Source organism: Chiloscyllium plagiosum, unplaced genomic scaffold (assembly GCF_037043375.1).
Source record: "Chiloscyllium plagiosum isolate Xiang-an unplaced genomic scaffold, Cpla_swu_hap1 HiC_scaffold_25, whole genome shotgun sequence".
In the NCBI taxonomy this organism is placed as follows: Eukaryota; Metazoa; Chordata; class Chondrichthyes; order Orectolobiformes; family Hemiscylliidae; genus Chiloscyllium; species Chiloscyllium plagiosum.
In genome coordinates this window covers 20172780-20244868 of record NW_028270163.1, presented here as the reverse complement: position 1 = coordinate 20244868, position 72089 = coordinate 20172780, and the positions used below count along the sequence as shown (strand labels likewise).

The 72089-nt window shown below is 47.1% G+C and overlaps 2 protein-coding genes across 3 annotated transcripts in view; both read right to left on the bottom strand.

The window, feature by feature from the left end:
- LOC122562044 (E3 ubiquitin/ISG15 ligase TRIM25-like) overlaps window positions 1–8205 on the bottom strand; it is a 42342-nt gene extending 34137 nt beyond the window's left edge. The window contains exon 1 of the mRNA XM_043714494.2: window positions 7359–8205. Coding sequence (XP_043570429.2) covers window positions 7359–7946 — 588 coding nt within the window. The 5' untranslated portion in view covers window positions 7947–8205. The remainder of the gene's footprint in view (window positions 1–7358) is intronic.
- An 11426-nt stretch (window positions 8206–19631) lies between these two features.
- On the bottom strand, window positions 19632–43999 carry trim16 (tripartite motif containing 16). Of its 2 annotated transcripts, XM_043714493.2 has the most exons (6): window positions 43234–43999; window positions 39136–39231; window positions 29550–29783; window positions 26405–26576; window positions 24329–24424; window positions 19632–20717 (listed from the first exon to the last, which is right to left on the bottom strand). In XM_043714493.2, exons 1-6 carry the CDS (start codon window positions 43972–43974, stop codon window positions 20152–20154), a joined length of 1905 nt encoding a protein of 634 aa, XP_043570428.2. In that variant the 5' UTR covers window positions 43975–43999; the 3' UTR covers window positions 19632–20151. The 2 variants fall into 2 exon arrangements, with proteins under 2 accessions (XP_043570428.2, XP_087856614.1); XM_088000488.1 differs by lacking the exon at window positions 29550–29783.
- Window positions 44000–72089: the final 28090 nt, after the last annotated feature.

Below are 72089 nucleotides of genomic sequence, written 5' to 3'. Positions count from 1 at the left end.
AGGGGGAGAGTGGGGGTGGGGGCGAGGGGGAGAGTGGGGGTGGGGGCGAGGGGGGAGAGTGGGGGTGGGGGCGAGGGGGAGAGTGGGGGTGGGGCGAGGGGGAGAGTGGGGGTGGGGGCGAGGGGGAGAGTGGGGGTGGGGGCGAGGGGGAGAGTGGGGGTGGGGGCGAGGGGGAGAGTGGGGTGGGCGAGGGGGAGAGTGGGGGTGGGGGCGAGGGGGAGAGTGGGGGTGGGGGCGAGGGGGAGAGTGGGGGTGGGGGCGAGGGGGGAGAGTGGGGGTGGGGCGAGGGGAGAGTGGGGGTGGGGCGAGGGGGAGAGTGGGGGTGGGGGCGAGGGGGAGAGTGGGGGTGGGGGCGAGGGGGAGAGTGGGGTGGGGGCGAGGGGGAGAGTGGGGGTGGGGGCGAGGGGGAGAGTGGGGGTGGGGGCGAGGGGGAGAGTGGGGGTGGGGGCGAGGGGGAGAGTGGGGGTGGGGGCGAGGGGGAGAGTGGGGGTGGGGGCGAGGGGGAGAGTGGGGGTGGGGGCGAGGGGGAGAGTGGGGGTGGGGGCGAGGGGGAGAGTGGGGGTGGGGGCGAGGGGGAGAGTGGGGGTGGGGGCGAGGGGGAGAGTGGGGGTGGGGGCGAGGGGGAGAGTGGGGGTGGGGGCGAGGGGGAGAGTGGGGGTGGGGGCGAGGGGGAGAGTGGGGGGTGGGGGCGAGGGGGAGAGTGGGGGTGGGGGCGAGGGGGAGAGTGGGGGTGGGGGCGAGGGGAGAGTGGGGGTGGGGGCGAGGGGGAGAGTGGGGGTGGGGGCGAGGGGGAGAGTGGGGGTGGGGGCGAGGGGGAGAGTGGGGGGTGGGGGCGAGGGGGAGAGTGGGGTGGGGGCGAGGGGGAGAGTGGGGGTGGGGGCGAGGGGGAGAGTGGGGGTGGGGGCGAGGGGAGAGTGGGGGTGGGGGCGAGGGGGAGAGTGGGGGTGGGGGCGAGGGGGAGAGTGGGGGTGGGGGCGAGGGGGAGAGTGGGGGTGGGGGCGAGGGGGAGAGTGGGGGTGGGGGCGAGGGGGAGAGTGGGGGTGGGGGCGAGGGGGAGAGTGGGGGTGGGGGCGAGGGGGAGAGTGGGGGTGGGGGCGAGGGGGAGAGTGGGGTGGGGGCGAGGGGGAGAGTGGGGGTGGGGGCGAGGGGGAGAGTGGGGGTGGGGGCGAGGGGAGAGTGGGGGTGGGGGCGAGGGGGAGAGTGGGGGTGGGGGCGAGGGGGAGAGTGGGGGTGGGGGCGAGGGGGAGAGTGGGGGTGGGGGCGAGGGGGAGAGTGGGGGTGGGGGCGAGGGGGAGAGTGGGGGTGGGGGCGAGGGGGAGAGTGGGGGTGGGGGCGAGGGGGAGAGTGGGGGTGGGGGCGAGGGGGAGAGTGGGGGTGGGGGCGAGGGGGAGAGTGGGGGTGGGGGCGAGGGGGAGAGTGGGGGTGGGGGCGAGGGGGAGAGTGGGGGTGGGGGCGAGGGGGAGAGTGGGGGTGGGGGCGAGGGGGAGAGTGGGGGTGGGGGCGAGGGGGAGAGTGGGGGTGGGGGCGAGGGGGAGAGTGGGGTGGGGAGGGGAGGGGTGGGGGCGAGGGGAGAGTGGGGGTGGGGGCGAGGGGGAGAGTGGGGGTGGGGGCGAGGGGGAGAGTGGGGTGGGGGCGAGGGGGAGAGTGGGGTGGGGGCGAGGGGGAGAGTGGGGGTGGGGCGAGGGGGAGAGTGGGGGTGGGGGCGAGGGGGAGAGTGGGGGTGGGGGCGAGGGGGAGAGTGGGGGTGGGGGCGAGGGGGAGAGTGGGGGTGGGGGCGAGGGGGAGAGTGGGGGTGGGGGCGAGGGGGAGAGTGGGGGTGGGGGCGAGGGGAGAGTGGGGGTGGGGGCGAGGGGGAGAGTGGGGGTGGGGCGAGGGGGAGAGTGGGGGTGGGGGCGAGGGGGAGAGTGGGGGTGGGGCGAGGGGGGAGAGTGGGGGTGGGGCGAGGGGGAGAGTGGGGGTGGGGCGAGGGGGAGAGTGGGGGTGGGGCGAGGGGGAGAGTGGGGGTGGGGCGAGGGGGAGAGTGGGGGTGGGGCGAGGGGGAGAGTGGGGGTGGGGCGAGGGGGAGAGTGGGGGTGGGGCGAGGGGGAGAGTGGGGGTGGGGAGAGGGGGAGAGTGGGGGTGGGGAGAGGGGGAGAGTGGGGGTGGGGAGAGGGGGAGAGTGGGGGTGGGGAGAGGGGGAGAGTGGGGGTGGGGAGAGGGGGAGAGTGGGGGTGGGAGAGGGGGAGAGTGGGGGTGGGGAGAGGGGGAGAGTGGGGGTGGGGAGAGGGGGAGAGTGGGGTGGGGAGAGGGGGAGAGTGGGGGTGGGGAGAGGGGGAGAGTGGGGGTGGGAGAGGGGAGAGGGGGTGAGGTGAGAGGGGGGGTGGGGAGAGGGGAGAGTGGGGGTGGGGAGAGGGGGAGAGTGGGGGTGGGGAGAGGGGGAGAGTGGGGGTGGGGAGAAGGGGAGAGTGGGGGTGGGGAGAGGGGGAGAGTGGGGGTGGGAGAGGGGGAGAGTGGGGGTGGGGAGAGGGGGAGATGGGGGGGGGGGGAGGGGGAGATGGGGGGGGGGAGGGGGAGATGGGGGGGGGGGAGGGGGAGATGGGGGGGGGGAGGGGGAGATGGGGGGGGGGAGGGGGAGATGGGGGGGGGGGGGGAGGGGGAGATGGGGGGGGGAGGGGGAGATGGGGGGGGAGGGGGAGATGGGGGGGGGGAGGGGGAGATGGGGGGGGGGAGGGGGAGATGGGGGGGGGAGGGGGAGATGGGGGGGGGAGGGGGAGATGGGGGGGGGAGGGGGAGATGGGGGGGGGGGGAGGGGGAGATGGGGGGGGAGGGGGAGATGGGGGCGGGGGAGGGGGAGATGGGGGGGGGAGGGGGAGATGGGGGGGGAGGGGGAGATGGGGGGGGGGGGAGGGGGAGATGGGGGGGGGGAGGGGGAGATGGGGGGGAAGGAGGAGGAGGAGGGAGGAGGAGGAGGGGGAGACGGGGGGAAGGAGGAGGAGGGGGAGATGGGGGGAAGGAGGGGGAGGGGGAGATGGGGGAAGGAGGAGGAGGAGGAGGAGGGGGAGACGGGGGGAAGGAGGAGGAGGAGGAGGAGGAGGGGGAGACGGGGGGAAGGAGGAGGAGGAGGAGGAGGAGGGGGAGACGGGGGGAGGAGGAGGAGGAGGAGGAGGAGGGGGAGACGGGGGGAAGGAGGAGGAGGAGGGGGAGATGGGGGGAAGGAGGAGGAGGAGGGGGAGATGGGGGGAAGGAGGAGGAGGAGGGGAGATGGGGGGGGGGGAGGGGGAGATGGGGGGGAGGGGGAGATGGGGGGGGGAGGGGGAGATGGGGGGGGGGGAGATGGGGGGGGGGGGGAGGGGGAGATGGGGGGGGGGAGGGGGAGATGGGGGGGGGGGGGGGTGGGGGAGATGGGGGGGGGAGGGGGAGATGGGGGGGGGGGAGGGGGAGATGGGGGGGGGAGGGGGAGATGGGGGGGGGGGAGGGGAGATGGGGGGGGGGAGGGGGAGATGGGGGGGGGGAGGGGGAGATGGGGGGGGGGGAGGGGGAGATGGGGGGGGGGGGGAGATGGGGGGAAGGAGGAGGAGGAGGGGGAGACGGGGGGAAGGAGGAGGAGGGGGAGATGGGGGGGAAGGAGGAGGAGGGGGAGGGGGAGATGGGGTGGAGGGGGAGATGGGGTGGAGGGGGAGATGGGGTGGAGGGGGAGATGGGGTGGAGGGGGAGATGGGGTGGAGGGGGAGATGGGGTGGAGGGGGAGATGGGGTGGAGGGGGAGATGGGGTGGAGGGGGAGATGGGGTGGAGGGGGAGATGGGGTGGAGGGGGAGATGGGGTGGAGGGGGAGATGGGGTGGGGGGGGAGATGGGGTGGGGGGGGAGATGGGGTGGGGGGGGAGATGGGGTGGGGGGGGAGATGGGGTGGGGGGGGAGATGGGTGGGGGGGAGATGGGGGGGGGGGTGATGGGGGGGGAGGGGGAGATGGGGGGGGGAGGGGGAGATGGGGGGGGGGAGGGGGAGTTGGGGGGGGGGGAGGGGGAGATGGGGGGGGGGAGGGGGAGATGGGGGGGGGGAGGGGGAGATGGGGGGGGGGAGGGGGAGATGGGGGGGGGAGGGGGAGATGGGGGGGGAGGGGAGATGGGGGGGGGGAGGGGGAGATGGGGGGGGGAGATGGGGAGATGGGGGGGGAGGGGGAGATGGGGGGGAGGGGGAGATGGGGGGGGAGGGGGAGATGGGGGGGGAGGGGGAGATGGGGGGGGAGGGGGAGATGGGGGGGAGGGGGAGATGGGGGGGGAGGGGGAGATGGGGGGGGGAGGGGAGATGGGGGGGGAGGGGAGATGGGGGGGGGAGGGGGAGATGGGGGGGGGAGGGGGAGATGGGGGGGGAGGGGAAGATGGGGGGGGAGGGGAGATGGGGGGGGAGGGGAAGATGGGGGGGGAGGGGAGTGGGGGGGGAGGGGAAGATGGGGGGGGAGGGGAAGATGGGGGGGGAGGGGAGATGGGGGGGGGGGGGAGATGGGGGGGGAGGGGAAGATGGGGGGGGAGGGGAGATGGGGGGGGAGGGGAGATGGGGGGGGAGGGGGAGATGGGGGGGAGGGGGAGATGGGGGGGAGGGGGAGATGGGGGGGGAGGGGGAGATGGGGGGGGGGGGTGGGGGGGGAGATGGGGGGGGAGATGGGGGGGGGAGGGGGAGATGGAGGGGAGGGGGAGATGGAGGGGAGGGGGAGATGGAGGGGAGGGGGAGATGGGGGGGAGGGGGAGATGGGGGGAGGGGGAGATGGGGGGGAGGGGGAGATGGCGGGGAGGGGGAGATGGGGGGGAGGGGGAGATGGGGGGAGGGGGAGATGGGGGGGAGGGGGAGATGGGGGGGAGGGGGAGATGGGGGGGAGGGGGAGATGGGGGGGAGGGGGAGATGGGGGGAGGGGGAGATGGGGGGGGGAGGGGGAGATGGGGGGGAGGGGGAGATGGGGGGGGAGGGGGAGATGGGGGGGGAGGGGGAGATGGGGGGGGGAGGGGGAGATGGGGGGGGGAGGGGGAGATGGGGGGGGGAGGGGGAGATGGGGGGGAGGGGGAGATGGGGGGGGAGGGGGAGATGGGGGGAGGGGGAGATGGGGGGGGAGGGGGAGATGGGGGGGGGAGGGGGAGATGGGGGGGGAGGGGAGATGGGGGGGGGAGGGGAGATGGGGGGGGAGGGGGAGATGGGGGGGGAGGGGGAGATGGGGGGGAGGGGAGATGGGGGGGGAGGGGAGATGGGGGGGGGAGGGGGAGATGGGGGGGGGAGGGGGAGATGGGGGGAGGGGGAGATGGGGGGGGAGGGGGAGATGGGGGGGAGGGGGAGATGGGGGGGAGGGGAGATGGGGGGAGGGGGAGATGGGGGGGAGGGGGAGATGGGGGGGGAGGGGGAGATGGGGGGGGAGGGGGAGATGGGGGGGAGGGGGAGATGGGGGGAGGGGGAGATGGGGGGGGGAGATGGGGGGGGAGATGGGGGGGGAGATGGGGGGGAGGGGGGGATGGGGGGGAGGGGGGGATGGGGGGGAGGGGGGGATGGGGGGGAGGGGGGAGATGGGGGGGGGAGGGGGAGATGGGGGTGATGGGGTGATGGGGGGGGGGGGAGATGGGGTGGAGGGGGAGATGGGGTGGAGGGGGAGATGGGGTGGAGGGGAGATGGGGTGGAGGGGGAGATGGGGGTGGAGGGGGAGATGGGGTGGAGGGGGAGATGGGGTGGAGGGGGAGATGGGGGGGGGGGAGGGGAGGGGGAGATGGGGGGGGAGGGGGAGATGGGGGGGGAGGGGGAGATGGGGGGGGAGGGGGAGATGGGGGGGGGAGGGGGAGATGGGGGGGGGAGGGGGAGATGGGGGGGGAGGGGGAGATGGGGGGGGGAGGGGGAGATGGGGGGGGAGGGGGAGATGGGGGGGGAGGGGGAGGTGGGGGGGGAGGGGGAGATGGGGGGGGAGGGGAGATGGGGGGGAGGGGAGATGGGGGGGGAGGGGGAGATGGGGGGGGAGGGGGAGATGGGGGGAGGGGGAGATGGGGGGGGAGGGGGAGATGGGGGGGGAGGGGGAGATGGGGAGAAGGGGGGGAGGGGGGGGAGGGGGAGATGGGGGGATGGGGGGATGGGGGGGAGGGGGGATGGGGGGGGAGGGGGGAGGGGGGGGAGGGGGGGAGGGGGGGGGATGGGGGGGGAGGGGAGAGGGGGGGGATGGGGGGAGGGGGGGGGATGGGGGGGGGAGGGGGAGGGGGGAGGGGGAGATGGGGGGAGGGGGAGATGGAGGGGGGGAGGGGGAGGGGGAGATGGTGGGGGGGAGGGGGAGATGGAGGGGGGGGAGGGGGAGATGGAGGGGGGGGAGGGGGAGATGGAGGGGGGGAGGGGGAGATGGAGGGGGGGAGGGGGAGATGGAGGGGGGGGAGGGGGAGATGGAGGGGGGGGAGGGGGAGGGGGGAGATGGAGGGGGGGGAGGGGGAGGGGGGAGGGGAGGGGGGGAGGGGAGGGGAGGGGAGGGGAGGGGAGGGGAGGGGAGGGGGAGGTGGAGGTGGAGGTGGGGGGGAGGGGGAGATGGTGGGGGAGGGGAGATGGGGGGAGGGGGAGTTTGGGGGGGGGGAGGGGGAGTTTGGGGGGGGAGGGGGAGTTTGGGGGGGGGAGGGGGAGTTTGGGGGGGGGGGAGGGGGAGTTTGGGGGGGAGGGGAGTTTGGGGGGGAGGGGGAGTTTGGGGGGAGGGGGAGTTTGGGGGGGGGAGGGGGAGTTTGGGGGGGGGGTTTGGGGGGGGAGGGGGAGTTTGGGGGGAGAGGGGGAGATTGGGGGGGGGAGGGGGGGAGATTGGGGGGGGAGGGGGGGAGATTGGGGGGGGGAGGGGGGGAGATTGGGGGGGGGAGGGGGGAGATTGGGGGGGGGGAGGGGGGGAGATTGGGGGGGGGGAGGGGGGGAGATTGGGGGGGGGAGGGGGGGAGATTGGGGGGGGGAGGGGGGGAGATTGGGGGGGGGAGGGGGGGAGATTGGGGGGGGGAGGGGGGGAGATTGGGGGGGGGAGGGGGGGAGATTGGGGGGGGGAGGGGGGAGATTGGGGGGGGGAGGGGGGGAGATTGGGGGGGGGGAGGGGGGGAGATTGGGGGGGGGGAGAGGGGGAGATTGGGGGGGCAGATTGGGGGGGGAGATTGGGGAGGGGGAGAGGGGGAGGGGGGGAGATTGGGGAGATTGGGGGGGGGAGATTGGGGGGGGGAGAGATTGGGGGGGGGGGAGATTGGGGGGGGGGGAGAGATTGGGGGGGGGGGGGAGGGAGATTGGGGGGGGGGGGAGGGAGATTGGGGGGGGGGGGAGGGAGATTGGGGGGGGAGGGGGAAGAGAGGGATGGGGTGGAGGGGGTTGTTTAGTGACAGAGGGAGAGGCCGCGCACCTCATACCTTGAGGCGGGCGGCTTCCTCCTCGGCGCCGAGTACGGTGTGCTCCCGGTGCTGGTGCAGGATGCACAGGCCGCACAGGCAGGCGCCGTCGCTGCGGCAGAAGAACTCGAGCAGCTTCCCGTGGAGCGGGCACCGGCGGCGGCTCAGGCCGGCCACGGGCTCGGTGAGCTGGTGCCCGCGGTACTGCTGCTCGTCCTGGTAGTGGGGCCGCAGGTGGGCCTCACACAGGCTGGACAGGCAGGCCCAGCACGACCTGACCGCCTTGGCGTCGCCGCAGCGGTCACACGGCACACGCGAGGCCGAGGCTGAGTCCGGCTCCGGCTCCTGCCTCCGGGCCTGCGCCTGGCCCAGGCGGTTAAACTCGTCGACGATGCCGCACAGCACGATGTTTTTGCGGAGGGGAGGCCTGGGGGTGAAGGTGGCCCGGCACTGGGGGCAGGCGCTGGCCGGGCTCTGCTGCCAGTTCTTGTCGATGCAGCCCAGGCAGAAGGTGTGCCCGCACGGCAGGTTGACCGGCTCGGAGAACACCTCCAGGCAGATGGAGCACGACAGCTGCTGCTCCAGGGACAGCAGCTCGGCCGCGGCCATCACCGCGCACCTGCTAGCACGGCTGTAGTGGGCCGAGTAGCCTCCTCCTCCCGCAGGCCTGACCCACACCCCCTGCCAGAGGCACAGGATTAACCTCCTCCTCAAACACTCAGCTCTCCTTGTCCCTCCCGAAGGTTAAAGGCTACCGCTACAATCCACAGGGGAGACCAAATTAACCTCAAAATGCAATCTCCACATAATCACACCACACTCAGTTATAGTCCAACAGGTTTGTTTGGTTAAAAATCACTCAACACTCAGTTGTAGTCCAACAGGTTTATTTGGTTAAAAATCACACAACACCAGGTTATAGTCCAACAGGTTTATTTGGAAGCATTAGCTTTCAGACCGCTTCTCCTTCATCAGGTCACAACCACCTGATGAAGGCGCGTTGCTCTGAAAGCTAGTGCTTCCACTTAAATCTGTTGGACTCTCACCTGGTGTTGTGTGATTTTTAACTTTGTACACCCCAGTCCAACACTGGCATCTCCAAATCATGAGGTTTATTTGGAAGCACGAGCTTTCGGGGCGTTTCTCCTTCGTCAAGTAGCTGTGGAGCAGGATCATAGAACATAGAATTTATAGCAAAAGATCAAAATGTCGTACGACTGATGTATTGAACAAACCGAAATTGCTGAGCATCTTTAATCACTTAGACTGGGGATTTATTAATACCTAAATCCCAGAACTTCTTTCAAGTCACATTCCTGAGATAACTTAGGGTTATATAAAAATAAAGTGACATCTCAACTCAGACAATCCGGTAAAGGTATGAGGTTAGAGTCTGTCTGTATCCCAACCTTGAGTCAAACTGGTTCTGTTTCCAAAGTTGGAACCTTTATAAAATATCACATGGATTGACTGACGACAGATTGTGTGCTTTTTGAACAAAATAGAATGTATCCGCAAATACAAATCTGTAAATGCAAATTCACCCCTAGACTTATATGTGTATATGCGTGCATGTGAGGGAGAGAGAGTGAGAGAATGTGTGTGTGAGACATTCTCCACATGTGCAGGATTCTATTTGTTTCTCTCTGCTGTCAATAGTGCAGTCAGATAAAACAAGAGTCTATATCAGATTCAAAACATGAACTCTGTTTCTCCCTCCACAGATGTTGCCAGACCTGCTGAGTTTCTCCTGCATTTTCTGCTGGTTTCCTGCATAAGCAGTGTTTTGCTTTTTGTCACTAAATCCTCGCCAATATTTAATTTACAAAGTTAACGGTTTGCAAATAGATCCACTGAAATACATGTTTGTAACTGCAAGTGAATCCAAACTTTTCACACTGAGAAACAATCTATCTCTTGTATGCAACTCGTGTTGTTGTGTAGTTACTATGATCCTGACAGGTTGATGGGTTCACTTGTTCATTTATTACAAAATTACGTCCACTTTGCCAAGCCACAAACCAAACAACAGAGAAAATAAAACCTGAATGATGATGGCTTCAGTAACCATTGAGGTTAGTACAAGACTAAACAAAGGTATTTGTTTGGTGCCTACTGTAATTAATAAGTCACCCAGTCTGCCTTTATAAATGTTCTGGTTGACTTTTTAAACACTGGACTCCTGGTGGCGTGAATTATTTGCATGTTTCTCTTATTTAATTTAAAGATTTTGGCTGAGATTTTACGACCTCTCTTGCAGTTAGAACAGCTCATGGGAGAGTTTAATATTTGAAAATTCTAACTCCCAACTCCAAAATGTTATGTTCCCACCCCAACCAGATCTTGGACGAAGTTGCCAAAAACTAATTACATTTGTATGTCATTGGCACCATGACATTAACTTTAAAATCAAGGGAGCTTTACATTGCCTGCAGCTCAGCCATAGATCACAGAAGAAGGAATCATTTTTGTTTAATAATGGGGAGCAACCAATATAGATACATTCTAAACAGCCTTTTAGAGATGTTATTACACACCTCCCGAGCAGGTGGGATTGAATCTAGGCTATCTCGGCCACAGGTAAAGACATGACCATTGTGACACAAGAGCTGGGTGACCATTGACAGATTTTTAAAAATATATATTTTTATTGGAAAAATAGATTTTTAAATATTACGAGTACAAAACAATACAATACAATTCAAAACAGTACAAAAAACACAAGTTAAAAAAAGCCCAACCCATTCTCATGTACAAATGTATTAACATATATAGAAAAGTATAGAATAAAAAAAGCCAAACTAGCTATTTAACTAAATAAATAAATTGTCTGCATACAACAAAATCTTATGTAATTTTGACCCCACTTCTGGAGCTGATATATTGGGATCCCCACAAATGGCCTCCACCAATGGTTCAATCACCAACATAAAAGGCATGGCGAAAGGGGACAGCCCTGCTGGCTGCTCCGAAAATTGTTACAATTGCTTGCTCGCACCCCATTGGTGATGACCACAGCGAGCGTGTCACCCATCTTATAAAGACTTCTCCCAAACCAAACTGCTGCAGAGAATAGAAAAGGTACAGCCTCTCAACTCGGTCAAATCCCTGTATTGGCTGTTCTTGACATGCTTGAATTACATTAATCAGCCTCCTAACATTATTGAAGGCTCTGCGACTCTTTATGAAGCCCGTCTGATCCTCTTTAATAATAAAAGTTAACACAGTCTCCAGCATTAACGCTAGAGTGTTCGGGAGGATTTTAAAGTCCACATTTAAGAGTGAGATGGGCCTGTACGAAGCACAGTCTTCCGGGTTCTTCCCTTTTTTAAGAATAAGTGAAAAATTGGCCCCTCTCAGAGACGGCAGGAGACAATCATGACTGTATGAATCATTAAACATATTGAGCATCGGGCCTGACAGTATACTTATAAATTCCTTATAGAATTCACTGGGAAGTCCGTCAGGACCGGGCACCTTTCCACTCTGAAGCTGCCTCACAGCTTCCTGCTCTTCTTGCTCTGATAAGGAGGCATTGAGAAAGGACGTTTGTTCTGCAGCCACGCTCAGGAGCCTCAGATCCTTAAAAAAAGATTCTATTTTTGCCCGCTCATCCTCACAATCCTTGGATTGGTATAACTTAGAGTAAAATCTCTGGAACACCACATTAATCTTTTTAGAGTCACATGTTCAGTTCCAGACCCTTCCCTAATTGCCATGATGGCTTGTGGGGCACTCCTTTTCCTGGCGAGATATGCTAAGTACTTGCCTGGTTTGTCACCTCATATAACCTTTGCTTTGCAAAAGCTAGCTCCTTCTTTGCCGTCTGCCTGAGCACAGAATTCAATGCAGACCGCAGCCCCGTAATCCTCTATAGCTTGACCAACAAGGGCCTGTCAAAGTAGGCCTTCTCAGCTGTCTTCAACCGAGCTTCAAGGAGATGTTGCTGCTCATCCTTCTCCCGCTTCCTACTGGTGGAATATGAAATAACTAACCTCTGAGCATAGGCTTTGGCATTTTCCCAGAGAACGGATGAACTACCAACTGAGCCTAAGTTGATGTCTAGGAATGCCCGAAATTCCTCGAGAAATACTCCACAAACTTATTATCCTTGAGGATAAAGGGATCCATTCGCCAGTGCCTCGGACCCACTGCAACCCACTGGAGCAGGATCAGAGATGGTAATATTTCCAATCGTACAAGATGCCACCAAATCCAGGGTTACCGCAGAGGTCAGAAAAAAAATCAATTCTAGTGTGACATCTGTGTGAATTGGAGAAAAATGTAAAATCCTTGCCTGTAGGGTGGAGACGCCTCCGGACATCCACCACCCTAACTCCACACACAAATCTACTAACTGTTTAGTTTGTAGAGAGGGCCTTTGGGCAACCTGTCTACTGTGGGATCCATGAGACAGTTAAAATTTCCCACTATAATGATGTGCTAGGACTCGAGACTTATCAGTTTAGAAAAAGCATCTACCAAAAATTTAAGGGGATGAGCTGGAGGGCAGTAAACATTTAAAACATCATATTCTTCCCCATTTATAAAGGCTTTAAGAATTACAAACCTCCCATGTGTGTCTTTAACAACTTAAATGTGAGATGCTTTCTAACCAATATAACCACTCCCCTACTTCTGGTATTAAATGATGAAAAATAAACTCAGTCAAAGCCATTCTGCTGTAATTTCAGATGCTCCTTGTCATCCAAGTGTGTCTCCTGTAACAAATCAATATCCACCTTCTCCTTTCTAAGACTCAAGAGTACCTTATTCCTCTTAATTGGTGAGTGACTTCCCTTGATATTACAAGTAAACCATTTAATCAAGTCGTTAGCCATAACATTTAAATTCCAGACAGGAGGAACCCAAACCACAAATCGCTGAGCCTTAGTGTCACATGATCCACCACATATAAAAACTACATAAACTATCCCTTTGGGGCGGCACGGTGGCACAGTGGTTAGCACTGCTGCCTCACAGCGCCAAAGACCTGGGTTCAATTCCTGCCTCAGGCGACTGACTGTGTGGAGTTTGCACGTTCTCCCAGTGTCTGCGTGGGTTTCCTCCGGGTACTCCGGTTTCCTCCCACAGTCCAAAGATGTGCAGGGTCAGGTGAATTGGCCATACTAAATTGCCCGTCGTGTTAGGTAAGGGGTAAATGTAGGGGTATGGGTGGGTTTCGCTTCGGCGGGTCGGTGTGGACTTGTTGGGCCGAAGGGCCTGTTTCCACACTGTAATCTAATCTAATCTAAAATCACTACATTTAACAAACCTACAAAACTATTAAAAATTAGTGTCAAAGAGATGTACAGATCCATCTAAGGTGTATCGGAGCACCGCTGGATACCTCAGGGAGTACTGAATCCCAAGCTCCCTCGGTCTTCTCTTGACACTGTCGTAAGATTTTCATTTCTGGATCACAGCTGGTGAAAAGTCCTGAAAGCACATGATCTTAGACCCCTCGTAAATTAGGGCCTTTGGATCCTTCCCCTGGACTCTGGAAGCCTCCATGACTCTCTCCTTATCCCGATAGTGATGGAACCGCATCATGAGAGGACGAGGACATTGACCCAGATCCAATCTCCGCGCTGCAACCCGGTGAGCCCTCTCTATCTTCAATTCTCTCATGCCAGCCCCAAGTTAAGGAATTTTGCCAGACAATCCTCAACAAATTCCGCAAGCCACTCACCTTCCCTACCCTCAGGCAGACCGATGATCTGAATGTTTTTTCTCCTACCCCTGTTTTCAAGATCATCCACTTGGTTACGCAAATTATGGACCTGTATTAGAGCTTGTATCCTATCCTTGGATGAACTGGCATCAGCTTCCACCACTGTGACCCTGTGCTCCACCTTATCCGTCTTCTTCTCCAGATCTCCCAGCTGCTGCTCATGCCTCCGCAGCATGAGAGAGATTGGAGCCAGCTTCCCTTCAATCTGTTTCCCCAACATCTCGCGAGATTTCGTGAGCTCATTCACCAGGGCCTGGAAAGTAATCGACTTGGAGGATCCTGTAGCTGGTCTGCAGGCCCAGCCTCTGATGCTCCTCTTCGCTTTTTCAGCAGCTCTGGATAGCAGGAAATGCAGGTAAGTTAACTTTTAGAAGTTTCTTGGGACTCCATGATCTTTCCGGAGTCCCAAGATATCGCGATGGTCCAGGTTGGGTGAGTTGAGGGTTCATTCCATTTGTGCTGCGAAGCAGAACTCTGCAGTGCGATCTTCTTAGGTCGCCGCCATCTTGGATCCACGACCATTGACAGATTAAGAAATTTTCTTCAGTTTGAACTTAATTCTTAGGTTACCAGCAGCAGGAGGAGTGTTTTTCCCCTCTCTGACTCAAAGACTCTGCGGCCAGAATCATATCTTCCACCATAGTAGGTTTGGTAGTGAGGGCACATCGAATTAGGTGTGAACGGCAGGTGGTGACCCTGATTTATGTCTGTGGTGGAAAGGCATGACGGGAAGTTAATGTCACTCGCCCTCTCCCACCATCAGTCAAAACCTTACTGAAGCTCAATTTATGCCTATTTAAAGTTTTCATCCTATTTCTGCTGGGCTACAATGGGCAGAGTGCCCACAATATATGGAGTACAACAAGCAAACTCATTTGGAGTTGCTGAGGGTACCCAGGGGGATTCATTCAAAAGCTCCCATTTCCTAATCAAGCACCCTGGCAAATTGAAGGGGAGAATATGCTTAAAAACAACCCCTCCTCCCCCCCCCCCACCCCACCTTCAGCTTTCCTTTCTGCTTACATTCCTCTGCTGTCAGCACCACCACCCCCATTATCTAGATGATATCTCCTGGTGTGTTATATCTCCTTGCTAATATGATATATACCATTTTAAAAAGAATATACTTGTGACATCATTAAACATCGTAGCATATGAGGTGATGGTATAAAGATCTCAGTTTCCATTTTCCTGAAAGCTCATACACATTTTCCTGAATGCTCAATGCATGACACACTGAGGGAAGTGTGCGACCACTGATGGCTGAATTGCTTCACTTTAACCCAGGGACACAACTGACTGTTATTGGAATACATGTAGATACCAGGAGCTTAATAAAAGTCTACTAAATTCTTCAGTCTATGTTACCTAGGTCGAGATGTTCTAGGAACTAACCTAAGTGTCACATCATCAGGTACAAATGACTTTCTGAAGGTACACTGCATTTACAGGAGATTGTGAGGGGAGAGTAGCAGAGGCAGTTAATAAAGAAATGACTCCCAGATTTCAGGTATCACATCATGTTAACAGTATGGTTCTGAGCAGCATTACTTGTTTATAAAAGACTCCCAGGACTCCACAATCTCATTTGCAGAATTTTCACCTGTAGACAACACAGTCCCACATCTCAAAGCATTCAGTAGACTAACAGCAAAATGATTATGTAAGCACTGACTTGTAAAGTAAACAATCAGAAGGCAGACTTGCTTTCCTTTGACTTAACATTTAATGTCCAGTTACCTTGCATTATATAAAAATAATTAGGCTGCTTCCTGACATAAAGGTTAAGATTTATCTCAAAGACATTTCTTAAGTTAAAAAAATCCATCACTGCATTTATGGGAAATCATGATGGCAGAACAGATCTGAATGAACAGCAGTTTATGTCAGATCCCAGATATTGGAGTCATAGAGATGTGCAGCATGGAAACAGATCCTTCGGTCCAACCCATCCACGCCGACCAGATATCCCAACCCAATCTCGTCCCACCTGCCAGCACCCAGCCCATACCTCTCCAAACCCTTACTTTTCATATACCCATCCAAATGCTTTTAAAACGTTGCAATTGTACTAGCCTCCACCACTTCCTCTGGCAGCTCATTCCATACACATACCACCCTCTGCGTGAAAAAGTTGTCCCTTAGGTCTCTTTTATATCTTTCCCCTCTCACCCTAAACCTATGCCCTCTAGTTCTGGACTGCCCCACCCTAAGAAAAAGACTTTGTCTATTTGTCCTATCCATGCCACTCATAATTTTGTAAACTTCCATAAGGTAACCCCTCAGCCTCTGACGCTCCAGGGAAAATGGCCCCAGCCTGTTCACCCTCTCCCTATAGCTCAAATCCTCCAACCCTGGCAACATCCTTGTAAATCTTTTCTGAACCCTTTCAAATTTCACAATATTTTTCATTTGGTAAAGTTTCTCTAAATTGAAAGTGCTATGTAATCAATTCAAATTGTTTCTGTTGACCACTTTTTTTTATTTCTTGATCCCACTTCAGGTTTGCAGTGTAGGCTGAGATGAATTAGCTGCTTGGTGCACACACCACTCGATCTTGCTTTCTGCTGAATCCAAGTTGAACAGGTGGTAAGTTTTTGACGTGTCCACATGTCTATCGAGGACCGACGCCAGATGGAAATTTGCCTTTACAAAGCAATAAATTGGAAGACGAAAATTCAACATTTATCATAAAATTACGGTAGATCTAAATGTAATCTGAATAAGTGAAGAATGGAAACACTGGATATACAGAAGCATACTGTATATTTTATTTAAAATTAAGTTATTTTTACATTTTTTGTGCATTGTAACACAATATAAACTCATATAGTAACATATTCATCTATGATACAAATGTGTTACAATTGTTTTGTATATGCACACTTGAAAATTATATTGAAATACCCAGTGACCCTGCTATCAAATGCAGCAGGATTTAACCAGATGTTGGGTTGTCTAGTCATTCTGATTTTCAAGGTCAATTATGTTCTCTAGTTAAATAATGTATTGGGTGCCTGTTGTATCAGTTAATGGTTCTGAAAGGGTGAATGTTCACGTTCAATTGGCTCTACCCATTCCACTGATGTTGCATACATTCTGGCTGAAGACAGGAAGTTCTACTTTATCTTTTGGAGGGAGCAGATGTACCTGCACCAGCTCCATCTGGTCCTAGTAGTTATGCCTGACCAAGGTTACAGAACTGGCTCAAAGGTAGAAGACAGAGAGTGGTGGTGGAGGGTTGCTTTTCAGACTGGAGGCCTGTGACCTGTGGAGTGTCACAAGGTTTGATGCTGGCTTCCCTATTTTTCATCTTTTATATAAAGGGTTTAGATGTGAACATTGGGGGTATAGTTAGTAAGTTGCAGATGACACCAAAATTGGAGGTGTAGTGGACAGCAAAAAAGGTTACTTCAGAGTACAATGGGATCTTGATCAGATGGGCTGAGGAGTGGCAGATGGATTTTAATATAGATAAATGCGAGGTGCTGCATTTTGGAAAAGCAAATCAGAATAGGACTTAATGGTAAGGTCCTAGGGAGTGTTGCTGAACAAAGAGACCTTGGAGTGCAGGTTCATAGTTCGTTGAAAGTTTGGTCGCAGGTAGATAGGATAGTGAAGGTGTTTGATATGCTTTCCTTTATTGGTCTGAACATTGAGTCTCAGAGTTGGGAGGTCATGTTGCGGCTGTTTGGAATATTGTGCGCAATTCTGGTCTCCTTGTAATCTTTTCTGAATCCTTTTAAGTTTCACAAATTCTGGATTTTGTGAAACTTAACAGGGTTCAGAAAAGATTACAAGGATGTTGTCAGGGTTGGAAGATTTGAGCTATAGGGAGAGGCTGAATCGGCTGGGGGTATTTTCCCGAAAGGGTCTGAGACTGAAGGGTGATCTTATAGAGGTTTATAAAATCATGCGAGGCATGGATAGGATAAATAGACAAAGTCTTTCCCTGGGGTGGGGGAGTCCAGAACTAGAGGTCATAAGTTTAGGGTGAGAGGGTGAGATATAAAAAGGACCTAAGGAGCAACTTTTTCACGCAGAGGGTGGTGTTTGTATGGAATGAGCTGCCAGAGGAAGTGGTGGAGGCTGGTACAATTGCAACATTTAAAAGGCATCTGGATGGGTATATGAATAGGAATGGTTTAGAGGGATATGGGCCAAGTGCTGGCAAATGGGACTAGATTCATTTAGAATATCTGATCGGCATAGACAAGTTAGACAAAGGGTCTGTTTCATGCTGTACTTCTCCATGACTCAAAATGTTATCTTATTTATTACAATCATATAGTAATCCTTCTTGTTATCTAAGAACAGTGCCTCTTCTGAAAGGATTCTTCTAGCACTAATCACCTAATAGGCCAAAGATAAACAAATACAGAGGATGATTGGTGACAGTGAACTCTCTCAACCAAACCTGACCCACTACTACATACTGGTAGAGGTGGCAAATACCTTAAAGTATCAGGAGTGGTCATCTGGGAAAATACCATAGCTGCAACAGTTCATGGTTTTTCAATGACACTTTTTAAAATGCATTCTTAATAATACATTCAGCTCAGATAAGATCATGCCTAAAAGCAACTACTCCACATACTGAAAGGTTGTGGATTTAATTCTTGTTCTGGGTTAACTGATCTTAGCCCAGATCATTTCTGTGATGTTAGAATTAACATCAGCACCCCAGGTTGGCAAAGAGCAATTAGCCAGAAACCCTACTAATGTGTGTACTCCTATCTATGGGATGAGGCAGGTTCAGGCATAACTGTGAGACAAATATAACTAGATGAATCGCAGGCTCTCTGGGGTCTCACATAAAGATTAGTCACATGGTAGCCTATGAAATCCGAACCCAGTGAGAGTCAGCGCCTCCATGATACAAGAGGAGAAAGTACAATAAAGTACGAAATTGTGCAGCATTTTAGTTTTAAAACAGAAAGGCAGTCTTCTGTTCCAGTTGATACTTAGTTATCCATCAATAGAGCACCTATAGTATGCTTTTAAAATAATCAATAATTGCTGTCAATTCTGAAAGTCATTTTTTTCTCCAACGTTTATTTAAAACCCATCTTCTAAATCATCTGAATATGTGAAAACTAGTTGTGATTGTTGTGGGTTTATGTGAAAGTAAAATGGATGCTCAGTTTAAAGAGTTAATGGCCAGAAATGAGCCTTAAAAAAGGAACGTTTAGCAACTGCTTATTTCAGGTAGGTTCTAACCTAAATTAAAAGAAAAGAAACGAGGGGAATGTGGGATCAACCATGTTAATGTATCAGCACATAAGTAGGTCATATGGTTTAATTTCATTTTTACACAGGTACACTGAAGCAAGTTACATAGCACAACTGTGCACTCAAACTTTAGATCCAGCATTCAGAGTTGAGTGCGTGGTGCTTCAAAACCACAGCAGGTCAGGCAGCATCCGAGAAGCAGGAGAATCAATGTTTTGGGCATAGGCCCTTCATCAGGAATGAGGCTTGTGGGCTGGGTGGGGGGGCAGCTGAGAGATAAATGGGAGGGGGATAGGTGGGCGGGGATGGTAGCTGGGGATGTAGACAAAGGTGGGGGTGAGGGTGATAGGTTGGAGAGGAGGGTGGAGTGGATAGATGGGAAAGATGATGGTCAGGTCAGGAGGGCGGTGCTGAGTTGACAACACCAACCCAAAAAAACCCAAACATATAAATAGAAAGCAGGAATCATGTACAGTGCTTCGCCTGAGGCCCACTGAAGATTTTACCTCGTAGGGTGATGAAACGTCTGGAAATGAACCTTCCAGCTCAGCAAGCAAACCCATATCCAGAACCTCAACCTGAGCTACAAATCTTCTCAAAACTCACTAAGAGGTCATTTAGCAAAATCTGTAATTTGTTTCAGTCTCAAGAAATTCACATGTTGGCTTTAGGTGCAGGTGAGCAAACATGTCTGTTGATGGTTTACTCCATCGTTTTAGAACAAAACAATTTCAAATCATCAGACTAGTTGTAGAATTGGTGATTTGCCCATTCTGCCTAGAATTATTCCAAAGCATGTCATTTCTTAGCAAAGATAATTTGGTTTGTAATAACTAGGCATTATGCCTGCAGCGATGCTAACGGCCCATAGCTAATCCCTGGAGTGAATGATGGGCTTTAAAAAGAGGCGTAGAAATTTGCCTAATTAAACTAATTGACATGGGCATGGACAATGTCACATGACCAAAACTCCTCTGGTTTTTGAGAGGTTTAATTACTTATTCCTGAAGTCTTGTCTCAGTCTACTTTTAACATCAGAACAGAATGCAACAAACAGCACAATAGGCTGTGAGCTAAGTGCCCAAATTCAAGTCTCCTCAAAACCTGATTCTGGAAGATCCTTGTATCTATTTGCATAGAGAATCACATTTCTGTATACCACAACCATCCTAATGTGTCATCACCAACTTTAAAAGTTATCACCGACCACTACTACACCATGCCTTTATCCATCTGGACACAGCAGAATTTTAACTCGCGAATTAAGGAAAAATTCTGGACCCTGATCCATGTGAAACATAGGAAGAAGAAATAAATGGGAAACAGAACAGAATTTAGTCCTTTTATTATTCGCTCTCGTTCTTAAAAAACGTAGTTTACACCTTAATAGTAAGAATTGGTTATCATTTTAGAACGTCTGGCTGACTGGAGCAGTTGTTGAAAAATATTCATCACACAACAAATGAGGAGACAAAACAGAGCAGACACTTTGCAAATAGGAGAAAATGAAAAGCTGGAAACATGAGTGACAGATACCCTAAATATAAGAGTTGTTATAGAGGAAGCTTGAGGAGTTGCATGGCCTGCTTCTGTTGCTTGTGTAATTCAATTATTTATCATCAAGATGGGGTCGATTTTAGAGAGATGGTACTTAAAGAAATAGTATTTTCAGATAAATCACTTAACTGCTGCAATCCTCTACTTCACTGACCATTTCCTCTTTGAACTACTGCTGTTCTCACAAGTGAGGTGAATGTGAGCTTATGGTGTGTGATGTGAAATTGAACTCAATGTGTAGACCTAGAGGGGGAGAATACTACACCATTAAATACAAGCCTAAAATTGATTCTACATCGGTTTTGTATTCTGCACAGCTTCTACATCAAGTAAAAGCAGAGAAACTGATGCTTCCTTTTTTGCAAGATAAAATGCAGGACATAATGGTTCTGTGAACGAAGATTCAAACTTGTGTATCAAGGTCATAGTTTCACTAACACCGTAAAATGATAGGATGTTGTTTTGATAATCTAAGTACACTCCTATCCTGCTGAACTTCTCATCCTTCCCTGGCATTTCCACACCACCATGCCAGACTAAGAATTCTTTACCTGTCCACTGGATACACCAGGAGAAATCATTGCCTGTGATGCAGCCACTACTTTTGTCTCCTTTTCTATCAATGCTTTTGTAAGTCATGCCAACATGGCTCCCCTCTCCTCTGATCTCCACTTCCCAGTAACATCGGCCCATGTAAAAACTCTCTGTGCACAGCACTTGCCGCCAGTGTTCGAACCTCTCAGGGTGATCAGGATACTGTTGCAGCCAGGGTGAAGTGTTGGAGACCTTGAGATTGTCATTGATGAAGCGAAGATATCTGTGGGCTGTATTCTGGTCAAATGCCAAAGTAGCAGCATCTGGAAACGAAGGCCAATTTGCACAAAGTGGAATCAGAAGTATTTCATTTGCAAATAAAACATGAAATTATTTCTACATGACTAAAATGTTATTCTGTCCGTATATCAGTTAATACATGGAAGATAGGTGACAGAACCAGAGTGTATTCAAAGTAGTTTTAATCTGCCCATCAGGATATGATAACACTGTGATTGGCAGCCTCAAGCATTTGGATATCCAGTAAAACACAGGTTAAGTCCTGAGATAAGTTATCTCAATGTAACTTTGAAGATGCCTTCACCAAAAAGTCAGCAAGCGCCCAACCTCCGACCTTGAGCAGATGGACCAATGGGCCGAAGAGTGGCAGATGGAGTTTAATTTAGATAAATGTGAGACGCTGCATTTTGGTAAGGCAAACCAGGACAGGACTTACACAGTTAATGTGAGGGCCCTGGGGAGTGTTGCCAAACAAAGAGAGACTTAGGGATGCAAATGTATGGTTCCTTGAAAGTGGAATCAGGGTAGACAGGGTGGTGAAGAAGGTGTTTGGCACACATGCCTTTAATAGTCAGAACATTGAGTATAGGAATTATGATGTCACGTTGCAGAATATTGGTTAGGCCACTTTTAGAATACAGCATATAATTCTGGTCGCCCTGCTATAGGATAAATGTTGTTCAACTTGAGAGGGTGCAGAAAAGATTTACAAGGATATTGCCAGGGTTGGAAGATTTGAGCTGTAGGGACAGGCTGAATAGGCTGGGACTTTTTTCCAAGAACTGTCAGAGGCTGGGGGGTGACCTTATGCAGGTTTATCATGAGGGTATGGATCATGAGGGTATGAATCATGAGGGTATGGATCAGATGAACAGCCAAGGTCTTTTTCTGAGGGTGGGGGAGTCAAAAACTATAGGGCATAGGTTTATGGTGAGAAGGGAAAGATTTAAAAGGGATCTGAGGGATGTTGCGTATGCAGAATGAACTGCCAGAGGAGGTGGGTGAGGCTGGTACAATTACACCATTGAAAGGCATCTGGATGGGTACATGAATAGGAATGGTTTAGAGAGATATGGGCCAAATGCTGGCAAATGGGACTAGTTCAGATAGGTATGGATGGTCAGCCTGAAGGAGTTGGACTGAAGGATCTGTTTCCATGCTTTATGATTCTGTTTATTATTTTCACTCCTGTATTAGCACTTCTTTGTTTATGTTCCCCCTGAGATAGGTTTAAATTCTAAGGCGGTTCTTAGTCATTATCACGAAACTTTGGGAGAATTTTTGACTCCCAAAGAGATTAGGGCAGGTTGGTGTGCAAATTCATTCCAATAACACTTTTCCATGCCCCAGAATTACATAATAGGAGAGAGGCAGAGCTTCCTGACCATAAGTTGCAGTAGCCAAATTATGGAAACTAATTAATTTATCAGAGGTGAATTGGATTTTTCCGGTCAATCCTGCAGGGCAGGGGCCTAGGCCAGCTGCCTATAGGGCTCCCTGTATATGGGAGCTTGTGTTCACATAGGCTTTATGGCCTTCTCATATGGTCATTGCTGCCGTCACTCTCCATAATGGCGGCCTAACGGTTGAATCCATTTTCTACTTTAAAGTTTCAAGAGGGGAGGCCAGTACAACCTCCACCGTGCATCCTTAAGAGGCAGCCTGCTGCTTCTTCAGGTTTGGAGAACCTCCTATAAGCCCCCAGATTTTGAGAACCTGCCCCCTGGTTTGCATTGGAGACCAGTCCCACACTGGATAAAATCGCAGTCAGGTCACTGTTCCTCAGAATTGCTTATTGGTGATTATTATGCTAGCCCTGAATCCTTCATGGCCTTGGGATTGGAGGGATCACTGTTCCAAGTGCAGCCACAGCTTTCACTATGGTACTGCTGAGGAGATAAGAAATCGGCCTCTAGTTTCACGGTGGGTCTGACTGGGCAGTATTTCCACTTCAGGTGTCTTGGTTCCGGGGGAATCACAGTTTCGCCTAATCACAGTTTGATCAATGTTTGGTTAAATGGACTTTCTCTGGAACAGTCAGAGTGAGTATCTCACCAGCTCCCCAGTCAGCAGTCAGGGCCCTAGTGTTATTATTACTGGACTGTTAATCCAGAAAACCAATAACGTTCTGGGGACCCAGGTTTAAATCCTGCCACAACTGATGGTAGCATTTGAATTCAATAAAAATCTGGAATTAGGAATCTGAAGATGACTGTGAAATCATTGTCAATTGTCAGAAAAAACCCATCTGGTTCACTCATTTCCCTTAGAGAAGGAAGCTGGTCTGGCCTGCATGTGACTCCAGACCCCCAGCAACCACACTCAACTGCCCTCTGGGTGATTAGAGCTGGACAATAAAATGCTGGCCTGGCTGGAAATGCCCCCATCCCATGAATCGATTTCAACAAAAAGTCAAGCCAACCAACACCTCAAATGATATTGTGAAGAAGAGACATTAGACTTGAAACGTAAACTTTGTTTCTCTCTTCAGATATAACGCCAGACCTTCTGGGCTTTCCCAGCACTCTCTGATTTAATTTCAATGATTTTGTGCCCATTGTATAGGGTTGTGGCCCCCATTTGACAAGGATAGTGAGGTCCCTATTCGATAAGGCAAAATCACCTCCCTTAATTCTGTTTCTCTCTCTCTGCCTCTATAGATGCTGCTGACTATTTCCAGCATTTCCAGTTTTATTTTATATTCAGTCCCTGTGTTATTTTGAATTCTTGGCACTGGTGGCCTGAAGCTCATTGCCACGGGAAATGTGCCAGTGAAGCCACTACTGAAGCTGATACTCATGGTAGATATGAGAAAGAAAAATATAAGACAGAAAAATGTGTTTTGCTGGAATACATTCAAACTCAAGCCCGACACTCTACAGAAAATATTCAACGATTTGACCGTGAGTTGTGTAACACCTGAATCTGTTATCTGGTGAATTTAGCTAATAACTGACTCATACACGACATTATCAAATAAATTAATATCTCAGTATCCAGCATCACAAAACAAGTGTAACCTATGTAATCCTTTTTGAGTTGGCTGACTGTACAAAATACTTAGATGTATCAATGTTACAGATGTGAACAACACATCTAATGTAGTCAGAGCACAGAATTACTGTATGCATTTTAACACAGCAAGCCACAATTTAGACTGGAAGCTAAAGGGTGTTTCTCTCTCCAGAATGGAGAAGATGCGATAGAACAGACTCAAAGGAAAATTATAAATCAATTCTGTGCTAAATTAAATGGGGTTACATTCAATTGAGAGTTGGATGTTCTTTCTGTCAGATTCTTGTTGTATTCTCAGCTGCCTGCATCCTAAGAAGTACACAAACACTGCTTCTCTCAGAATGACAGACAGAAATCCCCAAACCACGCAAATTTAATCCAGCTAAACTGCAACTTAGTCAAACAGAAGGGCTTAAATTGTGAAAGATTAATACATCAATGATAAAAATGACTGACTAAATAGTACTCTTAAAACATCAGGTATTATTTCCATAGTTTGCAGTGATAGTCTCCATCTATCACTTTGAGCTAAAAGCACCTCTTGAAAATGGTAAAATAAAATGTAATGCATTAGGTTAAGCACTTATCCAAATGTCAAGCTCAGTTTGAAGATTCTCACATTTTAGAAAATCATTCCTTGTCCTTGGTTGCTTTTCACGTCGGCCATATTTTAAAGCACAAATCACAGCCACTGTTGTCTTAAATCCCAGTTGCTCTAAAAACAGAGAAGAATAAACACAAATAAAAAACTTATACAGACATGCTTTGAATATTTGGACTGTCTTAATTATTTAACTTGGTGGCTTTCTATGAATGAGCTCGATTTTAGGAGGTTCCAAATTCCCCTGTACCATGCCCCTACACACACCCCATCCATCCTATGACCCCCTTACAAATGACAGTCCCCTCACAAAGGGGTTAGCTGGCCCATGACTCTGACAGTTGGCAAGGTTTTAATTGGCTCTGGGCAAGACCTCCACCTGCTCACCAATCTCCCCGATTCAGGCAGGAAGACACTCCTTAGAGATCTGTCAACCAATCCACTTATCCCAGATTGGAGAAGCGGCCGTCAGTATCAGTGTAAGTCTGAGGTATCAGTAAGGACTGACTGGCAGGCATTAGTAAACAGGGAAGAAGGCCAAGTTTGAGAGAGCATTAAGGAGCAAGTGTTTGAAGAGGTATGTGACCTTGGGAAATTGCTGTTAACAGGCACAGAGCATCCCACTGCTCCAATATCGCCTGACACCAATTTAGCCAATAAAAGCTGCTGGATTCTCCACTTGATCAAAGCTCGCCAACATTGCCCTTCCTTCCACCCCACCGTGATGGGTGAAGTAACGTCAGGATTGGGATGCAACACTTAAGTTACTTTCAAGGGTGAAATTGTCAGTCTTGCGGATAATGCTTGCAAATTTTACAGATCCACCAGATAGTGTTGGGTGTGACAAATTGGCTGCTGACCCCATCAGTAGTATTGGGGCCTCAATCTTGTGTCGCATGGCATTTCCACCAGCACTGCCACAAGGCCATCATGGTGGACAATCTGATTGACCCTCCACATCCTCTGGCATTCCGTCATCTTTTATTTAAGATTGGTGCCTGGTAAAATTTCTTAATTGCCCTCCTCTGGGAAGATTACAACCAATATCCCACCATGCGCATATCCACATTTGACACTTTGTAATCAGCCTGATGCCAGGTTTACAGTTCCAATGGTGCAACTTAGCCCAATATTTCTTGGTTCACTGTGTGTGAGCACAACACCAGCAGTACTCCCTCCAGACAGTCAATTATAAATGTTCGTTGTTCTATTTGACAAAATTAGTCTTTCAAGGAATACAGTGACTAAAATTTCACTTAAGAACATTCCATTAGAATAAAAATCCTGGGTAAATATATTGGGCAAATCATTCTGAAAATAATGAGATATAAATTACCCTGTGACAAGAAAGAAAGACTGCATGAACGATTGATTACCATAACTGTCTGGGACATTAACTTCACCTTAAGGTGCCCACAAGTTTTAAGTCATTTCTGTACTTGACTTGAAATGCCCATTAAACTGACCACAAAAGGCAAATCTTATCTGAACATTAGTGCCCTTATCCCAATGTGATTAATGACCATCAATCAATTTCTCTGAAAATGAACAATTAATTTAGTGTGGGGTCTCATTTCTTCAGATAGTAAATTGAATATTTTGCATAATGTTATATTTACACTTTTAATTTCGCTTTCTTACTTTTATGTCTTTTTTTAACTCTCTCAATTTGATCTTAATTTTTCTGTATTTATTACTCTTCTATGTTCCTTTGAACATTCTCACTTCCTCCTTCCTTTTTATAAGTCCTTAAATCTCCTAAACTAAGGTGCTACGCTGTTGATCTCTTTGCTCTCCACTGTCTTGGATGCACTGTTTTTGTCTTTTAACCACTTGCACATCCAGTAACGTGATGGGAAAATTGTTTCTGAGCTGAATAGTGATGGAAATAGTCTAACTGGCTGCACCATGATGTGCCCGACTCTATCAAATTCTGGCCAAACTGATTGTACAATAAGCTGGTGAACAATAAGTTTTACAATGTCTTTCACCTTTTCTTGATAAATGGAGGAGCTGTTACTTTAGCATAGTGATTAGAATTCAATGAACAATGCTTTAAGTGCAAGAAATAGTAAAGAGAAATAATGAACAAACCTTCTTTTGAATATGCATTCAACTTCTCTTTGTAGGAAGTCTGTAGCAATTGTTTAATGTTTTCTGTCGATTCTGAAACAGCAGCACTAATTCCAGCAAGTTTGTCGATCAAGCCAATGTACACACTGGGCAGCATATCATCAGGTTTGCTTTTCTTCCATTCACAAAATTCCTAAATAATAATTTCCATAATACACTGAAAAGTATTAGATGCAAGGAATTAACAGTAAATGTAAATAAATGCCGTTTCAAAAAAAAAGGACAGTTCAGAAAATTTACATCTCTAGTTAGTGAGTCCAAATGTAACGAATTCCTTGTGCTTTCTTAAGTAAGCCTTCTTGCCAATATTTCTCAGGTTCCAAGCACCTCTCATCATTGAGTGACCTTAAAAAGGCAGTCAGGAAGTCTATTCATATAGTAATGTACTCAATGAAAAGCTGTTTCCAATTACCTGTAGACAAGATTTTCTGAATAATTCCAAGTTTGCGTAGAATTAGGTTTGCAACCAATTTAGGATTAACATTCAGGTTCACAATATTATGTACCTTCATGTACTAGAAGCTACATATATATTTAATAGTCAAGAGTGTGGTGCAGGAAAAGCACAGCAGGTCAGGCAGCATCTGAAAAGCAGGAGAATCAGTGTTTTGGGCATAAGCCCTTTATCAGGAATGAGGCCTGTGTGCCGGAGGCTGAGAGATAAATGGGAGGGGGGGTGGGGCTGGGGGAAAGGGATCTGAGAATGTGATAGATGAATGAAGGTGAGGAAGAAGGTGATAGGTCAGAGAGGAGAGGAGAGTGGAGTGGATATATGGGAAAGGTGATGGAATGGTCAGGAGGCCGGTTGGAGGCTTGGGACTGGGATAATATGGGGGAAGGGGAAATGAGGAAACTGTTGAAATCCACATTGATCCCGTGTGGTTGCAGGGTCCCAAGATAGAATATGAGGCATTCTTCCTCCAGGCATCAGGCGGTAAGGATTTGGCAATGGAGGAGGCCCAGGACCTGCATATCCTTGACAGAGTGGGAGGAGGAGTTGAAGTGTTCAGCCACAGGGCAGTGGGGTTGGTTGGTGAGGATGTCCCAGAGATATTCTCTGAAACGATCTGCAAGTAGGCAGATATAGATGTAGAGCACACCATATCTAGAGGGTGCAATGGATACAGTAGATGACATTTGTGGAAGTACAGGTAAATTTCTGTCGGATGTGGAAGAATCTTTTGGGGCCTTGAATGGAGGTGAGGGGAGTGGTGTTGGCACAGGTTTTGCACTTCCAGTGGTGGCAGGGAAAGGTGCCGGGAGTGGAGTGTGGGCTGGTGGGGTTGTGGACCAGACAAGGGAGTCGCAGAAGGAATGGTCTCTCTCGGAACGCTGATCGGGGTGGGGAGGGAAATATATCCCTAATGGTGGGGTCTGTTTGTAGGTGGCGGAAGTGGCGGAGAATGATGCAATGTAAATGGAGATTGCTGGGTGGAAGGTTAGGACCAGAGAGCGTTCCGTCCTTGTTGCATTGGGAGGGGTGGGGTTCAAGGGCGGTGGTGCGGGAAGTGGAGGACTTGCACTGGAGGGCAATGTCGACCACATGGGAAGGGAAATTGCGATCTTGGAAGAAGGAGGCTGTCTGAGATTTTCTGAGGTGGAATTGGTCATCCTGGGTATAGGTGCAGCGGAGACGGAGAAACTGGGAATAAAGGATGGAGTTTTTACAGGAGGTAGGGTGGGAGGAAGTGCAGTTCAGTTAGCTGTGGGAGTCGGTGGGATGGTAGTAGTTAGTAGGTCATCAGGAGAGGTCCAGGAGGGGCTGGAGAGGTCCAGGAAGGGGAGGGAGGTGTCTGAGATGGTCCAGGTGAGTTTGACATCAGGGTGGAAGGTAGTTGAGAAACTAACGAACTGTTCAACGTCCCTGTGGGAGCATGAGGTAGCGCCTATACAGTCATCGATGTAGCGAAGGAACAGTTGGGGCGTGGTGTTGGTGTAACTGAGGAAGATGACTGTTCCACGCATCTGATGAAGAGGCAGGCATAGTTGGGCCCCATGTGGGTGCCCATGGCTACCCTTTTGGTTTGGAGGAAGTGGGAGGATTGGAAGGAGAAGTTGTTTAGGGCGAGGACCAGTTCAGCCAGGCGGATGAGGGTTTCAGCAGAAGGGTACTGGTTGGGACAGCGTGAGCGGACAAAACGGAGTACTTGGAGACCTTCGTCATATCCTGAATGTCGGTTGGGAGTTCCTGGACAAAGGGGGACAGGACAGGACAGGACAGGTCAAGGAATGCAGAGATGAGTTCAGTGGGACAGGACCCAGCTGAGACAATGGGTTGACTGGGGAAGTCAGGTTTGTAAATCTTTGGTAGGAGGTAGAATCAGCCGGTGTGGGGGTTCACGGACAATGAGGTTGAGCACTGTGAATCGGAACTCCCCAGCTATGTTTGGGGCATAACCTATGCCCAACACCTCCTGCAAGATTTTTGTTTCCCCGGCCCCCAACACATCGCTGTACACATCTACCCATCACGACAAAGACCTCCAAGCCCTGCCACAAGGAGGTTGAACAGTTCATCAACTTCATCTACACCTTTCACCCTGACCTCAAATTCACCTGGTCCATCTTGGACACCTCTCTCCACTTCTTCGACCTCCATCTCCATCTCTGGTGACTGACTAACTACTACAAGCACACCCACTCCCACAGCTACCTGGACTACATCTCCGCCCACCCTAGGTCATGTCCAGCTATCCCTAGTAGCCACACACGCAGACGACAAGCAACATGAATTTGACTGGGACAACACTACCATTATAGGGCAAGCGAAACAAAGAACAGCCAGGGAATTTCTAGAAGCTTGGCACTCATCCATAAACTCCACCAACAAACACATAGACCTGGACCCAATATACCAGCCACTACAGCGGACAGCTGAAACTGACAACCGGAAGCGGCAGGGACAGGCCACTATAAATGCCGGAGGAAACACCACAGAAGCGCTTCACAGGAGGCTCCCAAGCACTGAGGATGTCACCTATGTAGGGGACGAAACGTTTGCAACAAAAACTTCCAGCTCGGCGAACAGAACCACAGCTATTATGAGTGGTCGACCATGGCGATAATAAACTTGAAAACATGCTGATGCACCTGTGGTATTGCTCACCTGTAAAAACTGCACCCTATTCTTCAACTTCATCAGGGCTTCCACTTGTTGCTTGGTCTTATTCAGCTGTATACTATTGTTTTCCAGGTGAGTTCGGATCCCACTGGCCTGCTTCAGTGACTTTTGTTCACTTTCGTCCAAAAAACCAAGCACCTCTCTCTGTGCAACTTGAACAGCCTCCGTGAGGTCCTTGAACTGCTTTTCAACATTGGATTTCACTTCTGATACCGAATTCTAGAACAGACAATGTACTCAGACACACAAAATTATCGCTGTATTAATATCAAAGACTCTTTCCCTTACAAGTTCTCCCAACTTGAACTGTGAAATATGGCCTGAAAACCACGCAGTACCCGAATTAATGTAAACATGCCTTCATGTGATTTTGGAGCACAAAGCACTATTCCAAACAGTACACCAAATAATTTCATAACCATTGGAAATCTGAAGACCTGGAAATGCCGGAAACCCTCAGTTAAGATCTAAGCTGTTTGGGTTAGATTGGCCAAAGAGTGAATACAGGTGCCAACTGGGTGCCAACTAAACGTAACCTGGATAAAAGTCTGGATTCACTTTGGTCCGAGTTGTAAATTAGCATAATGTGAATTTGCTTGTGAGTGATAAAGCATGCCCTACAAATTTAGTACTCGTTGGTTGGTTCGATGTAACTTCTATGGAGCAGTATATGTGGGCTCATCTTATTCACTTCCACCGAGGGTATGAAGTGCTGTAACTGGTACACTGTAGCATGTTGCAGGATGGCTCAGCAATGAAGGGAGACATCCTGGTGATGGAGGTCCACAGGAAGACAATTGTCCTGTATCAGCATTGGAAATATTCACAGCCCCATATTTTAAAATCTTCAAGACCATCTAACTAGACGATACCTGCACTGATCTGAATGAATATTTATAAGCTTTATTAGACGTAATGATTCAAAAAGCATGGTAAGAGAGGAGATCCTTCTGGAGCATTACAGACTCAGGTTCCAGTTATCTGTAATCTGATATCAGTATGACAAAGGTACTCTCACACATTCTCAGTTCCCCAATAAAAAAGTATAACTACTCCTTTCTGCAACATCTCCACCAAGTTCTGTTATGGTGCACCTTTGAATCAATGTCCAAAAGTGTGGCGCTGGAAAAGCACAGCAGATTGGACAGCATCTGAGGAGCAGGAGATTCGACATCTTGGGTGTGAGCCCTACATCAGGAATGGGGGTGGAAGAGGGCTGAGAGATAAAGAGGAGGGTGGGGGTGGAAGGAAGGTAGCTGAGAAGATGACAGATAGATGCAGGTGGGGGGTGTTGGTGGTAGGTCAGAGGGGAGGGTGGAGTGGATAGGGTGGGAAGGAAGATGGACAGGTAGGACAGTTCAAGATGGTGGTGCTGAGTTGAGGGTTGGATCTGGGATGAGGTTGGGAGGATGGGAGATAAGGAAACTGGTGAAGTCGACGTTGATACCGTGTGGTTGAAGGGTCCCAAGGTGGAAGATGAGGGGTTCTTTCTCCAGTCGTCTGGTAACTTGGATTTGTCAGTGGAATAGGCCCAGGACTTCCATGCCTTTGGTGGAGTGGGAGGGGAAATTGATGTGATCAGTCACAGGGCAAATCATCGGCATTTAACTATGACTATTTAATTATTTATTTTATCTTCCCACCTCCCCACCCCAAACAAGTCTTGTTTGCTTCTGATATTAATCTCCAGCTTAATTCTCCGCGCTCTTGGAGGAAGTCCAGGATGAATGTGCTGAATGCAAGTATGGAGTGGGATGGCAGTTTCTAGGCAGGTAAGAACATTTGTGGAACTCCATTGGAATATAGAAATACACCATCATCGGTAAGGAACTCAATGGCTGCGCCAGGATCTGTAAGAAGTTCCTGTGTAATGTTTACTTCCCCATGTATTTCTATTTACAAAATAAAATTTTTATTCTCTGATGATTTCAGTTGCTGTGGTTCTGTTCGCCGAGCTGGAAGTTTTTGTTGCAAACGTTTCGTCCCCTGTCTAGGTGACATCCTCAGTGCTTGGGACCCTCCTGTGAAGCGCTTCTGTGGTGTTTCCTCCGGCATTTATAGTGGCCTGTCCCTGCCGCTTTCCGGTTGTCAGTTTCAGCTGTCCGCTGTAGTGGCCGATATATTGGGTCCAGGTCGATGCGTTTGTTGATGGGGTTTGTGGATGAGTGCCAAGCTTCTAGGAATTCCCTGGCTGTTCTTTGTTTCGCTTGCCCTATAATGGTAGTGTTGTCCCAGTCAAATTCATGTTGCTTGTCGTCTGCATGTGTGGCTACTAGGGATAGCTGGTCGTGTCATTTCGTGGCTAGTTGATGTTCGTGGATGCGAATCGTTAGCTGTCTTCCTGTTTGTCCTATATAGTGTTTTGTGCAGTCCTTGCATGGGATTTTGTACACTACATTAGTTTCCGTTACGAGTAAGGGGCTGCTTCTACACATTAGTCTTCTGCAAACTGTGATCAAATATTTATAATTACCACTATTACATGGGAACTTGCTTTTAAAATAGAGTCAAGATGGATTTTTGCTTTTCAGTGTTGTGGAGTTCTGATTTTTTTTTAAGATAAGATCAGAAGGACTTGGGAATGTGCGGAAAATCCCCAAAAGGAAATGTTTGTAACTCGTCATTCATTAAAAAATATTAAAATTATGAAAAGAGTGATGCCACATTAGAGTTGAGTGATGTAAAGACTATTACTGAGATTAAAAGGATTGTATCTTTCTGTTTGTTATTTGTGAAAATATTTCAAAGATGTCCTTTTTTTTGTCTTTCTTTTGTATAAAAAAAACTTATATTCCTTTGTTAAAATACATTGACAGTCTCATATGAATATACAATACAATACAGCACAGGAACAGGAACTTCAGCCTACCAAGCCTGCACCAACTCTTAATCCTTAGTTAGACTCACTACGTATTACCCATGCAAAGTATCTATCCCTTCATTCACCTCCCATTCATGTCTATCAAGATATGCCTTAAATGTTGCTAACATGTCTGTCTCCACCACCTCCGCTAGCAATCATTTCCAGGCACCTGCCACCCTCTGCATGAAAAGGTTTCTCTGCACTTCTGATCTAAACTTGCCCCCCTCACCTTGAACCTCAGTCCACTTGTACTTGACCTATCCACCCTGTGAAAAACCTCTGACTATTCATTCAATCTATGCCTCTCATAACTTTGTAGATATCTAGGAAGCCACCGCTCAGCCTCAGGCTTTCCAGTGAAAACAATCCAAGTTTATCTAACCTCTCCTCATAACTAAAACCCTCCAGACCAGGCAACATCCTGGTAAACCCTGTCTGCACCCTCTCCAAAGCATCCATGTCCTTCTGGTCGTGTGGTAAACAGAACTGCATGCAATATTCCAAATGTGGCCTAACTAGAGTTTTGTACAATATAACATAACTAGCCAACGTTTTTATTCAATGCTCCAGCTGATGAAGACAAGTGTGCTGGATGCCTTCTTGACCACCTGATCCAATTGTTTTGCCACTTTCAGGGAGCTGTGGACCTGTACGCCCAGATCTCTCTGTATGGCAATACTCCTAATGGTTCTGACATTTACACGATTGAATGTGATTTTCCCAAATGCATCACCTTGCATTTATCTGATTAAACTCCATCTGTCATTTCTCTGCCCAAATCTGCAACCTATCTATATCCTTCAGCATCCTTTTTCAATCCTCATCATTATCTGCAACTCTGCTAATTTTGGTGCCATCTGGATACTTGCTAATCAGGCCACCTCCATTTACTTCCAGGTCATATATATATACATACATTACAAACAATAAAGGTCCCAGCACTAACCCTGTGAAACACAACTAGTTACTGATTTGCATTCCAAAAAGTACCTTTCCACCACTACTCTCTGACTTCTATGACCAAGCCAGTTTTGTATTCATCTAGCCAGCTCATCCCAGATCCCATGAGACTCTATCTTCTGTACCAGCCTGCCATGAGGTATCTTATTAAATGCTTTACTAAAGTCCACGTCAACAACCTCCACTGCCCTTCTCTCATCAATCATTCTTGTCACCTCCTCAATTAACTCAATCATTGGTGAGACATGACCTTCCCCACACAAAGCCATGCTGCCTATCACTAACAAGTCCATTCGCTTCCAAATGTGAATAAACCCCCACTCTCAGTATCTTCTCCAAAAGCTTGCCCACCATTGACGTCAGACTCACTGGCCTGTAATTACCTGGTTTATCTCAGTTTCCCTTCTTAAATAAAGGAACAACATTGACTAAACTTCAGTCCCCAGGAACCTTGCCTGAGGCCAAAGAGGATATAAAGATATCTGTTAAGGAGCCAGCTATTTCCTCCCATGCCTCCCACAGTATCTTGGGATAGATCCCGACTGGCTCTGGGGACTTGTATACCCTAATGCATTTCAAAATGCCCAACACATCCTCCTTCACCATGTTGACCTGCGCGAGACTATTCACAAACCTTTCCCTAACCGAAACATCCCTCACAACCCTTTCTTTGGTGAATACCGAAGTAAAGTACTCATTAAGGATGTCACCCATTTTCTCTGGCTCTAAACATAATCCCCTCCATTATCCTTGACCAGTGCATTTATTGCCAATCGTATTCAGAGAAAATTGCCCCTATTTACTTGGCTGTTCTCTCCACAGTGACTGATAACAGTGGTGAATATTTCAGATCCAGAGAGTATATACCTGTTGGAGTCATAGAGATGTACAGCATGGAAACAGACCCTTCGGTCCAACCCGTCCATGCCGGCCAGATATCCCAACCCGATCTCGTCCCACCCGCCAGCACCCGGCCCATATCCCTCCAAACCCTTCCTATTCATATACCCATCCAAATGCCTCTTAAAATGTTGCAATTGTACCAGCCTCCACCACATCCTCTGGCAGCTCATTACATACACGTACCACCCTCTGCATGAAAATGTTGTCCCTTAGGTCTCTTTTATATCTTTCCCGTCTCACCCTAAACCTATGCCCTCTAGTTCTGGACTCCCCGACCCCAGGGAAAAGACTTTGTCTATTTATCCTATCCATGCCCCTCATAATTTTGTAAACCTCTATAAGGTCACCCCTCAGCCTCCGACGCTCCAGGGAAAACAGCCCCAGCCTGTTCAGCCTCTCCCTGTAGCTGAAATCCTCCAACCCTGGCAACATCCTTGTAAATCTTTTCTGAACCCTTTCAAGTTTCACAACATCTTTCTGATAGGAAGGAGACCAGAATTGCATGCAATATTCCAACAGTGGCCTAACCAATGTCCTGTACAGCTGCAACATGACCTCCCAACTCCTGTACTCAATACTCTGACCAATAAAGGAAAGCATACCAAATGCCTTCTTCACTATCCTATCTACCTGCGATTCCACTTTCAAGGAGCTATGAACCTGCACTCCAAGGTCTCTTTGTTCAGCAACACTCCCTAGGACCTTACCATTAAGTGTATAAGTCCTGCTAAGATTTGCTTTCCCAAAATACAGCACCTCGCATTTATCTGAATTCAACTCCATCTGCCACTTCTCAGCCCGTTGGCCCATCTGGTCCAGATCCTGTTGTAATATGAGGTAACCCTCTTCGCTGTCCACTACACCTCCAATTTTGGTGTCATCTGCAAACTTATTAACTGTACCTCTTATGCTCGCATCCAAATCATTTATGTAAATGACAAAAAGTAGAGGGCCCAGCACCGATCCTTGTGGCACTCCACTGGTCACAGGCCTCCAGTCTGAAAAACAACCCTCCACCACCACGCTCTGTCTTCTACTTTTGAGCCAGTACTGTATCCAAATGGTTAGTTCTCCCTGTATTCCTTGAGATCTAACCTTGCTAATCAGTCTCCCATGGGGAACTTTGTCGAATGCCTTACTGAAGTCCATATAGATCACATCTACTGCTCTGCCCTCATCAGTCTTCTTTGTTATTTCTTCAAAAAACTCAATCAAGTTTGTGAGACATGATTTCCCACGCACAAAGCCATGTTGACTATCCCGAATCAGTCCTTGCCTTTCCAAATACATGTACATCCTGTCCCTCAGGATTTCCTCCAACAACTTGCCCACCACCGAGGTCAGGCTCACCGGTCTATAGTTCCCTGGCTTGTCTTTACCGCCCTTCTTAAACAGTGGCACCACGTTTGCCAACCTCCAGTCTTCCGGCACCTCACCTGTGACTATCGATGAAACAAATATCTCAGCAAGAGGCCCAGCAACCACTTCTCTAGCTTCCCACAGAGTTCTCGGGTACACTTGATCAGGTCCTGGGGATTTATCCACTTTTAACCGTTTCAAGATATCCAGCACTTCCTCCTCTGTAATCTGAACATTTTGCAAGATGTCACCATCTATTTCCCTACAGTCTATATCTTCCATATCCTTTTCCACAGTAAATACTGATGCAAAATATTCATTTAGTATCTCCCCATTTTCTGTGGCTCCACACAAAGGCCACCTTGCTGATCTTTGAGGGGCTCTATTCTCTCCCTAGTTACCCTTTTGTCCTTAATATATTTGTAAAAACCCTTTGGATTCTCCTTAATTCTATTTGCCAAAGCTATCTCATGTCCCCATTTTGCCCTCCTGATTTCCCTCTTAAGGATTTGCAGATGCCGGTGTTGGACTGGGGTGTACAAAGTTAAAAATCACACAACACCAGGCTATAGTCCAACAGGTTTAATTGGAAGCACACTAGCTTTCGGAGCATCGAATTAAACCTGTTGGACTATAACCTGGTGGTGTGTGATTTTTAACTTTGTATACCCTATTATTCTTACAGATAGCTGAGATCTCCTTACAAGTTTGTTTCTCAATTTCCCTCTGACTATTGGGGGGTCTATAATACTATCCCAATAAGGTGATCATCCCTTTCTTATTTCTCAGTTCCATCCAAATAACTTCCCTGGATGTATTTCCGGGAATATCCTCCCTTAGCATAGCTGTAATGCTATCCCTTATCAAAAATGCCACTCCCCCTCCTCTCTTGCCTCCCTTTCTATCCTTCCTGTAGCATTTGTATCCTGGAACATTAAGCTGCCAGTCCTGCCCATCCCTGAGCCATGTTTCCGTAATTGCTATGATATCCCAGTCCCATGTTCCTAACCATGCCCTGAGTTCATCTGCCTTCCCTGTTAGGCCCCTTGCATTGAAATAAATGCAGTTTAATTTATTAGTCATACCTTGTCCCTGCCTGCCCTGACTGTTTGACTCACTTCTGTTCTCAGCTGTACCAGTCTCAGATCGATCTCTTTCCTCACTATCTCCCTGGGTCCCACCCCCCAACCTTACTGGTTTAAATCCTCCCAAGCAGTTCTAGCAAATTTCCCTGCCAGTATATTAATCCCCTTCCAATTTAGGTACAATCCGTCTTTCTTGTACAGGTCACTTCTGCCCCAAAAGAGATTCCAATGATCCAAAAATGTGAATCCTTCTCCCATACACCAGCTCCTCAGCCATGCATTCATCTGCTCTATCCTCCTATCCTTGCCCTCACTAGCTCGTAGCACTGGGAGTAATCCAGATATTACTACTCTTGAGGACCTAATTCTACCTAACTCTCTGTAATCTCCCTTCAGAGTCTCAACCTTTTCCCTTCCAATGTCATTGGTTCCAATGTGGACAATGACCTCCTGCTGGCCCCTCTCCCCCGTGAGAACATTCTGCACCCACTCTGAGACATCCTTGATCCTGGCACCAGGGAAACAACACACCATTCTGCTTTTTCTCTGCTGGCCACAGAAACGTCTGTCTATACCTCTGACTACAGAATCCCCTAACACAATTGATCTCTTGGAAGCCAACGTACCCCTCGTTGCATTAGAGCCAGTCTCAATACCAGAAACTTGGCTGTTCGTGCTATGTTCCCCTGAGAATCCATCACCCCCTACATTTTCCAAAACAACATATCTGTTTGAAATGGGTATATCCACATTGTTAGTCATCTATCTATTTTATTTGGATATATTCCACAAATTTGTGGCATGGGTCAGAGCTATTTATTTAGGTGCTAATGTTAAATGAGACAGAAATGACACTATAGCAGTGCTGTATGTATTGTTGCATGTAGCAGTTATCAGAACACCAACAAGATTGCTCAGCAAGAATTCTTCATCTTGTTATCCTGTTAGCAGCAAGAACATATTCTGGATTATAAAAGACCAACAAGAGGTAACAAAATTGGTCTGATTGACCAGCCAATTTACAATTTGAGAATTCTGAATGATTGTTCTCTTGGATCACCTGTAGCAACATTTGGAATTTTAATCTGGGAGATTCCAGGACCAGCAGGGAGAGAGAAAGATTGGCTGGTTACACAATATTAAAAACAGAAAATGCCAGAAATACACAGCTAGTCAGTGTGTATCTGTGAAGAAAGAAACAAAATTCATTTTTCTGATTGTGCCCTCTTAGCAGAACCAAATATTAACTGGTTCTCTCTCTGCAGAAGCTTTCTGAGTGTTTCCAGCATTTTTCTGATTATGTTACAGATTTCCAACATGTCCACTAGCTCTAATGTTGCAGCAAATTTCCTGGTTGAACAAAGAGTGCTTTGAGTGGCCTGAAAACATATTTTGGAGTTGAGTGCAATGGAAGTGAGAGGACAGATAAAGTAAAATGGACTACAGTGCTCCAGTCCAGTCAAAGAGGGCTTCCCGCTCCTAATAACTCTGCAAGTCTTTGTGCTGCAGAGTCTGCTTGTAGGTAAGTTGGATTTAGGTAGGAACCGGTTTGCTTCATGAATGTCAACGCTTGTCAATTGGCTCAGGAGAATCGGATGAAGTTCTTGGGTCAATTAGTATTTGTGGAATTATAACCTGGCAAGCAACAGCACCTTTTAGGAGAGAGAGAACAACAGGAAAAAAAAGGCAAAATATTGCAGACGCTGGAATTGCGAAACAAGCATAGAGAATACTAGAGAAGCTCAGCAGGTCTGGCAGCATCTGTCGAGACAGAAACTGAGTTAACATTTTGAGTCTGTCATGACTACTCTTGAGGGCAGTTCTCTGTGTTTGTTCGGGTAAGGAAAGGTGCTGAGAAAAAGTTTAAACAAAAGACTATATTCAAAACGTTGCATTGGGGATTTCTCTCACCTACAGTCCATTCTTGATATTTATTGGAAATGAAAGATAAATATTTCTGCTTACAAAATAAATCTCTCTAACCTGCATTCACACCAGATACACAGAGCATTGGTATACATGAGGATAGGAAACATAAGAAATAGGAGCAGGAGTAGACCATTTAATATGTGAAGTCTGCTCCACTATTCAATAAGGTCATGACTGATCTGATTTGGATCTTAACTCCACTTTCTTACTTCACACCCATCACCCTTCTAAATCAAATTCCTCTCAAACCCTGAATATGTTCAATAACCCAACTTGCACTGCTTTCTGGGGAAGTGAATTCTCAAGACTAATGGATCTATCGTCTTCATCTTAAATGGGTGATCTCTTATTTTTAAACTGTGTCACCAAGTTCCAGTTAGCCCTCAAGAGGAGAAACAGCCTCTCAGCATTTACTCTGTCAAAACCCCTCAGAATTTGACATGATTCACAAAGAGGAATGCTGTTTACTTACAAAGATGCAGGAAATGTTGCTCTGAAGTTTCTCAATAGCATTCTCCACTGCCTTAATTTTCTTGTCAACATTGATCTTGGTTTCTCGAAGTTCATTCTGGAAATTCATTGTGAAAAACACAGAAATAACTGGTAGATATGGACTATGAATATACGGAACATTAGCATTATCTCAATGGGAACTCAACACACTGAAATACAGCAAAAATTATTCAGTGTTGAAATACCCAGAAATCCAAATTTAAGTCCCAAAATGACAAGTTATTCCACTAGAAATTATTTCTTCAACTGTACCCTCAAAAATCACCCACGTTACTCAAAAATCACAAGTGATTACAGATATAGTGTCCAAATTCAAATAACTCAAATGGAATTGAAAAAGTAATATTGACTGATTAGTAATGAATAAACTCAATTTTCTGTTAATTTGAGAAAGCTGGGTTAAATTGATTTCCTTTAAAACATCTGTTCATTTGAGTGTAGGAGAAAGGAATCCTTTGCAGTTTAACCCTATTGTTTCCATCCAAGGGACAAGTGAATAATCAGTTCTTCCCACCTCACTCAAGAGCTTAACAATTGAAGCAGATCTGTAACAAACTGTGGAACCTCACCCAGGGACTGGTTGCAACAACAGACAATTATAGCAGACAAACATGTCCGACTTGCAGGACTGCTGTACTGTCCTACCCTCAGAGTACGTAGAATTACATATCATGTTCAAATCATAAAGGGTAATGATGGACAGCATTGTAAGATATATGGACAGCATTGTATGATACATGTATATCACAACAGTTTTGCAACCAATTGTCATTCTGACTTCACTCAGTGTCCACTCCTACATCAACTTTACAACAGGATCACTGCAGAATGTTCAAAAGCAGGAACTCAGGACAATATATTGCCAAAGATAAGGCTGAAGAATAGACGCTTAAGTGAGGCATCAGAAGACACAACCCTGCCCACGCCATGAATAAGATCAGAGACATTGTTAACTCCATTAAAGAAGGAAATAAATAACTAATTTTTACTGAAAAAGCATTTGTCATGGCCTCAGGATGTCAAAGAATTACTTTTTGTGATGTAATATGAAATAAATTGTCCTCAATGTGCACACAGCAAAATCCCACAACCAGCCATGAAATAATTACAAAAGTATTTTGTGATCAATATTGACCAGCACACCTCCGAGAACTCCCGTGCCCTTTATAAAGGAGTGTCAGAGGGTCTTTACCTCCCACCATGCTTAACATCTCATCTGAAAGATGGAAAACAGAAAGGGCGGACATACTCGTTAAAGCAAACCATTTCGATCTCCTCACAAGAGTCATAGAGTCATACAGAATGGGAATAAGGTCACCCTATTGAGATTTATAAAATCTTGAAGCATATACTTAACGTGAATGCAAGAGTCTTTTACCTAGGGTGGGGGAGTACAAAACTAGGGGGCACATTTTTAAGGTGAGAGGAGAAAGATTTATAAATGGAATGAACTGTCAGAGAAAGTAGTGGATGCAGGAAACAACATTTACAACATTTAAAATCCATTTAGATAAGAGTGTGAATAGGACAGATTTGGAGGGATATCGGCCGAATGCAGGCAGGTGGGTACAGTTTAGTTTGGTAACATGATCTGCTTGGACTGGTTGGACCGAAGGGCCTATTCCCATTCTGTATGACTCTATGACTCTTGTGAGGAGATCGAAATGGTTTGCTTTAACGAGTATGTCCGCCCTTTCTGTTTTCCATCTTTCAGATGAGATGTTAAGCATGGTGGGAGGTAAAGACCCTCTGACACTCCTTTATAAAGGGCACGGGAGTTCTCGGAGGTGTGCTGGTCAACAGTTTCCTGAAGAAGGGCTTATGCCCGAAACGTCGATTCTCCTGTTCCCTGGATGCTGCCTGACCTGCTGCGCTTTTCCAGCAACACATTTCCAGCTCTGATCTCCAGCATCTGCAGACCTCACTTTCTCCTCAACATACTATGCCTGAGTGAAAAATATCCCAGTCTTTCCAGTGTATTTTTATACCTCAAGCCCTCCATTCCCCGCAACATCCTAGTAAATGCTTTCTGAGCCCTCTCCAGTTTAACCATCTTCTTCATATAACTCGGCAACCAGAACTGCACACAGTTCTCCAGAACAGGCCTCACCAATGTCCTGCACAACCTCAACATGACATACCAACTCTTACATTAGAGTGGTGCTGGAAAAGCACAGCAAGTCAGGCAGCATCCAAGGAGCAGGAAAATTGAGGTTTTGGGCAAAAGTCCTTCATCAGGAATGAGGGCAGGGAGCCTCCAGGATGGAGAGATTAATGGGAGGGGGTGGGACTGGGGAGAAAGTAGCCAAGAGTACAATAGGTGGATGGAGGTGGGGATGGAGGTGATAGGTCAGAGAGGAGGGTGAAGCAGATAGGTGGGAAGGAAGATTGGCAGGTAGGACAGTTGTGAGGATGGTGCTGAGCTGGAAAGTTGGAACTGGGGTAAGGTGGGGGGAGGGGAAATGAGAAAACTGGTGAAGTCCACATTGATGCCCTGGGATTGAAGTGTTCCAAGGCAGAAGATGAGGCGATCTTCCTCCAGGTGTCAGGTGGTGAGGCAGTGGTGGTGGAGGAAGCCCAGGACCTGCATGTCCTCAGCAGAGTGGGAGGGGGAGTTGAAATGTTGGGCCACGAGGCAGTGGGGTTGATTGGTGTGGGTGTACCGGAGATGTTCCCTAAACTCTCTAATCTAACCTCTGATCTCCAGCATCTGCAGTCCTCACTTTTACCAACTCCTATACTCAAAGGCCTAAGCAATGAAGGCATGCGTGCTAACTGTCTCCTTGACCAACCTCTAACTGGGGCACAAATTTCAAAGAATTATGTACTTGAATCCCTAGGTCTCTCTCTTCTACAACACCACCCAGGGCCCTTTCAGTATTTATATATGTCCTGTCCTTGTTTGTGTTACCAAAATGCAATACAGTCGGTCCTGCTATGATGCGATATTTCCATTCCCATGCAACCCCGCGTTACATGAAAATTGCGAAATATTAGCACCATTTAAACTAATGGGGCCAGAATTACACTATAGCCAATACTGGTAAGAAAAGTTTGTGTTCACAAATAATGGTTTAAACTCTTCAACCGTGTCATAGCAAATTCACATTGAAGATACACGCATTATAGCTGAACCGACTGTACTCACATTTAACTAAATTAAACTCCATCTGCCATGCCTCAGCCAATCACCTAATTGATCAAGATCTCTTTTTAATCTTAGATAACCTTCTTCGCTGTACACTTTACCACTAATTTTTGTGTCATCTGTAAACTTACTAACCATGCCTCTTACACTCTCAACTAAGTCATTTATATAAATGACAAACAAAGTGCACCCATTACTGATTCCTGTGGAACACCGCTGGTCACAGGCCTCCAGTCCGAAAACAACCCTCCACCACCTTCCTCTGTCTTGACTATCAAGTCAATTTTGTATCCAATTGGGAAGCTCATCCTGAATCTCATGTGATCGAATTTTACTGACTAGCCTACCATGTGGAACCTTGTCAAAGGCTTTACTAGTTAAACTGAGAAATATTCATGATATCTGTGCCAGATGCACATACCTCCCACTACAAATCATGTCCCAACAAAACAGGTAAGAAAAGAATGGGAGGAAGTATTAACAAAGGATATGAAATGATTAATCTTATTACAGTCACTCCAACTTTTAAATTATCATGACAGGAACATTTTTTTATTAAAAGCGAACAGTACAAATCACTGTAGCAATGTTTAAATATTTTAATCATTCTTTCAAAAATTGATTAATTTTGCTTCCAGTTTTCAATGTAGGTATTTATTCCAGTATTAATTACTTTTTTATTCAAAACCATGACAAAACCTATTGCTGAGTCTGTTACAAAGTGTTTTTATAAACTGTCAAAAGAGTCTGTAGAAAAGGGTTCACTGCAAGTCAGTGAGTTTTGGGGAGAAGGATTTTGTGAGTCTTTTCTGTCATCAACTGAACCTCTATGCTTTACAGTTTAGTGAAACCTTGCTTTAACTTTCATCTTTCTAACTCACTCCCCTCTGCCAGTTATTTCATACTGACCTCCTTTTCAGTCTTCGCCCTTGCCACAGAGATTACCTCGTGGTTTACATGTTTCTCCACTGTGCACTCCGTACAGATGCAGCACTGATCATTTTTACAGAAAAAATCTAAATACTGCTCATGCACACAGCATTTTCCCTGTTCGATGTTTTTCATTGGGTGAATCAGTTTATGATTTTTAAAGGCTGCATTTTCAAGGTGAGGCCTCAGGTGACTTTCACAGTAGGACACCATGCAAGTCAGGCAGGACTTTACAGCTTTTAACTTTTTATCAATGCAGGAGTCGCAGGCCACTTCATCGGGATCAGTGACAATCTCATCACTTTGTTCATTTTCAATTGCCTTATGCTCAGTCTCAGTGTCTAGTGGTTTACAAGTTAGCTCTTGCTCACATTCCTTACTTGTTTCCAATTTAGCCCTTGCTTCAGATTGACAGCTTTGTTCCAGAACCTCAGTCTCTTGTCCAACTTTGCCTTCAAGCTCTTGAGGTTCAATCATCCCTTCTTTCCATTTTTCCACCAGTCCATTCAAAGCGGCATTCTCCTGGGGAGGCAGGTCTGAATCAAATATTTCCTTGCATTGTGGGCAACTGTGGATGTGGATCATCTCCCAGAAGTGTTCGAGGCATCCTTTACAAAAGTTATGTCCACAAGAGGTTAATGTTACAGGAGATTTGAAGAAATCTAAACAGATCGAACAAGTGAACTGTTTTCCCAGCATTGAGGAGTCTGGAGCAGCCATTGAGGAAGCAGGCACCAACAGCTGTGTGAACAAATCAAAACAGGCTTCCAAAGTGAACCACACCTGAACTATGAAACAAAAAAAAACAACTGGAGGTTGTTAACTCTTTCTGTTCAGTTCAATCTAAGCACAGAGAATGACTGTGTCTGAATATCCTAAATAGATCATTAAAATAATGGGAAACTGCAGAAACAGAATTTATGAAGCCCTCTGTCTCCTCTGTGACTTCAGCTAGTTTGTTCCTCCAACTGATTAAATGAGGAAACAATGGAACAAATATTCAGTATTGCATCCGTAACACACCCACATTCATTGCTGTAAGTATAGGTCATGCTTCAAACTTAAAGACACTGGACTTTACTCAAACTCTGTGCAGGTAACCAAATGGAAATCCACATACCGAGAGCAGAAGGAACTCCATCTTTATTAGACTGCAGTCCTTCCTCCTCACCATTCCCCAAGCTTTCATGTCCATCCTGCCCTGTTGGTATTAAAGTGGGCCAATTTCAATAATTAAACAATACCAATTGGAAATCTGGGCCTCGACTTCTCCTTGTATTCCATTGGCAAATCATAACTTTATTTTCAAAGTGATAACAGGTTAAGATAACTTTCTTTGAGGGTAACCTTTCAGGCTTTGCTAACAGATTATTGTTCAATGGAGAGCAGGTTGAACGTGTTTATTTCTCTCAATTTGCAGAGGTCCTGATCCTGACATTAGTCAACATTAAGTTTTTATGATTATTAACTTTCCTTGTAATGGAAGTGTATTAAGCATCAAAAATCTACATTATCATGATTTAGAACACCAGTATTAAATTTCCTCTTAAACTTCTCTGCGTTAATGAGAAAAAATTCCAGCTTCTCCCTGCAGAGCAAGCCAGTCAATCCCATTCCACCACTTATCCCTGAAACCCTGAAGTTTATGTTCCTGCATTTAGAAAGGCAAGGATTAATTAATGATAGTTGAAACTTTATTGCTGGAACAGCACAGCAGGTCAGGCAGCATCCAGGGAACAGGAGATTCGACGTTTCGGGCACAGGCCCTTCTTCAGGAATGAGCAGAGAGTGTTCAGCAGGAGAAGATAAAAGGTAGGGAGGAGGGACTTGGAGGAGGGGAGTTGGAAATGTGATAGGTGGAAAGAGGTCAAGGTGAGGGTGATAGGTCGGAGTAGGATGGAGGCGGAGAGGTCAAGAAGAAGACTGCAGGTCAGGAAGGCGGTGCCGGGCTGGAGGGATCCGGCTGAGACAAGGTGGGGGGAGGGGGGATGAAGAAACTGGTGAAGTCCAAGGATGATAGTTAATGATAATTAATGATAGTCATCATGGCTTTGGGCATGGGAAATCATGTCTCATGAACTTGAGTTTTTTGAAGAAGTAACAAAGAAGATTGATGAGGACAGAGTGGTAGATGTGATCTATATGGACTTCAGTAAGGCGGTTGACATGGTTCCCCATGGGAGACTGGTTAACAAGGTTAGATCTCATGGAATACAGAGAGAACTAGCCATTTGGATGCAGATCTGGCTCGAAGGTAGAAGACAGAGGGTGGTGGTGAAGGGTTGCTTTTCAGACTGGAGGCCTGTGACCAGTGGAGTGCCACAAGGATCGGTGCTGGGTCCACTATTTTTTGTAATTTATATAAATGATTTGGATGCGAGCATAAGAGGTATAGTTAGTAAGTTTGCAGATGACACCAAAATTGGAGGTGTAGTGGACAGCGAAGAAGGTTACCTCAGATTACAACAGGATCTGGACCAGATGGGCCAATGAGCCGAGGATTGGCAGATGGACTTTAATTTAGATAAATATGAGGTTCTGCATTTTGGAAAGGCAAATCAATGCAGGACTTACACACTTAATGGTAAGGTCCTGGGGTGTGTTGCTGAGCAAAGAGAACTTGGAGTGCAGATTCATAGTTCCTTGAAAGTGGAGTCACAGATAGATAGGATAGTGAAGAAGGGGTTTGGTATGCTTTCTTTCATTCGTCAGTGGACTGAGTAAAGGAGTTGGGAGGTCATGTTGTGGCTGTACAGTACATTGGTTAGGTCACGTTTGGAATACTGTTTGCAATTCTTGGGGAGGGTGGAGCGGATGGGTGGGAAGGAAGGAAGATGAACAGGTAGGACCATTCAAGGGGATAGTGCTGAGTTGGAGGCTTGGGACTGAGATAAGGTGGAGGGAGGGGAAATGAGGAAAATGGTGTAATCCAAATTGACCCCATGTGGTTGCAGGGTCCCAAGGCAGAAGATGACGCATTCTTCCACCAGGCACCAGGTGATAAGGGTTTTGCAATGGAGGAGGCCCAGGGCCTGCATGTCTTTGGTGGAGTGGAAGGGGGAGCTAAAGTGTTCAGTCATGGGGCGGTGGGATTGGTTGGTGCGGGTGTCCCAGAGATGTTCTCTGAAACAATCCATAAGTTGGATCTTGTCTCCCCGATTTAGGGGAGACCACATCAGGTGCAATGGATACATAAAATAATATGTGTGAAAGTACAGGTAAAATTCTGCCAGGTGTGGAAAGATCCTCTGGGGCCTTTGACGGAGGTGAGAGGGGAAGGTGTGGGTGTAGATTTTTGCACTGGTCGACCCTTTGTCTCAGTCTGCTCCTGCCCCACCGAATCCACCTCAGCATATCTCCTGTTTCCCTTAGACCAGGAACTCCCCACCTACATTTGGGACACTACCCATGGCCTTCACCTCCTCCAAGAATTTCATTTCCCCTGCCCCCAATGCCTAATCTTCACCATGGACATCCAGTCCCTCTACATATCTATCTGCCACGATGAAGGCCTTCAAGCCCTCTGTTTCTTCCTCTCACGTCATCCCAACTAGTACCCTTCCACTGCCACCCTCATCCGCCTGTCTGAACTTGTCGTCACCCTCAACAACTTCTCCTTCCAACCCTCCCACTTCATCCAAACCAAAGAGGTGGCATGGCCACCCGCATGGGTCCCAGCTATGCCTGCCTCATCATCGGATATATGGAACAGTCCATCTTCCACAGCTACACCGGTGCCGTTCCTTACCTTTTCCTCCTTTACATCGATGACTATATAGGGACTACCTCATGCTCCCACAAGGAGGTTGAACAGTTCATCAACTTTGCAAACACCTTCCACCCTGACCTCAACTGGATCATCTCGGACATGTCCCTCCCCTTCCTGGTCCTTGCCATCTCCATCTCCGATGACCGGTTAAACATGGACATTTACTACAAACCCACCGACTCCCACAGCTATCTGGCCTACATCTCCTCTCACCCAGCCTGCTGTAAAAATACCATCGCTTATTCCCATTTCCTCTGCCTCCACCACACCTGCTCCCAGGAGGACGAGTTCTACCATAGAACAGCCAGACGTTTTCCTTCTTCAAAGACTGCAATTTCCCCTCCCATGTGGTCAATGATGCCCTCCAGCACATCTCCTCTACTCCCTGCACCTCGCCCTTGAACCCCAACCCTCCCAACGCAACAAGGACAGAACCCTCCGATCCTCATCTTCCACCCCACTAACCTCCGTATACATTGTATTATTCTCCGCCACTTCCGCCACCTGCAAACAGACCCTGGTATATATGAGGGATATATTTCCCTCCTCACCCCATCTGTATTTTGGAGAGACCATTCCCTCTGCAACTCCCTTGTCAGATCCACACCCCCACCAGCCCAACCTCCACCCCGGCACCTTCCCCTACCACGACAGGAAGTGCAAAACCTGTTCCCACACCTCCCGCCTCACCTCCGTCCAAGGCCCAGAGGATCTTTCCACATCCGACAGAAATTTACCTGTACCTCCACACACGTTATCTACTGTATCCATTTCACCCGATGTGGTCTCCTCTACAAGGGAGTCAGGACGTCTACTTGTGGATTGATTCAGAAAACATTCCTGAGACACCCACCCCAACCAACCCCACCGCTGAACACTTTAAACTCCCCCTCCCACTTCACCAAGGACATGCAGGTCCTGGACCTCGTCCATCGCCAACCCCTTACCACCCAACACCTGGTGGAAGAATGCCTCATCTTCTGCCTTGGGACCCTGCAATCACACAGTTTCAATGTAGATTTCACCAGTTTCTTCATTTCCCCTTCCCCCAACTCGGCACCACCCCCTTGAATGGTCCGACTTGTCAATCTTCCTTCCTTCCCACCCATCCGCTCCACTCTCCCCTCTGCCCTGTTACTTCCACCCACACCTTAATCTACCTATCACATTCCTAGCTGCTTTCCCCCCAGCCCTACCCCCTCCCATTTATCTCTCATCCCTCCGGTCCACAAACTTCATTCCTGATGAAAGGAATACGCTCGAAACGTTAATTCTCCTGCTCGTCGGATGCTGTCTGACCAGCTGTGCTCTTCCAGCACAACTCTCTCAACTCTGATCCCCAGCATCTGCAGTCCTCACTTTCTCTGAGCTATTGGGAGAGGCTGAATAGGCTGGGGCTATGTTCCCTGGAGCATCAGAGGCTGAGGATTGACTTAGTCAAGGTTTATTCTATCGTAAGGAGCATGGATAGGGTAAGTAGACATGGTCTTTTCCCCGGGGTAGGGTGTCCAAAACTAGAGGCCATAGATTTAAGGCGAGAGAGGAAAAATATAAAAGAGATCAAAGGGGCAACTTTTTCATGCAGAGGTTGGTGTGTGTATGGAATGAGCTGCCAGAGGAAGTGGTGGAGGCTGGTACAATAACAACATTTCAAGGCATCTGGATGGCTATATGAATAGGAAGGATTTAGAGACATTTGGGCCAAATGCTGGCAAATGGGACTAGATTAATTTAGGATATCTGGTCGGCATGGACGAGTTGGACCGAAGGGTCTGTTTCCATGCTGTACATCTCTATGATCCCATCTCTATGATTTTCTAATTTTGTTTGGAAATCCATTCATATTTATTACCGTCCAAAGAGGATTTGACTTTGAAGAAATCTAATCTGCTAGAAACAGAAGCCAGGAAGAATCACAGAGCGGTTCTATGAGGAGAAGGACAATATTATCATAGGAGATCAACAAATTCTAACAAGTTTATAAGGTTTAAATAGTTTGGAATGGCTCCTGACTAGCCAACTCTAAAAGCAGGCCAGATAGCAGATAGTATAAGTCAGGTTAGCATTGTGGAATGACAAACCCTCACAAACACAATCAGTGCCCAACTTTATCAAATGAATTCTGCATCGGACGCTCACTTCCAAAAATGTGTAAAAGTAGTTCACAGTTATGGAGCAGCATAAAGACAAGTACCCCTTCAAGCAAAGATGTTAATGTGATGAACCACTAGTGTTAGAAGAGATACCTAGTGCCTTCCGAGGGAAAACTGATGATCCAAAAGACTCTAGTTTGACGAAACCTGTTTATGTCGATGTACGTCTCATTAATTTTCGGCTTAATATAGAGATGAACATCACTGTCTTGTCTAACCCAATACCTCAGGTAAAGAAACAGTAGTTACAGCCTGCAGGAGTGAACCTACAAGTGACACAACTGTCTAGATTAATGCTGCAAGCAACTCTGTAACACAAAGCAAGAGAGAATTGAGAATATATAGAACATTTACAATCACTTCTGAATCTGCACACATATCTTGATCTCAACATCCTTAAGGCAGCAGAACATCTTCAAGTAATTCTAAGTGACAGGCAACAGGTAAAGAAAAACCAAGTGATATCAAGTCTACTGAAAGAGAGGCCATTCAGAGAGTGACTGGTTCAGAAACTGGTGTCATTCAACCAGTCAAGAAACAACTGGTAGAAGATTACATTGACCTCGAATACCAATGGTGGAACCTAGAAAGAAGAAATAATCTACTGGGATTAGCTATAAAGGCATAAGAAATACGTTTCATATATCAGTGTAGAACTAGTATCCAGCAAGCCTAAACAAGTTCAAGTAACCTTGACAAGTATAAATGTCTGACTGAGATGATATGACCATTCACTGGCATTACATTGAAAGATGGCTAGATCAGAAGTCCAACAATACATACCTTGAGCACTGCCAGAACTTAAAATCACAGACAGTCAACTATGATAGATGATTAGTTATTCCAGCTTCTATCTTGGAATCTGTCCTGAAAAGTAAAAATTGGGATACTTAAGGATCAACAGGTGTACAGCCAGGGCTCAGTAAGTTAGCTAAGTGAAGATCTCCACAGAGATGGAAGATCTCATAACAGTTGTGAAATTTTGTACAGGATTATCATGAGTCCTATCATCAATGAAGAAAAAGACAGAGGATGAGATCACTCTGAGGAACGTTTCAATTCTTCATCTTCAAAGCAACACAATCAGTAATGAATGAGAGAATGTTAAGTAAATATAGCTTCGAATCCCATCACTGAGGATGGGACAATGAGGGGTGCATCAGTACAACATGCGGATGAATAAAGACGTCCAAACTAATTAACGCACTGAACTGAAAACTTTAAGTACTTTAACACAGAATCTATCAGCAGACTAATAATAACATTTTGTTTTCAATAATTATATATGAGCTGCATGCAATCCAAAACCAATATCTTCACATTCTGGACATCGTCAAAAAAGAGGCATTACCTAATTCAGAAATCTGGGAGATTCTCAAGAGAAAAAAAGTGTACTTGTTTCTGTTCAGCAGCTGTCTTCCCTGATGGAAATTCATAAGGTCAAAGATTCCCCAGATGATGTTGTAGGGCAAGCACTTAATTTCGGGGGGGAAATTCCAATGTGAAAGAAATTCAGGAGATTAAGCATTCTCCAGGTAAGCTAATAGGCTGACTGTCTCATTCTACACACCGTCCTCAGCAATGGACAAGAAATAGAAGCTCTGCCAGGTCTCCCACATTCTACTATCTGTAAGCTTCAGAACTTCCAAATCTCTGCCGACCATGTCTTGAACTGTAGCACAGTCCCTTCCGCGTTATTCCTGTACTTGTCAAACAATTTTGAAATTCCCTTTCTTGTTTTCAAAACTGCCTATGACCTTGGCCCTTGCTAACTTTGTCATCTCCTCAAGTCCCATACTCTGTGAGACCTCTGTGTTCCCCTAATTTTAGTTTCTTGAGCAAACTCATTTTTTCTACTCTACCACTGGTGGCTGTATCTTCAGTCACCTAAAAGCCAAGCTCTGGAATTCATTCCCTACCCCTCTCCATCTCCCTAACTCACTTTCCTCCTTTAAAACCTTAGGTAAAATATACCTCTTTGACAGCAGTCTGTTGGTTACCAATATGTCCTTCAGCGGCTCATGTCATATTTCAGTGTCATGTGAGAAAATGCCTTGCAAATTTCATCAGATCAAAGGTGGTATATGAATATTGTGATGATACTATGGTGTTAAGTGGTGTATTTTGTTTTTTTTAAGAGAGGTTTTGAGACAAAGGTGACGAGCTGTCTATTGAAAGATCATAATGTAACCAGCTTGTGAAGCCTTTTTTAAAAAGTTGGAATAATAGAAGCAGTCTGAACGGGTGGGACAAACTCCCACGAACCAGGATTTTTTTTAGTTTTAGGTTATCAGTAGCCATTGCTGGGGTCTTGAAGCTGGGTTTGGAAGCTGTAGTACATCTCTCCCTGCTGCTGTCTCTCTCAGAGTTTTCTCTTGATGATTTTTCTCCTGCATGTGAAACAATCTATTTTTCTGAATTTGCCTTTATCAATTGGGTGTTAATGGAATGTTACTATTTTGGAACAGTTACTGTTTAATAGTAATCTAACGTTCTGTTCAGTTTTCCAATAAAGTTACGCCTTTCCAATTTCTTCTTTATTTTGTTGAATTTTAACTATAGTGTATGAATAAAATGTGTTTTGCTTTAAATCTGGTAGTTTGACAAATCAAATTGCCTCCTGAATGCAACACCTGGCACGTGCCTTTAAAATAAGAAGACATTAGGGGCTGGGTTATCTTCTTTATATATTGTGAGAGGATTTGGTCTGGTGCATAACAATATATTGTTGTCCTAGTAGTGGCATCGTTGTCCTCTTATCAAATCCCCTAATCATTCACTAACACTCCCAACCATAAGGTCATTTGACATAGAATATGCCAGGAGCAGCATTGGTTGGTGATGCCTGTTGGAGCCATTGTTTTCACTTGTGTTCCAAGTACCTTGGTGTGGGCTTAGATGTCTGAACTTTCCTAGGGCTCTGACCAAACTGATACTCTATGCCCTCTAACTCCATAAACTCTTCCAGTAAAGTACCAAGCTATGTAAATACAAATTACAGTTATTGTTGTCATTGATTGCAGCTTCCAGGATGTGATAGCACAAGGAGCAGCAAGTGAGTAACAAGTGGCTGAAGGGTAAGTATGGATTTACAGCCCGAACTGAGCTCGGGGTTTCAGATCACACAGCCACTGCAGCAAAAAGGAGAGTGTGTTTGTAAAGGCTACTGAAGGGGTCTGTCCTCATGCAGCTGTCAACATGTTCAGTTTTGAGTGATTGCTACAGACATTTCACTCGAATATGCCTTTGCAAAGGAAGTCCGCAGAGAGATGCAGTGGTTTTTGTTGAGGTTTATCCCAAGCAGCTCCATGATGCGGGACTCTGTGCTCTATGGTCTATTCCCCAGGATGCACACTGAGACAAGCATTGACTGCATCTGGAAGACCATCACTTCAGTGAAAGATGCTCTTTGGTCTTGCCGAAACTTTTTAATCTTGCAGAGCAAGGACTTGACCCTGACTGAGTGTTGCAGACTGGCACATTCCAAGGTCATGGAATACATGCTGAGGGACGCACTATAGCCTGGGGTAACTGCTGCCAAGTCACAGTGGGAAGACACCACTGTCTGAGGTCTTCGTGTCAAAGTTAAATGAGGGTCTGTTCAGTTACCAGACTGCAAGATGGGCTGGCATAACCCAACAACACTTCCTCTTAGACTATGATTATTGTTATTATCATTGTTAGAGTAAAAAGCCTCCATGAGCTATTTGTTTTGTTTCTGTTTCCCCATATATCCTGCTTCTTCCAATACACACATGTAAATATAGCATAAAAGTAAGAAATGCCTTTGGTTTGTTTGCTGGATAGAATCAAACTCCAATGTTTGTTTCTTGAAGAGAACCAAACTGCATTTCTGACAACTTCCCAGAATTGGACACACTGGAATATTTGGAAATGCAATGACATTGTGGCTTCCAAGGCACTGGGAATGCTGCAGTGAACAGTGTGCATCCCAAGCATTTAATGAGAGACACAGGCAGATCGTTCAATCACATGCAGACAATAACTGTGTGAGATTTACTTTTATTGGCAACAGATTCCTCTGGAATCAAAAGTAACACATAGTTGAAAGGTTTAGCAGGCTGATTTGTCAGCTCTGTTCAGTCAAACATGCTCCATATAGTTACTTGTGTTGCCTTGTAATACAGCCAAGTGACCAATACATTCCGGTACTATTTTATATCCTTTAATGGAAATCTCTTGCTAAGGCTAATGCTCCAATACTGGAAAAGAACCAATACTGACCAATATAGTGGTTTGTTTATATTTGGAGGGATTGATTTGACCTCGATCGCCCTCCCTCCACCACCATTCCAATGGAAGTGTGCCCCAGGGCAAAAGATTGTGAAAAGCAGCAGGTGAAATTAATTTTGCCCCTTTTTAAACATTTTTAATCAAGTCATTATTGTGCAGCAGGGTTACCAATAGGTAGTATTGAACTCGGAGTCTGTCACAGTTACTTGCTCTCCAGATTTCTGAAATTACAATCAACAAAGCAAGATGTTTTCCTTCCTCCACTCACTGTGGGACATTCATTGAACAACATGTCGATGTTTTCACATGATTCACATTCTTAAAAGGCCTCCAAGGACAAAAGGAGCTCAGGGTCTTAAGACACATTTTCGCCATTGAGTCCAAACAGGCTACACCAAAACTGTTTCAGAATTGAGACTGCAAGATGGGCTGGCATAACCCAACAACACTTCCTCTTAGACTATGATTATTGTTATTATCATTGTTAGAGTAAAAAGCCTTCATGAGCTATTTGTTTTGTTTCCGTTTCCCCATATATCCTGCTTCTTCCAATACACACAAAACTGATCCCAAAAGTTCCAGCAATCCATGAGAAAGTGAGGACTGCAGATCATGGAGAGTCAGAGTTGAGAATGTGTTGCTGAAACAGCACAGCAGGTCAGGCAGCATCCGAATCGACATTTTGGGCATAAGCCCTTCATCAGGAAACGTCAATTCTCCTGCTCCTCGGATGCTTCCTGACCTGCTGTTCTGTTCCAGCAATCCATCCAAGGTTACACATAGTAATTTTTAATTTGGCAAACAGTAATTTTCTCAGCACAGGGGGATAGATTTTAACTTTGTCTCACACATTTTCCCTTCCTTTGGGGTTAGTGACTGCACAACCCGTCCATGTTCATTTTGCCAAGAATGCTTTATTTCCAAACTTTCCAAACATCAGCTCACAGCATTCCTCCATGCTCTTTCTACTCAGATGATTGACATCATCATTATATTTTGTTGTCTTCAATTCATGTGGTTAATTCTTTATTCTATATTCCCACACGTTCCCCCCACCCACATCGTTATTGTTCCAATTATTTACATTTTCCCCATCTCCTCCAAACTCTTCGATTTTACAGAATCTGTCTTCAAGGTGGTTTTATGATTCTTTCTGATTTTGTTCAGGTTTGTTTCTGAGGCTGTTGGTAACTTCCACTCTCCTTACTCTTGTCGTGTTTGTGCATTTCTTAGGTAATTATACAGTTATCAGTAGCTGTACACCCTTCTTCAAAGATAGAATATCCTGATAATGCCCCATTCATTAATTTCTCATTCTAATAGTTCGAAATGTTTCAACCAAATCTGATCTCAGCTGGTTTGTGTTCTCAACCACAATTCCTTTTTATTCTCAGTCTTGGATCTGTACACATTCTTCAGTCTGAGCGATTGGTAACTTCCTCATTTGATAGCAATAATTGAAGTTCCTGGTTTGATCTACTCTTTAGATTTCCTCATGTTTTCTTGTTCTAACATGGGCTTCCATGATAATGTTCCTTTAATAGTTCAGACAATGATGGCAGCTGTGTTTGCATCGATCCCAAACAGAGATTCTGCTGGAAATAATCCATCTTGTAATGCTGATGTCCTGTAGCTCAATATAGCCAAATTATTATTTTTATTTATTTATTTAAACATGTCAGATAGTGTATTATCACCCATTCCAGGGTCTAAATTAAACTCAGAGGAATGTCGCTCTACATCAAAATTCACTGACCAGTATTCACTGCCTAGATCATGGATTACTTCCGGAAAGTCTAGATATGATTCTCTTATTTCCTGGATTTGGTTTCATTTAAACTTATTGTCTTTCAATTCTACTGATGGTAATTTGAGAATGACAACATTTTTAACACTGACCAAATTGACCACAAATGTAATGTTCCGTCTGCTGGACCGTTATCATGTTTACATAAAGAACAATGTATAATTTCAGTTACATCACACTGTAAATTTTTGCTATAAATTCTGTGTGTTAAAATGGAGCCCTCCACTATCACCTGATGAAGGAGCGATGCTCTGGAAGCTAGTGTTGGACTATAACCTGGTGTTGTGTGATTTTTAACTTTGTACACCCCAGTCCAACATCGGCATCTCCCAATCATAAAGAACATAAGAACAGAAGAACTGGGAGCAGGAGTAGGCCGTCCAGCTCTTCGAGCCTGCTCCGCCATTCAGTAGGATCATGGCTGATTTTTTTGGAGCCTCAGATCCACTTACCCATCCTCTCACCGTACCCCTTAATTCCTTTGTTGTTAAAAAAAATCTATCTTAGCTTTAAAAATGTTCACTGAAATAGCATCAACTACTTCACTGGGCAGGGAATTCCATAAATTTACAACCCTCTGGGTGAAGAAGTTCCTTCTGTATTCAGTCCTAAATCTGTTCCCATCTAATCTTGTGGCTGTGCCCTCTTGTCATAATTTCACCTGCCAATGGAAACATCTTCTCTACTTCCCTTCATAATTTTATATGTTTCTACAAGATCCTCCCTCGATCTTCTAAATTTTAATGAATGTAATCCCAATATACTCAGTCTCTCCTCATAAGCCAACCCCCTCAACTCCAGAGTCAACCTAGTGAATCTCCTCTGCACCCCGTCAGTGCCAGTTCATCCTTTCTCAAGTAAGGAGACCAAAGCTGCACGCAGTACTCCAGGTGTGGCCTCACCAGCACCCTGTACAGCTGCAACATAACCTCCCTGCTTTTAAACTCAATCCCTTGAACAATGAAGGACAAAGTTCCATTTGTTTTCCTAATTACTTGTTGTACCTGCAGACCAACCTTCTGCGATTCATACACAAGGGCAGCCAGGACCCTCTGCATTGCAGCATGCTGCAACTTTTTACCATTCAAGTAATAATCTTGTTTACTGTTATTCTTACCGAAATGGATGACTTCATATTTAGTTACATTGTATTCCATCTGTCAGACCTTTGCCCACTTACTTAAACTATCTATGTTCCTCTGCAAAGTTTCACAGTCCTTTGTACACTTTGTTCTGCCAATCATCTTCGTGTCATCTGCAAACTTTGACACCCTACACATGGTCCCCAACTCCAAATCATCTATATAAATTGTAAATAATTGTGGTCCCAACACTGATCCCTGAGGCACACCACTAATCACTGGGTTGCCAGCCAGAATAGCACTCATTTAGTCCCACTCTTTGCTTCGTGTTAGTCAACCAATCCTCTATCCATGCTCATACTTTATCTGTAACGTCATGCATCCTTATCTTATGTAGCAGCCTCATGTGTGACACCTTGTCAAAGGCCTTTTGGAAATCTAGGTACACCACATCCACTGTGTCCCCATTGTCTACCTTGCTTGTAATGTCTTCATAGAATTCCAAAAGATCTGTCAAGCTGGACTTGCCCTTCATGAATCCATGCTGCCTCTTCTCAATGGAACAAATTCTATTTAAATGCTCTGCTAGTTCTCCCTTGATTATAGACTCAAGCATCTTCCCCACTACAGAGTTGAAGCTAACCAGTCTATAATTCCCCATCTTTTGTCTACCTCCCTTTTTAAACAGTGGTGTCACGTTTGCTGTTTTCCAATTTGCTGGGACTGCCCCAGACTCCAGGGAATTTTGGAAAATTACTGCCAGTGCACCTGTTATTTCTCCTGCCATCTCTTTTAGTACCCTGAGATTCCTTCCACCAGGGTCAGGAGGCTTGTCTATCCTTAGCTCAATGAGCTTGCCCAACACTAGCTCTGCCATAAGAATGATTGTTTCCAGATCCTCACCTATGTTTGTCTCTTTGTCATTTAATGGCATGTTATTAGTGTCCTCCACTGTGAAGACTGATACAAAATACCTGTTCAATGCCTCGGCCATTTCCTCATATCCCATGACTAAATGCCCCTTCTCATCCTCCAAAGGACCAATGGATACTTTAGCCACTCTTTTTCGTTTTATATATTTATAGAAGCTTTTGCTATCTGTCTTTGTATTCTGAGCTAGTTTTTTTTCTCATGTTTTATCTTACTTTTCTTTATAGCTCCTTTTCTGGCTTTCTGTTTACCTTTAAAGTTTTCCCAATCTTCTAGTTTCATGCTGTTTTTGGCCACTTTGTATGCCTCTCTTTCAGTTTGACAGCCTCCCTTATTTCCTTAGACACCCGAGGCAGATTACTCCTTTTTTTTACAGTTCTTCCTTTTCACTGAAATATACTTTTGCTGAGCACTTTGAAAAATTGTTTTGAAAGTCTTCAACTGCTCATCAATTGTCCCACTATAAGATCTTTGCTTCCAGTCTACTTTAGCTAAGTCCTCCCTCGTTCTACTGTAGTCCCCCTTATTTAAGCAGAGGACCATGGTATTGGATTTTATCTTCACACTCTCCAACTGTATTCTAAATTTAACCATACTGTGATCGCTCCTTCCAAGAGGATCCCTAGCCATGAGGTAATTAATTTTTCCTGCCTCATGACACAGGACTAGATCTAGGATAGCTTGCTTCCTCATTGGTTCCATTACATACTGCTTAAGAAAGCTGTTGTGGATACACTCAACGAACTCCTCCTCAAGGCTACCCTGACCGAGTTGGTTCGACCAAGCTACGTGTAAATGAAAATCTCCCATGATAATTGCTGTACGACTTTTACAGGCGTTGGTTATTTCCTCTTTATTGCTTGCCCCAATGTGATGTTATTATTTGGTCGTCTATAGGCTACACCTATCAGTGACGTTTTCTTTTTAGAATTTCTAATTTCCACCCAAATGGATTCAACCTCATGCTCCATCGAACCTATATCATCTCTCAGCACTGCCCTGATATCGTCCGTGAATATCAGAGCAACACCACCTACCTTACCTTCCTGTCTGTCTTCCCAAATAGTTTGGTACACCCGTATATTTAACTCCCAGTCGCGACCATCCTGTAACCATGTCTCTGTAATGGCTACCAAATCAAATTCACTAGCAAACATTTGTGCTGTTAACTGATCAACCTTGTTACGAATGCTATGAGCAATCAGGCAAAGTGGCTTTATACTACCTTTCTTACCGTCATGACTTCCATCATCTCTAATAATCTATGTAGCTTGATTCTCCATATCTGAAGCTTCAAAATTAGACAGCAAGGTCAACAGGTTTATGCCACAAGAAAAGTAGCAGATGATGGTATTGCAAGACAAGACATGAGCATGACATCAATTACATTTGAAGAATTATTTCAACTTTAAAAGCAACATGATTCTGAAAGCACCAAATTCAACAAGAATCCAGATTCCAGGTGAATCAGTAGGTAGTTTTATGAATGATCTTTGCAAGTTTGTTGTGCGTATGGAGATCTAAAAGCAGAATTAATGTGAGATCACATTGCGATAAGTATTGCAGATGAATCTCAATCAGAAATATGGTAGTCTAAGGAAGATTGTATCCTAGGTAAGAAAACAAATAGAGCTAATGAGACAAATTAAGCCTAAAAACAGTGAAGGTCAATTCTGGGAAGTGAAACAATTCTTTAAGCAAAAGATTGTAAAGTAAGTGCCAGAATAGAAGACATAACAGCAGGAAAAGAGCAGGATGCCATAAAAATCCTGCTCCTGCAGTGGTGCCAACAAGACCCATATATACATATAATGTCTTACATATAGTGTCTTACAAATGAAAAAGAATGCTATCACTGAAAGAAAATAAGTCATTGTGGAAATGTCTAGCTAAATAAAATCCCTGAAGAAAAATTCTTCACACGTAGAACTATATTATGAAGTTGAACAATCTCCATTAAGCAGAAACTAAAATTTTTTTTGGTGAGATCAATATTCTATGCCCTTAAATTCTGACATATATATCACAACATACATATTGCCAACTTTAAATAGACTCTGAAGTGAGTGTAGCAGTTTTAGCAGGCAACCCCCAGACCACATTTCTCAACGTATTGTCTGTACAGGAACCCAATGCACAGTCTATAGGGATTGATCTATAGGACAAAGGAAAGGAACATCCGTGCTGTAGGACTGGGGAAAGCCCATATTGGAAACATTGCTTATTCTAAAAAATCAAGTGACCTTCACAGCACATTAGTGCTTTAGCGCAGACTGGAACAGATGTATACCTCATTCTACTCACACACATGAGGATCTTGGCTCACTTGTACACCTCTTTCCACTAGCACTCACAGACCATGGCAGAACTAGCTTGAAGAATACACAAAAACACCTTTTTTCCTGTGTTTTATTGAAAGAAGACATAAACATCTCTGCCACCCAGACAGCTGTATTTTCTCCCATTGTGTTCACAGCTTAAGATAACTCACAGGTGATTACAGTTTGGTTTGTCATTCATTTCTCCCTTTTGAGTCTATCTCTTTGAAGCTCAGTTGAAACCTCTTCAAACATGACTTTCCAAGGTCTCTCTCTCTTGAGAAAATTATTGAATTTACATCCACTGCCATTCTGTAGCTGTATATCCATTTAAAAAAAAACAGATATTGTAAATAAAGGTTCAATGTGTCTATGAATAATCCAGGATTATGATCATCATTAGGGCATGTCTCCTATTTTCTTTCACAAACTCTCAGTGATTTACTTCATCATTGCTTCTCTCTGCAACCATGTAACTGCTGGATTAGATTAGATTACTTACAGTGTGGAAACAGGACCTTCGGCCCAACAAGTCCACACCGACCCGCCGAAGCGCAACCCACCCAGACCCATTCCCCTACATTTACCCCTTCACCTAACACTATGGGCAATTTAGCATGGCCAGTTCACCTAGGGGGCAAACATCCAATTTGGAGTATTCATATCCATTGGGGAAGGAACTCTGCAATGTTTTTCTGGTGTGACTCCAGACCTGCAGATGTTAGTTGACTCATAACTGCCATCTGCAATAGTCCAATAAAGCATTCACTCAGATATTGAGAAAATGGCTCACAATCTGCTTTTATAGGATCATTCATGTGGCTTTGTTAGTAATGCCCAAGGTCAGTGAAGGAATGAAAACTTGATCCCACTTTGGAGAGATTGGGAAAGTAGCTCCTTTACAAGGGAGATCGGAACATCAAAACAATGCTGTTCCTCAACAGCGTGGTATATGTTTAGTTTCAGTGATCAAGGTACATTATCAAAAATAAAATGTTCAATTGTTTTATTCAGCCAAAACCATGAAGGTGAAAAATAGTGGTGCAATATTGAGTAACAACCTATTTTCAAAATATGTCTCAGTATAAAATCTTGGCAACAGAGGAGACCATGCTTAGAAATTGGACTTTACTAATACTGTGACACACTTGATTCCCATTCCCAGTGAAAGCAGGGCTTTTCGAAGGAAGATGCTTGACCTTGATCAGAGCAACATTTACAGAGACCAGGGAGAGGGACTGAACAAGGCCAGCTGTCTCAGGGCCAGGTTTGTACAGTGACCAGGGGAGGGACAGAAAAAGGCCTGTTGGCTCAGGGCAGGGTTTGTACAATAACCAGGGGAGAGGGACAGAACATGCCGAGCTGTCTCAGGGCCTGGTTTGTACAGTGACCAGGGGAGAGAGACAGAACAAGGCCAGCTTTCTCAGGGCCGGGTTTGTACAGTGACCAGTGGAGAGGGACAGAACATGCCGAGCTGTCTCAGGGCAGGGTTTATACAGTGACCAGGGGATAGGGACATAACAAGCCCAGCTGTCTCAGTGCCGGGTTTGTACAGTGACCAGGGGAGAGGGACAGAACAAGGCCAGCTGTCTCAGGGCCGGGTTTGTACAGTGACCATGGAGAGGGACAGAACATGCCGAGCTGTCTCGGGGCCAGGTTTGTACTGTGACCAGGAGAGGGACAGAACAAGGTCAGCTATCTCAGGGCCGGGTTTGTACAGTGACCAGGGGAGGGACAGAACAAGGCCAGCTGACTCAGGGCTGGGTTTGTACTGTGACCAGGGGAGGGACAGAACATGACGAGCTGTCTCAGGGCTGGGTTTGTACAGTGACCAGGGGAGAGGGACAGAACATGCCGAGCTGTCTCAGGACCGGGTTTGTACAGTGACCAGGGGAGGGAGAGAACATGAGGAGCTGTCTCAGGGCTGGGTTTGTACAGTGACCAGGGGAGAGGGACAGAACATGCCAAGCTGTCTCAGGGCCGGGTTTGTGCAGTGACCAGGGGAGGGAGAGAACATGCCAAGCTGTCTCAGGGCCGGGTTTGTACAGTGACCAGGGGAGGGACAGAACAAGCCCAGCTGTCTCAGGGCCGGATGTGTACAGTGACCAGGGGAGAGGGGCAGAACATGACGAGCTGTCTCAGGGCCGGGATTGTACAGTGACCAGCGGAGAGGGGCAGAACATGCCGAGCTGTCTCAGGGCCGGGATTGTACAGTGACCAGCGGAGAGGGGCAGAACATGCCGAGCTGTCTCAGGGCCGGGATTGTACAGTGACCAGGGGAGAGGGGCAGAACATGCTGAGCTCTCTCAGGGCCGGGATTGTACAGTGACCAGGGGAGAGGGGCAGAACATGCCGAGCTGTCTCAGGGCTGGGTTTGTACAGTGACCAGGGGAGAGGGGCAGAACATGCTGAGCTGTCTCAGGGCTGGGTTTGTACAGTGACCAAGGGAGAGGGACAGAACATGCCAAGCTGTCTCAGGGCCGCGTTTGTACAGTGACCAGGGGATGGACAGAACTGGCCGAGCTGTGTCAGGGCCGGGTTTGTACAGTGACCAGGGGAGAGGGACAGAACATGCTGAGCTCTCTCAGGGCCGGGTTTATACAGTGACCAGGGGAGAGGGACAGAACAAGGCCAGCTGTCTCTGGGCCGGGTTTGTACAGTGACGGGGAGGGACAGAACATGCTGAGCTGTCTTAGGGCTGAGTTTGTACAGTGACCAGGGGAGGGACAGAACATGCTGAGCTGTGTCAAGGCCGGGTTTATACAGTGACCAGGGGATAGGGACATAACAAGCCCAGCTGTCTCAGTTCCGGGTTTGTACAGTGCCCAGGGGAGAGGGAAAGAACATGCCGAGCTGTCTCAGGGCCAGGTTTTTACTGTGACCAGGAGAGGGACAGAACAAGGTCAGCTGTCTCAGGGCCGGGTTCGTACAGTGACCAGGGGAGGGAGAGAACATGCCGAGCTGTCTCAGGGCTGGGTTTGTACAGTGACCAAGGGAGAGGGACAGAACATGCCGAGCTGTCTCAGGGCCGGGTTTGTGCAGTGACCAGGGGAGGGTGAGAACATGCCGAGCTGTCTCAGGGCCGGGATTGTACAGTGACCAGGGGAGAGGGACAGAACATGCCGAGCTGTCTCAGGGCAGGGTTTATACAGTGACCAGGGGAGAGGGACAGAACATGCCGAGCTGTGTCAGGGCCGGGTTTGTGCAGTGACCAGGGGAGGGACAGAACAAGGCCAGCTGTCTCAGGGCCGGGTTTGTACAGTGACCAGGGGAGAGGGACAGAACATGACGAGCTGTCTCAGGGCCGGGATTGTACAGTGACCAGGGGACAGGGGCAGAACATGCCGAGCTGTCTCAGGGCTGGGTTTGTACAGTGACCAAGGGAGAGCGGCAGAACATGCCGAGCTGTCTCAGGACCGGGTTTGTACAGTGACCAGGGGTGGGACAGAACAAGGCTAGCTGTCTCGGGGCCGGGTTTGTACAGTGACCAGGGGAGAGGGGCAGAACATGACGAGCTGTCTCAGGGCCGGGATTGTACAGTGACCAGGGGAGAGGGGCAGAACATGCCGAGCTGTCTCAGGGCTAGGTTTGTACAGTGACCAGGGGAGAGGGGCAGAACATGCTGAGCTGTCTCCGGGCTGGGTTTGTACAGTGACCAAGGGAGAGGGACAGAACATGCCAAGCTGTCTCAGGGCCGCGTTTGTACAGTGACCAGGGGATGAACAGAACTGGCCGAGCTGTGTCAGGGCCGGGTTTGTACAGTGACCAGGGGAGAGGGACAGAACATGCTGAGCTCTCTCAGGGCCGGGTTTATACAGTGACCAGGGGAGAGGGACAGAACAAGGGCAGCTGTCTCTGGGCCGGGTTTGTACAGTGACCAGGGGATGGACAGAACTGGCCGAGCTGAGTCAGGGCCGGGTTTGTACAGTGACCAGGGGAGGGACAGAATATGCTGAGCTGTCTCAGGGCTGAGTTTGTACAGTGACCAGGGGAGGGACAGAACATGCTGAGCTGTGTCATGGCCGGGTTTGTACAGTGACCAGGGGAGAGGGGCAGAACAATGCCAGCTTTCTCAGGGCCGGGTTTGTACAGTGAGCAGGAGAGGGACAGAACATGCCGAGCTGTCTCAGGGCAGGGTTCATACAGTGACCAGGGGATAGGGACATAACAAGCCCAGCTGTCTCAGTGCCGGGTTTGTACAGTGACCAGGGGAAAGGGACAGAACATGCCGAGCTGTCTCAGGGCCAGGTTTTTACTGTGACCAGGAGAGGGATAGAACAAGGTCAGCTGTCTCAGGGCCGGGTTTGTACAGTGACCAGGGGAGGGAGAGAACATGCCGAGCTGTCTCAGGGCCGGAATTGTACAGTGACCAGGGGAGAGGGACAGAACATGCCAAGCTGTCTCAGGGCCGGGTTTGTGCAGTGACCAGGGGAGGGTGAGAACATGCCAAGCTGTCTCAGGGCCGGGTTTGTGCAGTGACCAGGGGAGGGTGAGAACATGCCGAGCTGTCTCAGGGCCGGGATTGTACAGTGACCAGGGGAGAGGGACAGAACAAGGCCAGCTGTCTCAGGGCCGGGTTTGTACAGTGACCAGGGGAGAGGGACAGAACATGCCGAGCAGTCTCAGGGCCGGGTTTGTACAGTGACCAGGGGAGGGATAGAACATGCCGAATTGTCTCAGGGCCGGGATTGTACAGTGACCAGGGGAGAGGGGCAGAACATGCCGAGCTGTCTCAGGGCCGGGTTTGTACAGTGACCAGGGGAGAGGGGCAGAACATGCCGAGCTGTCTCAGGGCCGGGTTTGTACAGTGACCAGGGGAGAGGGACAGAACATGCCGAGCTGTGTCAGGGCCGGGTTTGTGCAGCGACCAGGGGAGGGACAGAACAAGGTCAGCTGTCTCAGGGCTGGGTTTGTACAGTGACCAAGGGAGAGGGACAGAACATGCCGAGCTTTCTCAGGGCCGGGTTTGTACAGTGACCAGGGAGAGGGACAGAACAAGGCCAGCTGTCTCAGGGGCGGGTTTGTACAGTGACCAGGGGAATGACAGAACATGCCGAGCAGTCTCAGGACCGGGTTTGTACAGTGACCATGGAGAGGGACAGAATAAGCCCAGCAGTCTCAGGGCTGGGTTTGTACAGTGACCAGGGGAGAGGGACAGAACAAGGCCAGCTGTCTCAGGGCCGGCTTTGTACAGTGAGCAAGGGAGAGGGACAGAACATGCCAAGTTGTCTCAGGGCCGGGTTTGTACAGTGACCAGGGAGATGGACAGAACAAGGCCAGCTGTCTCAGAGCCGGGTTTGTACTTTACAACCAAGAAATAAATGTGAATAGAAATCTGTAAAATTCTGATTATTGAGATAATCAGCCCAAGCTTAAAAAGCAGATTCATATTTACATGGGATGTCAGATTGAGTGAGTTCATGATGAAACCAAAGACTTCTGAAAGTGTTTTACACACCTTTATGATACACACTCGATAATATTTTTAATTCTCCCAACCATTGAACTTCTGAGAGAAATCCCTGATCAAAGTCCCTTTGGTAATCAAATAAAGCTTCTGAATATCCACCTCTTTCCTCAGCTCCATTGTTTGACCCTTGTCCACAAAATGAATTCCAAACCTCAAATAATCTTTGCAGGTTGTGACCACTTGATAAACTGAATAACTACCCAAGGCTGTCTTTGAGCATCTCTCTATATTTCTACGATCCATCTCATCTGCAGGCTTCCAAGTCTCAAATGAAATTCATGATGTGGAGGCGCTGGTGTTGGACGGAGTTGGACAACGTCAGAAGTCACATGACACCAGGTTATAGTCCAACAGGTGTATTTGAAATCATAAGCTTTCAGAGCGCTGCTCCTTCGTCGGCTGAAAGCTTGTGATTTCACATAAACCTGGTTTAGACTGTAACCTGGTGTCATATGAATTAAGCCAAATGAAATTCAAAGGGTATTGCATCACCAAGTAATGACATGATGACATTCCTCTACATTGTACCCTTCAGGAACCTCTCAGTATTAACCAGACTCTGTTGGAAGACTGGCCATTAATCTCACTCAATCTCTTTAAACAGTTCATGACGATCATTAAATAACAATTACTTCATAGAATGGTGTGAGCTTAACAGCAGGCTGGAAATAAAGTCACAAAATTAGAAGCATTGCATTTTTTTGCGTATGTGTTGAAACAAGGTTTACCTTGCTAATAAAATGCAACATCAATAAGTGCCCAATTGAGGAGTTTTTCACTATTTGGGGTATTATGAACAAAATAGGTACAGTCAGTCTCTTGTCTTACCATAACAGGGACATGTGGGTAAAATATTATCCAACTGCAGTGGGTCTTATCCATTCTGTACTGTGGTAATTGGATTACTTTGGATCATTATGTAATGAATATCAACTGTGTAACTCAAGCCACATGTACGAGCTACAAAAATGAAGAAACAACTGAGCTTTAAAACCACAAAGGAGACCCAAATGTGAGGTGAATGAAGCAGAGAGGTGAAGGAAATAAAGGAGATGGATACTTATAGTTCACACTTGACAGCACTTCTCAAATAGAACTGACAGTAATCCTGAAGCAAGAATCACTTTGTGCCAACACATTTCTGAAACTGGGTTGCTTTATACCATGAAGAAAAGCACCTAATTTTCTGAATGAAGCCAAATTAGTGAACTGCTAACTTTCTGACAAGTCTTCACTCCATCTTGGGGAGTGAAGGTTAGAACGAAAATGGGTAACAAGATTTTCGCCTGACTGTCACTCTGAATGAGGGTATTAGCGGGAACCAAGCAACACACACATTCAGATTCATGCCTGTTTAAGGTCAGACCCAGCCTAAGGCAGATCATAAAATCATTTGATCCCTACAGCGTGGAAGAGGACCATTTGGTCCGTCAAGTCCACACTGAGCCTTCGAAGGGGATGCCACTCAAACCCACCCTCTACCCTATATTTCCCATAACTAATCTACCTACCCTGCACACTATGGGTGATTTAGCATGACCAGTCCACCGAACCTATAGACCTCTGTGATTGTGGGAGGAAGCCCATACAGACAAGGGGAGAACGTGCAAACTCCACACAGACCATCACCCAAGGGTGGAATCAAACCCAGGACCCTGGTGCCGTGAAGTAGCAGTGCTAACCATCGAGCTACTGGAATGTCATTGACCACAAGCAGAAGGTACAACTAGCTAAGGACAGCCTAGCTGAGGCTCCCGAGCCTGCTTGACACTGAAGCTTGGTGGTTGGAGGTCAAAGGAACTCAGGTAGACATTGAGTCATAGAGATATACAACACAGAATCAGACCCTTCAGTCCAACTCGTCCATGTCAACCAGATATCCGAAATTAATTTAGTCCCATTTGGCCCATATCCCTCTAAACCCTTCGTATTCATATACTCCTCGTGAGGACTTTTAAATGTTGTAACTGTACCAGCCTCCACCACTTCCCTGGCAGCTCATTCCATACATGTACCACCACCTGTGTGAAAATGTTGCCCCTTAGGTCCCTTTTCAATCTTTCTCCTCTCACCTTAAACCTGTGCCGTCTGGTTTACAATGACACATCTCAATCTGTAGCAACTCCACTGTAGGAGAGCGAAACAAGCCTGTGCAACATTGTACAAATGACATCAGAGACACTCCTGATGGATTGTGGGTGCACAACTGGGAGATGCCACACAAGGTGCGCCATCACTCCCTGGCAGGAGCTTAGAAGTTCAGAGTGTGTTGAAGGAGGTTATTTGAAAGATCTCTCTGATAATTTCAGTTTCCAGCTGGCACTTAAACTTCAATGAGCTTTTAAGCCAAAAGTGATGAGTATTTATTTCAGCTCCTAATAGAGGCACCAATGTATTTACTATCTGGAATATTTCAAGCTGATGTTGTTAGAGAAACAAGGTACAATACTGGTTAGACAGGTCAGGTCAGGTCAGGGAGATGATCCAGGTCTCCCAGCCTACATTGCCTGAACCATAAACTGAAAGAAGCTGGAGAAACTCAGCAAGTCAGGCTGCAGAAAGAAACCTGAAACATTTACTCCATTTCTCTCTCCACACAGGCTACCTGACCTGATGAGTTTCTCCAGCCTGTTTCTGTTCTTACTTCAGATTTCCAGCATCGGGAGAATTTCAATTTTATGGTCACACTAGCAAATGTCATTGGTGAAGGTATAATCATTATAGTTCTCAGGGCATTATGGTTAAAATGCCAAACCCTAACTAACATTCATTACTGAGTAAGCAGAGATTTCCTGCAATTAAGTATGAGGAAACCCATTGTTGAAGCCATTATTTTCAGTCTCTGTTCCAAACCCTGTTCCTTATTTACTAACTGCATTCTTCTAGCTCCTGATAGTCTGACACTAAATCAGTCTACTTTCAACCTGTCAGATTTAACACTGAGCTTCTGACCACGTATTAAACATTAAGACGACATATTGTGTTAGGTTTCACAGCTAGGCCATTTAAAAGACATGATCAGGGTATCATTGCGTGCAACTTGAGGGTGTAAAGGTGTCAGACTCCATCTTAACCCAGGCCACTTGAAGCATGATAGCAACATGTAACTATTTAGAACTGAATAGTTTAGTGTGAACCCAGATACTGAATTGCCTGTCACTGTAATATATGTAAACGTCCGTAAAAAAAACGGAATTGTTCAGATTGTCTCATTCTTATATCATGTGAGCTAACATTGGCATTGCCTCATCAGAGACTGGTACGTTGCTGGAGCAAAACATTGCCTGATTTTGCCCCTATCTCCGCTCACCTGCTTCTGATACCATCACTCATATCTTTTTTGCCTCTAGAATGGATTACCGTTCCAATGCATTCCTTAGACTCCACCCTCCAGAAAGCTGAGGTTTTGCAAAAGCTAGCTGCCTGGGTCTTAACTCAAAAGCAAGTCCTGTTATTGAGTCATGGAGTCATACAGCATTGAAACAGACCCTTTGGTCCAACTAGCTCATGCAGACCATGTTCCCAAACTGAACTGACCAGTCCCACTTGCCTGCATTTGGTCCATTTCCCTCCAAACCTTTCCTATTCTACTATTACTTTTGCGCTCACTGGCCCACATTTGGTTCCCAGAAAGCAAGGTCTTGATTTTGAAAATCTTGTCCTGAGCCCAGTCCACAAACTTCCCTATCTGTGTAATACTGAGCAGGGTCATGACTCTGTATCTCTTACACCTATGCTTCTGCAATAAAATCCCAGTGAAATATTGTGGCAAAATCACTGAGAGAATGAATTTACCCCCACCTGGTGGCCATCTGCTGCCGTTGCTACCAGTTGCCCAGATTTCGGTCATGTTTTCATGTGACCACCAGAGGGCCCCACACAGAGATGGAAGAGCAACATAAGCGAAGTTTCAGTGATTCTGATTCACATCACCAACCTATTTTATCAATAAATCACAAAGACCAGATGGAAAGGCTTCCATTTCTCTGTGGGGATAAGAAAAAATGGACTGTTAGATGTTCACCTCCATTTGGATCAAGTCTGTTCTCAAATTGGACTACTTCCCATTTATTAAGCACTGAAATGTTTTCAAAAGCCCAAGTGAAATAACAACTGTTGACATGGTTTTCACAAGTTTCCATGAGCGCAGCTGTATATGTAAATACCGTGAAAGAAAGTGCTGCAAATCTGGGCTAGACCAACAAATCTGGTCAAATCTGTGTTAATCCATAACTCCAGCTGCAAGTCTGATTAAACCCAGGCAGCGTATCTTTCACAGCACAAACTGGATTGGCAATTATCGAGATGGTTTAACCATTTTGTCAATTCCTGATAAATTTACAGGCATTTTGGGAGGGTGTATTTTTCTTTCTTTTTCCAACAAGCCCAATGTTTCTCAAATCGTTCTGTCTTCTGCGATCATTTGGGCTTGTTTTTATAATTTGCAATTATGTGTAGGTTCACAATTGATACGTTTATAAGAGACATGTTTGTGTAAATGCCCTTGTGACAGAGCCGAGCCTGTCCTCTGTTAAATCACAAAGTTTCTGTATTTTACTTTGCGCGATGAGATTCAATAGCAATAATTTGGATGTTGAATTGGGGCTAACGTCATCTTTTTACTGAGAGAATTTGTTTCATTAACATGGGGGGTGGGGGGGGGGAACGCTGTGTCAAACACAAGGGAGAAACCTAACCTCATATACGGAAAAGTCCACAGTTACACACACAGTAAGTGGACAGTCAGGATATGAGAGCTACTTCAAGGCTTTGGCAGGAACAAAGCTACAAGATCCACCTCTTGAAAAGAAAAAGAGAGGGTAGAGGGTCTCACCAGACTGCAAAGCTCTTCTCTCATTAGAGAGATGACTGGTTAAATCTCTCATTAGAGAGATGACTGGTGGTGATTTAACCTGAGGGTCACCATACCTCAGGTAAGGGAAGAGAGTAAGAAGGAGAAGCCTTCATGGTCACCTCAGCTACTTTGGAAATTGAACCCATGTTGCTGATGTCATACTACACTGCAAACCTGCCATCCAGCCAACTGAGCTAACCACCCCACACATTCCAAAATAAAAAATGTTGCAAATGCTCAGTAGGTCCGATAGTATTTGAAGAGAGAGACTTTAATGATTCAGATCTGTGACCATTCATCTGTTACACATTGCAGTGTTTTCAGATTGAGCTCTGTGGACAATTAGTCCCCCAATACTAATGGACTTGTACAGAATTTGTTTTTAAAAGGTCTTGTTGATACAGTGGGGAGTTTTGTTTTTGCATTGCTTTAGCAATCAATGGTGCATCATGTGGAAACACTGCTATATAAATGTTGTATTATTGCAAACAGCACACAGGATGATGAACAGGAAATACTGGTGCCAGATGACATCACAAATAATCCATTACCATTCAGCACACCACAGAGTAAACCTCACCTTTGGGTTGAATAGGGACTTGTTCTGGTCATTATGTACATCTACCAAGGCATTATCTTAATGTGTGTTCCCTTGCAGCCTCCTTTCAGTGCAAGCAGACAATGATGATGAAATCCGGCAGTGAACCCCAGTGCAGCCTTCAGCGACCTGAAGAACGGAGTGTTGGGCATTCGAGAACTCAAACCCAGCACCAAGCACATCGTCTACAAAGCAACTGTGATCCCCACTCTCCCGTGTACAGCAGAATACTTACATCCCTGCAGAGTTATCACCAGCACTGCCTTCACAAAATCTATTGGCAGGGTAGGAGTACTCACCTGACCGTCCTATTCTAAGCCCAATGTTGAGGCATGGGGCATGTATGACCAGGGCAAACCCCAATGTCCCTGTGCCCAGCACAAGATTCCCTCAACAAGTGCTAAATGGGAACTCATCACTAGGAGGGAAGAGGAAATGCTACAAGGACAACTGGAAAAGCTCCCGAAACAAGTGTAACATGCCCACCCACACAAGGGAACCGCTGACTCTGGAATATACAAACTGAAAAAGCAGCATTCGCAAAGGCACCAATCACTTGGAGAATCACTGGACCATGCGGAGACCCTGCACAATCGGCGGAGAATCCTGAGTATCCCACCGGGACACCACCTATCCCACCCAGCGGAGAATCCCAAGTGTCCCACCGGAACCACCACCTATCCCACTCAGCGGAGAATCACAAGTGTCCCATCGGGACCACCACCTATCCCACCCAGCGGAGAATCACAAGTGTCCCATCGGGACCACCACCTATCCCACCCAGCGGAGAATCCCAAGTGTCCCACCGGAACCACCACCTATCCCACTCAGCGGAGAATCCCAAGTGTCCCACCGGGACCACCACCTATCCCACTCAGCGGAGAATCCCAAGTGTCCCACCGGGACCACTACCTATCCCACTCAGCGGAGAATCCCAAGTGTCCCACTGGGACCACCACCTATCCCACTCAGCGGAGAATCCCGAGTGTCCCATGCAGCCACCTGAATGACCACATCTGTGACAGGGTCAGCAGTTCCAGGATTGAACAATTCAACCACCGCAGAACCCAATGCCCAATGGAGGGAACGCTGATCATCCCCATTCCTGAAGAACTGCTAAAGAAGAGGAGTTTACTCTGTAGATATAATCTATCCATCTGCATCCTTGTGCATATCAATCAGGAAAGGGATCCTATTCTTAAAGAAGAATGGGGGAATGTTGCATTATTGTATAGATCCAGGAGCAGACAGGCATTATACCTTTATGATAGTTTGATGACATTACAACATGTGAGTTTACAATGTAAAGACACCTGTCTCACTTTCTGTGACAGTGGCAGTCGGAGTAGCCAGTTTGCATTGACTGTATCTTTGCTCTATGCAGTCAGTAAGTACAGCATTTAGATCATGTGTAAATCTGACATCTTACAGCAGTGTAAATACTGTAGTTAATAAGATATCTCAACAAGAAACCAGTCTTTCTTCTGTGTCCCAAGAGCTTATGTATGGGGAGTATTTCGAACGTATCACTCTGACAGTGGTGTTTAACCCAGAACCCACATCATTAAGGAAGCTGTTTTCCTCATTTTGGCACTTGTT

What these genes read in the sequence shown, in the direction of transcription:
- trim16 (XM_043714493.2), bottom strand. Translation starts at nt 43,974, where the DNA reads ATGGCTGCTCCAGACTCCTCAATGCTGGGAAAACAGTTCACTTGTTCG. An exon ending in GGGCGAAGACTGAAAAGGAG is followed by an intron (nt 39,232 to 43,233) that starts GTCAGTATGAAA and finishes ATGAATTTCCAG; the next exon opens with AATGAACTTCGAGAAACCAA. An exon ending in AAGGAATGATTTTCTAAAAT is followed by an intron (nt 20,718 to 24,328) that starts GTGAGAATCTTC and finishes CTTCGTTTCCAG; the next exon opens with ATGCTGCTACTTTGGCATTT.